This window comes from Mobula birostris, chromosome 1 (genome assembly GCF_030028105.1).
Source record: "Mobula birostris isolate sMobBir1 chromosome 1, sMobBir1.hap1, whole genome shotgun sequence".
NCBI lineage: Eukaryota > Metazoa > Chordata > Chondrichthyes > Myliobatiformes > Myliobatidae > Mobula > Mobula birostris.
In genome coordinates this window covers 168926985-168999073 of record NC_092370.1, presented here as the reverse complement: position 1 = coordinate 168999073, position 72089 = coordinate 168926985, and the positions used below count along the sequence as shown (strand labels likewise).

The following is a 72089-nucleotide window of genomic DNA, read 5'->3' as shown; positions in this document are numbered from 1 at the left end:
AAATAGCTGCCTTTACAACTTGCCTAATTTTTGCAACTGGGTTTTAAATATATTACTAGTATCTACCTATTTTTTTAGGAGAACTGCCCTTGCCAGTTCTTGTCAATGATCACCGCCTGATGTAATGGAACTGTCTTTCCTTGATATTCTTCAACGGCAAAGCAGGTTCAAACAAAATTCTCTTTCTCATATCCTGAAAGATAATAATTCAGACATTCTGGATTTCAGTTTTTCATGCTGATTCTGAAAGGAACAATCAGCCAAATGCAAATTCAACTGAGAGGTTGGTAAGTTCATCATTAGATTTCCTCTCAAGCCTGTTATCAAGGAAATCTCAAGGTAAAAAAAATCTAGCAATATTTATCGGAGCATTCTTCTAACCAGCTATTAGCTTACTCTGTTGTTAAATGCCTTCTGTGCAATGACTAAGTGACGAAGTTTTAACGGGGAAGTTACCAAAGTCACACCAGACATATCTATTGCAGGTCTGTCTTGCAGAAAATTTGTAGTTTATATGTGTTTGTGTGTGTTTTTTTTTTATTTCTAAGGACGAGCTCAAAAAATATGCCGAAGAAAGGTCCCAAAGTGGTTGTAATTGGAGCCGGGATAGCTGGTGTGGGAGCTGCTGGAAAACTACTAACGCAAGGATTAACTGATGTTCAGATTATTGAGGCCTCAAGTCAATCTGGAGGGCGGATCAGAGGCAGTCTGTTTGGTATGATTAATGATTCAGAAAACACACAGGAAGGCAGAAATTAACATACATCAAGTCAGATCCTTTTTTAAAATCATAACTGAGGTATGATTAAATGAAGACATCAGTAACTATGAATTATGAAAATTATGGGGCATCATGGTAGCGTAGCTATTAGCTAACTGCTACCCCTCTGTGATGCCTTTACAGTTCGGAGCATCAGAGTCCAGAGTTCAATTCCGGCATCCTCTGTAAGCAAGTTTGTACATTACTTCCTATCAATGCTCCCTCTAAGGTGTGTGCATGTGCGAGCACACATACTTTTCTACTAGCTCACAAAGTAATTTAAAATGCGCACAAAAGGTTGTCATCCTCCATCTTGTTGCCATGTTAAGTATATTTCATGATCTTACGCAATTTCATTTCCTTTTCGGGTTTCTGATGCTGTGTCGACAACATGGAGATTGCGATGATGTGTCTACAGATTTTAGAATTCGCTTATTTATACTGCTCTTATTGAAGAAATTATTCAGTGTGCACCTGTTGTTGTCACTAGGTAAAAAAAAAACTTCTGTGCACACTGGTCATTACAAGTTAGAGAGAACATTGCTTCCCATGTGTGTGTGGGTTTCCTCCGGTTTCCTCCATAGTCCAAAGATGTACCATTTAGTAGGTTAATTGGACATTGTAAATTGTCCCCTCCTTAGGCTTGGGTTAAATTGTTGGGTTGCTGGATGGCACGGCTCGAAGGGCCGAAGGGCCTATTCTCACAGTATTGCTAAACAAACAAAATAATTACCCATGACTTCCTGTTGCTCAAAAATGTAGATTTTTCTGATACACAGGCACACTGTTCACCAAATGATGAACATAAGATCTATCAAAAATCAAATGTTATAATATTTTCACTTTAACAACAGATCTATGCATTAACATGTGATTATTTTATGGCTTTGCTCTCCTAAGCAACATTACAGTAATTGATGCTGATACAGTAGCTGGTTAATTGGTCATCAGTTAATCAAGGTAGCAGCTTATTTAGGACAACTCTTAAGGGACAAAATCTAATTGAGAAAATAGCCGGGATTTTCTTTGTTTATTTGGGGCACTCTGCCATTTAATTCGGACAGGAGACTATCGCCGAACATTTTCTAACTAGCATCCACTGCATGCACTTGCATGGTCATTAGGTACTACACCATGCTTAGAGTGAACAGTTTTTAAATAGAGTCAGTTGCACGCGTTTGTATTCAAAAAGCAGTGATTTTTGTCACTAACAGTCGGCAAGAACTAAGCAGTAAGACAATTCAGAACTGTTTTGCTCACTACGGTTTCAAGTATTCTGGGCTTGAAGATGCTAGAAGCGGCCTTGAGTGAAAATGAAAATGAGTTCACTAACATCATAGTTAGAAACTATGAAAAATTTGAAGGTATCGACAATCATCTGGAATATTACAATGAAAATGAAGACTTGGAAGACGGAATTGTCACAAGCATTATATAAAGGCAGTCCATTATCTGAACTAGGTGTCTGTGATGATTTTGTTCATTTACAGTCAATCAAAAGAAAACAGCAGTATATACTGAATGAGTCCCTCTGTTGATAACTATTGGAAACCAATTTCACAGTACTGTCTTAGTATTGCTAGTTCCTTAAGGTTGTCATAGCAAGGGGAGTTAGTGGGGATTAGCTCCCACTACCTATTAAATGTTCCCAATGGCACGCACCTCAAGTAACCTCTGACAACCATGACCAGCTTCTGGCCTTTACATGTGGCTTAGCTACTAAGCCCAGCAGAACCATTTCTACTGACAGAAAGGTCAAAGGCAGGTTACTGGCACCTTAAAACTAGTCACTTTGGACAAAAGGGGTTCATCAGCCGTGGTTGGCAGCTCATCTAGGAGAAGGAAAACTCTGATCTCAAACCTCTGCTAGCTTGTGGCTATTCCCACTCATGGGGAAGGCTTTGGGAGTAAACCCCGAGGGAAAAATCTGGAGCTGGAGTCCCTAAGGCCATTCTATGTAAAGATCAAAGCTGAGTGGTAACTCCTGTGATGCCCCTGATACCAAACTGTATCAGTCTCTGCTATTCCTTTGGATTCATCATCTGTGTGGAGAGGGGGAGCCTGATGCATGGACAACAGCTTGCTCTCTGTAACGTACTGCCCAGGTTTACGTATCACATAGACAGCAAGGACACAACATTTATGGTCAACCCCAACCAAAAGAGAGCTTCTGTAGAATATCTAGTGTTCTAATTTTTTCTGTATTTCATTTAAATACTTAATTTGTTACTCAATTAAATGGTAGTTTGTCTTTTTTTATACTTTCTTAAACTATTTCCTTGAAACTTTGGCTAATCAGGGCAGTTGCTTAACTGGGCCAAAACGTACTGATCCTGATGTGGTTCCAATTAACCAGAATCCACCGTATTTCCTTTAGTCATTTTGTAAGTAAATTATTTAGCTTAGAAATTATATCTCAAATAAAGGTATTTTTAATCTTCTCAGGTAAATCAACCATTGATGAAGGAGCCCAGTATATTCATGGGGCAAGCACAAAGAATCCTGTTTATCAACTGGCCAAAGAACATGACCTTTTACAGGAAACACATGGCAGGTCTGGCCCTGAATTATTAGTGCTTACAGATATGCAGAAACAGCTGGATCCTGACATCGTGAAAGAAGTGAAGAATCTAGCTAGAAATATACTGCAAAATGCTCATCTTCTTGCCCACCAAAGGGGATATGCTTAAGCTAAGAGCCTTGCTGATGTCTACTTGGAGGAAGTGAAAATGCTACTCACACAATGGGTTGGTGACCACACTGACCTGCGAAGGCAGAAGCAAGGTTTTCTGAGCATGTTAATGAAATTGCAATGTGCTCACCTTGCAGCAGATAGTCTGGGTGAAGTGTCCGTGCATGAATATGAGGAGTATAAAAACATTGAAGGCAATGACAGAAGCTCTCCAGGGTTAGTGAAACACACTCAAAACTAACTGCAAATAAATTGTTATCATGTTTACTAGCAATGATAATTTTGCCTTTGGTTTGGGTATATTTGGTCTTCTACCCTAGAGGTTATAATATCGGGTGAGCAACTCAATGTGACAGTCATTGTTGGTCGTGAAGTGTGCTAAACACAATATTCAAAAATCTGCTTATTTGTAGCCCTATAACAGCAAATAATCAAGTTTATGTAAACCTAACTAATTCAAGTGGGAGGAAATAATCCATCACTCTGGCCTGATCCAGTCAACATGAGATTCCAAGTTCATGCCTCATGGCTGACCTTTAATTCTTTCAGACATTTGTGAGATGAGCAATAAATACAACAAGATCCCAAACACATCAAAAAATGCCTAAATATTGCATTGGTTCAATGTTTCAATGTTCAATGTTGAAATAAGACAGAGGAACAGAATTAGGCCATTCGGCCCATCAAGGCTGGTCCATCATTCTATCATGCCTGATTTATCATTCTGGCTAATTTCAGGCTTTCTCCCCTTTACACTATTACTGATCAAAAACCTATCAACCTCTGCTTTAAATAGGTTTCAATGAGATTCCCCTCCCCTCATTTTTCTAAAGTCAGCAAGTACAAGCCTAGTGCCATCAATTTCTCCTCATATGTTAACCCTTTCATTCCCAGAATCATTGTCCTGACCCTCTCCAATGCCAGCACATCCTTGGGTAAGGGCCCAAATCTACCCACCATATTCCAAGTGCAGTCTGTCCAATGCCTTATAAAGTCCCTACATTACACCTTTGTTTTTAATATTCTAGTCCTGTCAAAATGAATGATAACATTGCATCTACCTTTCTTTGAAATCATCAGTTATTGAATGTTTCAGTTACTTATGTGGATAGATTGCAAATTCAGTCACAAAGTCCTTACAAATAAATATTAAGATATGCACAATATATAAATATGCTATTATACACAATTAATTAATCTTTTATATTTGAAAGAGCAGGAGGAGAATGATTCAGTATGATATTAGCAAATATAGTATCCAATTTCAGTGCAGCAGAGCCCCATAAACAGTAACATATAATCAAACGCAGAGCAACACACACAAAATGCTGGAGGAACTCAGAAGGTCAGGCAGCATCTATGGAACTGAATAAACAGTCGAAATTTCACGCTGAGACCCTTCCTCAGTATTGAAAAGAGGTGTGAAGAAGCCAAAATAAGAAGGTGGGGGAGAGAAAGGAGTACAAGCTGGACGGTGATAGGTGAAGCCAGGTAGATGGGGGAGGGGAGGATGGAGTAAGAAACTGGGGTGATGATAGGTAGAAAAGGTAAAGAGGTAGAGAAGGAGGAATTTGATAGGAGAGGAGAGTCGACTATGGGAGGCAGGGAAGGAGGAGTGGCACCAGGGGGTGGTGATAGGCTGGTGTGGAGAAGAGAAGAGGTAAGAGGGGAGCCAAAGTGGGGAATTGGAGAAGAGAGAAGTGGAGGGGGAAGTTAGAGAAATTGCTGTTCATACAATCAGGTTGAGGGCCAGTCAAATGTTTGCCTTTAATGAAACAAACAGAGCATTTTCCTTTAAAAGTGTATTAGGTCTCTTTGTAGCTAGACAAGACCTGAAATATGACACTTCTGACAAATCAGCAGAAGTGTTGTGTTCTCTCAGTAGAGCATGCAACCATCAACCAGGGCCAATTCATTATCCTTCAAAGATAGAACTTACCATGAAACAGGCAGGCTATTTAATATTGCTAGTTTATCAGCTATTTGAGGAAAGCAATGCTACATTAATCTCATTAATATATGTTAATTCAGGCACTATTTTCAGCCGCAAATTGATAATGTGGGACATTATCATTAAATTAATGTGACTAAGCAAATTGCTTTTTTAACAGCTCAGTTATTATCAATTAACCCAATCTGCTTGTATGGTCAACGTATAAATACTGCTACTATGATTCTAATGTTGATAAATAACTGTTTCAGTAACATTATTACTGACCCCTCATAACTGTCAAATGGTTAGCTATTTCACTCGGTGTCTTAATGGGAGATTGGTAATGTAACTGGAGAAGTCATGGTCAACTGATTGATGGTAGCCATTTCAGCTACCCAGATCTGGTAATCATTTATACTTAAATGTAAATTATGGAAGGGCAAAGGCTTCATATAGCATCTTTGGTAAATATTCTCATCTATTTCTCATCAAAAAATTCCAAGGATCTAGATAAGATCCAATGGAGTTCTAACTCTGAACATATGATAGGCTACAAGTCTATTTTCTTTAGAACCTTTAGAGTGTTCGGAGCAGGCAGCAGAGTGAGAGTTAGCAGAGTGATAGAGCTTCTGCTCAATGGGCTTAGGTGGTAATGAGGCAAGGTAGGTTTACCTCTGTTAATTGCAGAAAGGAAGTAGTATGTGGGTGAGGCCGGTTTTCTGAGCTCGGTGTCAGATATGGGAGGTCCTGGAGTCTCCCAGCCTCCCGGATGGCCATATCTGCATCCGGTGTGTCGAGCTGCAGCTCCTAAGGGACAGCGTTAGGGAACTGTAGATGCAGCTCGATGATCTTTGTTTGGCCAGGGAGCGCGATTAAGGTGATGGAAAGGAGTTATAGGCAGGTGGTCACACCTGGGCCACGGGAGACAGACAAGTGGGTAACAGTCAGGAGAGGAAGGGGAAGAGTCAGGTACTAGAGAGTACCCCTGTGGCTGTACCCCTTGACAATAAGTACTCTTGTTTGGTACTGTTGGGGGGGACAGCCTACCTGGGGGAAGCAACAGTGGCCATGCCTCTGGCACAGAGTCCGGCCCTGTGGCTCAGAAGGGTAGGGAAAGGAAGATGAGGGCAGTAGTGATAGAGGACTCTATAATTAGGGGGTCAGACAGGCGATTCTGTGAATGCAGGAAAGAAACTCGGATGGTAGTTTGCCTCCCAGGTGCCAGGGTTGGGGATGTTTCAGATTGTGTCCAAGATATCCTGCAGTGGGAGGGAGAACAGCCAGAGGTTGTGGTGCATATTGGTACCAATGACATAGGTAGGAAAAGGGAAGAGGTCCTGAAAAAAGACTACAGGGAGTTAAGAAGGAAGTTGAGAAGCAGGACCGCAAGCAGGACAGTAACCTTGGGATTACTGCCTGTGCTACGCAACAGTGAGTATAGGAATAGAATGAGGCGGAAGATAAATGCCTGGCTGGGGGATCGGAGCAGGGGACAGGGATTTAGATTTCTGGATCATTGGGACCTCTTTTGGGGCAGGTGTGACCTGTACAAAAAGGATGGGTTGCACTTGAATCCCAAGGGGACCAATATCCTGGCGGGGAGGTTTGCTAAGGCTACTGGGGAGAGTTTAAACTAGAATTGTTGAGGGGTGGGAACCGAACTGAAGAGACTGGGGAAGGGGCGATTGGCTCACAAATAGAGAAAGCTTGTAGACAGTGTGTGAGGGAGGATAGGCAGGTGATAGAGAAGGGATGCGCTCAGACCGACGGTTTGAGATGTGTCCATTTTAACGCAAGGAGTATTGTGAACAAAGCTGATGAGCTTACAGCATGGATCAGTACTTGGAGCAATGATGTGGTGGCCATTACAGAGACTTGGATGGCTCAGGGACAGGAATGGTTACTTCAAATACCAGGTTTTAGATGTTTCAGAAAGGACAGGGAGGGAGGCAAAAGAGGTGGGGGCGTGGCACTGTTGATCAGAGATAGTGTCACAGCTGCAGAAAAGGTGGACGTCATGGAGGGATTGTCTACAGAGTGTCTGTGGGTGGAAGTTAGGAACAGGAAGGGGTCAATAACTTTACTAAGTGTTTTTTATAGGCTGCGCAGTAGTAACAGGGATATCGAAGAGCAGATAGGGAAACAGATTCTGGAAAGGAGTAATCATAACAAAGTTGTCGTGATGGGAGATTTTAATTTCCCAAATATCAATTGGCATCTCGCTAGATCAAAGGGGTTTAGATGGGGTGGAGTTTGTTAGGTGTGTTCAGGAAAGTTTCTTGACACAATATGTAGATAGACCTACAAGAGGAGAGACTGTACTTGATCAGGTATTGGGAAATGAACCTGGTCAGGTGTCAGATCTCTCAGTGGGAGAGCATTTTGGAGATAGTGATCACAATTCTATCTCCTTTACAATAGCACTGGAGAGAGATAGCAACGGACAAGTTAAAAAGCGTTTAATTGGAGTAAGGGGAATTATGAGGATATCAGGCAGGAAATTGGAGGCTTAAGTTGGGAACAGATGTTCTCAGGGAAAAGTACGGAAGAAATGTGGCAAATGTTCAGGGGATATTTGTGTGGAGTTCTGCATAGGTACGTTCCAAAGAGACAGGGAAATTATGGTAGGGTACAGGAACCATGGCATACAAAGGCTGTAATAAATCTAGTCAAGAAGAAAAGAAAAGCTTACAAAAGGTTCAGAGAGCTGGTAATGTTAGAGATCTAGAAGATTATAAGACTAACAGGAATGAGCTTAAAAAGGAAATTAGGAGAGCCAGAAGGGGTCATGAGAAGGCCTTGGCGGGCAGGATTAAGGAAAACCCCAAGGCATTCTACAAGTATGTGAAGAGCAAGAGGATAAGACATAAAAGAATAGGACCTATCAAGTGTGACAGTGGGAAAGTGTGTATGGAACCAGAGGAAATAGCAGAGGTACTTAATGAATACTTTACTTCAGTATTCACTATGGGAAAGGATCTTGGCGATTGTAGGGATGAGTTGCAGTGGACTGAAAAGCTTGAGCATGTAGATATTAAGAAAGAGGATGTGCTGGAGCTTTTGGAAAGCATCAAGTAGGATAAGTCGCTGGGACTGGATGAGATGTACCCCAGGCTACTGTGGGAGGCGAGGGAGGAGATTGCTGAGCCTCTGGCGATCATCTTTGAATCATCAATGAGGACGGGAGAGGTTGCAGAGGTTTGGAGGGTTGCAGATGTTGTTCCTTTATTCAAGAAAGGGAGTAGAGATAACCCAGGAAATTATAGATCAGTGAGTCTTACTTCAGTGGCTGGTAAGTTGATGGAGAAGATCCTGAGAGGCAGGATTTATGAACATTTGGAGAGGTATAATATGATTAGGAACAGTCAGTTTGGCTTTGTCAAGGGCAGGTCGTGCCTTACGAGCCTGATTGAATTTTTTGAGAACGTAACTAAACACATTGATGAAGGAAGAGTAGCAGATGTAGTGTATATGGATTTCAGCAAGACATTTGATAAGGTACCTTATGCAAGGTATGTATTGTATTGTATACATATTGTACCTTATACGATATGCAAGGCTTATTGAGAAAGTAAGGAGGCATGGGATCCAAAGGGACATTGCTTTGTGAATCCAGAACTGGCTTGCCCACAGGAGACAAAGCGTGGTTGCAGAAGGGTCATATTCTGCATGGAGGTTGGTCACCAGCCGAGTCCCTCTAGAATCTGTTCTGGGACCCTCTACTCTTTGTGATTTTTATAAATGACCTGGATGAGGAAGTGGAGGGATGGGTTAGTAAGTTTGCTGATGACACAAAGGTTGGGGGTGTTGTGGATAGTGTGGAGGGCTGTCAGACGTTACAGTGGGACATTGATAGGATGTAAAACTGGGCTAAGAAGTGGCAGATGAAGTTCAACCCAGGTAAGTATAAGATGGTTCATTTTGGTAGGTCAAATATGATGGCAGAATATAGTATTAATGGTAAGACTCTTGGCAATGTGGAGGATCAAAGGGATCTTGGGGTCCGAGTCCACAGGACATCCAAAGCAGCGGCGCAGGTTGATGCTGTGGTTAAGAAGGCATACGATGTATTGGCCTTCATTAGTTGTGGAATTGAATTTAAGAGCTGAGAGGTAATGTTGCAGCTATGTAGGGCCCTGGTCAGACCCCATTTGGAGTACTGTGCTCAGTTCTGGCCACCTCACTACAGGAAGGATGTGGAAGCCATTGAAAGGGTGCAGAGGAGACTTACAAGGATGTTGCCTGGATTGGTGAGCATGCCCTATGAAAACAGATTGAGTGAACTCGGCCTTTTCTCCTTGGAGCGACGGAGGATGAGAGGTGACTTGATAGAGTTGTAGAAGATGATGAGACGCAATGATCATGTGGATAGTCAGAGGCTTTTTCCCAGGACTGAAATGGTTGCCACAAGAGGACACAGGTTTAAGGTCCTGATGAAGGGTCTCGGCCTGAAACGTCGACTGTACCTCTTCCTAGAGATGCTGCCTGACCTGCTGCGTTCACCAGCAACATTGATGTGTGTTACAGGTTTAAGGTGCTGGGGAGTAAGTACAGAGATGTCAGGGGTAAGTTTTTTACTCAGAGAGTGCGTGAGTGCCGGCAATGGTGGTGGAGGCGGATACGATAGGGTCTTTTAAGAGATTTGGACAGGTACATGGAGCTTAGAAAAATAGAGGGCTATGGGTAACCCTCGTAATTTCGAAGGTAAGGACATGTTCGGCACAAATTTGTGACCCAAAGAGCCTGTGTTGTGCTGTAGGTTTTCTATGTTTCTATGGAATACTACATGATTCTGAAGTTTTTAAAACAATTATGTTTGATAGGATAGATTTCTTGAAGAGGGGTTTGGCACATATGCCACCTCTCCCGGAAGTTCCAGGGGTCTCCCACATATTGATAGTGGCTCCCTGATGCAATATACAATATACAATATCCTGGAAATTGATTTTTTTTTAGAGCGAGAGAGAGAGAGAGAGAGCAAGAGAGAGTGAGAGAAATAGCAGGAGAGAGTGAACGAGAGCGTGTGCGAGAGAGTGAGAGCAAGAGAGAGCAAGTGAGAGCGAGAGTGCCAGCACGCCATGGCAGAGCGTTCCAAAAAAAGAAAATATAAAACGTATGCCACCCCAGACTACACTAAAGTGTACCCCTGCCTAATGGGGGTCAAAAATAATGACAGTGTTGCTCGCTGCACTGTTTGCAACAGTGACTTTTCTATTGCCCATAGTGGGTTAAGACTGTAAAAGACATTTTGAGGTGAGTTTAACAGGTGTCATTCGTTCATTAGCATAGCTAACGTCATTTAATCTAGCTGGCTAGCTGCTAAGGAGCTACTCTATTGCAGACAACCCATCTCTCCCGGAAATTGATGGTGCTACCTCCCTTAAATGAGTTTTTGCTGGTTAGGATGTCTGGGTTTGGTTACAGTATGCTGACCAAAATTTGTGGATTAGGCAGGTTCACTGTAGTCATTTAAAGTGAACCTGGCAATTGCCTGAGTAGAAGGCATTTACAATTAGAGAAATGAGATGTTAACAGCTGAGTTAATGATCGATGGTGAATGATTGATGTCAACAAGAGCCTGCCTTGATTGCAAGAGGAAGTGTTAAGCATGTGGGGAGGGAAAGATAGAGAAGTGAGAAATATTTCCAGAACATTTTTTCATCTGAAAAGAAGGAATCTGTCACTCTTGCCTGATTTAGTAAATATGAGTCTCCAGTTCCACACTACAGAGATTTAGGAGATAACCAATTAATACTCCAGTTTCCTTTGCATCCTAGAATTTCTAAGTTTATACCAGATAAAATACTTCTTCACTCTCCATGACCACCTTCTCCCTGATGTATCCATATAGATTTACCATGTTTGAATGGAGTTTGCACATTCTTCCCTTTCTGTGTTCCCAGTGACAGAATGCCCTCTTGTTTCAGATTATTCCCGAACCTGCTTCAGAAATTGCTTGAGGCTATTCCGAGAGAGATGCTGCTGCTGAAGAAACCCATTAAACAAATCCTGTGGAATGGAAGTTTTGAGTCAGGAGTTAGTCAGTGTATCCTGTCAGAGTGGTGTGTGAAGATGGAGACCACATTCTTGCTGATCACATCATTGTTAGCATTTCACTGGGTAATTATAACAATACTAAACGTGGTGTAAGATTAATAATAAACAAAAAAATGCAGCTCATTTACTGTAATAAACTTTAACAGTGCTGCAGAGATTGATTGCTAACCAATTGCGAACCACAGTAATTTCTGCAGAATTATTGAACTGTAATCTCCAACACTGTGGGATACTATTGGCTGACCTCACATATATAATAATAACCATAATACTGACACTTTCATGATGATACAAAGTAACAGGCGGGGGATTACATGATATCTTGTGTGCCTTGATATCTTCAAGATCAGTTCCCAAGCTGACCCACATAGAAAGAGAAGGTATTTGAGATCATTTCCAGGAGGCTACCTCAAACTGTAACACGACAGGGAGTAGCTCTTTTAGATTGCGAACCTTTACTTAAAAGCCAATGAATCAATTTTATTGATCTCCTAGCAGGTAATGCAGATATTTCAGAGGCCCAGTACTAAGGTGACTTGGGTATTCCAGTTTCTTCTATGTCCCAAAGTTCACAAGTTAACAGGCCACTTTACAGCTCCTAGAAAATGGTTTGCACCATAATTTCCCATAGCAGAAAGCTGCATCACCTCTGCCTGCGTCAAGAAACACCGGGTTAAAATAAATCAGACTGCACATCTATTACCTTTTTTCACATAAATTTCATTAAAGTGGATTTTATTCCTTATCCCAAATTTTTGAATAGTCTTTTGTAAATTCTGTAAGGTAGAATTCCTGTTAACCAAATGGCTGATATCGGGGGATCGATAGTACTGTTATACTTTCCTATTGGAGGTACAGCTAATTCTGAAGTTTGGGTCCTCAGTACTAAAGCTGTGATATGGTCAGGAACTGGAACCAGAAAATTGTCTAAATATTCAATAGCACAAGCAGCATCTTTGGGCAAAGAACAGCTTTTATTTTTAGATTCAATATTATGATGACAGGACATGAAATTTTATTTCAGATTCTTTCTCCACACTTGTTCCTGTCCTACTGGGTATTTGCAGAGTTTTCTTTTTATCTTTTGGTATCAGCAGAACTTAGTTTATTTGTATTAAAATGAGTGAGAATAAGGAAGCAATGATGATATAATTAAAACTAAATGGAATGTGGGATTGATATAGAACAAGTGTGTTAATGGATTGAAGTTCATGTTATAACAGTAAAACTATTCCTGACTGGTAGCATTGCTGTTATTATATAAGCCACTGTGAGAGAAAAGTGAACAACAGTGATCAGTCTGGAAAAGTAACCACTCTGTGAGTCTGCTAGCACAGTAGGGTCATAGGGCCATGGAACAATAACGTGCCAATACAGGCCCTTTGGCCCATCAAGTCCATGCTGACCATAGTGCCCTCCCACCTAGTCCCAATTTCCTACATTCAGCCCAGATCCTTCTAAGTCCTGCCCCTGCATGCACCTAACCAAGAGCTTCTTAAATTACACCTGTTACTATACCTGCTTCATCCATTTCTTCTGGCAGCTTGTTCCATAAACCCACCATCCTCTGCATGAAAAAGTTGCCCCTCAGGTCCCTTTTAAATCTTTCCTTTCTCACCCTAAATCTATGTCCCCAGTTTTGGTCTCACCCCTACCCTAGGGAAAAGACTGCTACTATCCACCTTACCTATGCCTCATAAGTTGAAACATTTCTATAAGGCATTCCAAGGAATAAAGACTTAGCCTGGCCAACCTCTCTCTATATTTTGGCACTTAAATGCTTTAGTCATAGCAACATCCTCATAAATCTTTTCTGTACTCTTTCCAGTTTAAACACATCTTTCCTATAAAAGGGTGCTCAAAGCTGTACACAGTACTCCAGTGCAGCCTCACCAACAACTTGTACATCAGTAACATAATATCCCAACTCCTATACTCAGTGCTCTGAGTGATAAAGCCCTGTGTGTCAAACACATTTTTCACTATCCTGTCTACCTGTGACTTCAGTAGTCTCTCTGCACCATTACACTCCCTAATGCTCCACCAATCATAGTATTACCCTTCATTGATTTGATTTTTTAAAAATGCATCATTTCTCACTTACCTGTACTGAAATTCATTTAGCACTCTTTGGCTCACTTCCATAACTGTGATCTACAATAACCTGCTTCACTATCAGCACCCCCTAACTTCATGTTATCTGCAAGCTTACTAATCAAGACTTGTTCAATCCCATTTAAATCATTTATAAATAACAAGGGTCCTAACACAGACCCCTGTGGTACTCCCATAGTCTCCAGCCTCCGTTCTGAGAAACAGCCTTCAACCATCATCCTCTACTTCCTACCTTTGAGCCAATTTTGAATCCACCCAATAAGCTTTCACGGCACGTAAACTTCCAGGCCAGCCTTCCACATGGAGCTTTTTGAAGGGCTAGCTGAAGTTCAAAAACACAACATCCATTGCCCTACCCTCATCTACCTCCGAAAGGCTTATTTTAATGCAGAATATGTAAAATAAATGCAACAGAGAAGAAAAGTTTGATATGTTTTTATTTTAATCTGCAGGTTGTCTAAAGGCTAATGGACAGGCATTTTTCTAGCCAAGGCTCCCTGAGCAAAAACTGAGTGCTATTCAAAGCTTGGGCTTTGGGACAATGAATAAGATCTATCTGGAATATGAGACCCCATTTTGGGATGAAAATACAGATGTAATTGGATCGGTTTGGGAGGACGAGACCCCATTTTCAGTTCAGAAACCCAATCTGACTGAATGGTGGCAACATGTTCCTGTTTTTTACGTAGTCAGACCAACGGAAAGGTACAAGACTTGTATTATCTTGGTATCTATCTCTGAAACTCTTTATGCAGTGCTTGAAATTCAAATGGTGGTACCCTACATAGAAGGTACTCTGGTGTGTATTAGATCTAGAGCAATGAGTGGGCAGAAGTTTAAACAATGTATCGTATATGTCCATTTTTCAATAATTCTCCTTCCAGTCATTATTTTGCTGCCTTCCACTGAATTAATAATCCCCACAAAGGTCACAATGTTACAATCATATATACAATCAGAGATGAGTGATGCTTCATGAGTGTAAATATTTAAAACTAAAATAAACTTTACTTGCGATAACATATTATTCAATTTAGTTTTTTGATACGCCTCAGTACTTTAGTACAATGAACTGAAAGTGATTTGTTCTGAAGTAAAGGTTAAGGACTTTCTGCCAAAATACTACTCAACTGTTTTGCTATAAACAACTGGAAGATTTTATCCAGCATATATGATATGCCAGTGTTGACATGTGGTGTCCAATGTTCAAAGTGACATCGGCTACATTCACTGTCATTATGACTTCAGCAACACAACCAAAGCTTAGACTGAGGTTATATCACTCTTGTAATTCTATACAAGGTTCTGGTCTCCATATCATAAGGTGAACAAAGAGGCACTTGAGAACTTGTAGAGGCTTACAGGTGACATCAATAAAATGGCTTATTATAGTCACATCTACTAAGGTACAGTGAACAACTTTGTGCATACCATTTATACAGATGATTTCATTGCAACAATGCATTGAGGTATAGTAGTGCAAGGTAAAAGAATAAAAGAATATAGAATAAAGTTACAGTTACAGAGACTACACAGTACAGGCAGATAATGAGATGCAAGGCCACAACATGGTAGGTCAAGATTCCATCTTATTGTATTAGGGGACTGTTCAACAGGTTCAACAATAAAAGGGTATAGACATCTGGAAAGGATGAAAAGCCTAAATCTTTTTATCTGGATAGAAGAGGCCAGGTGTGACTGAATAGAAGTCATTAAATTCAGAAAGATTTTAATGGAATGAATACAGAGAAGGAGAAATCCACAACCAAGCACCCAATAAAGTTAGAAGAAACTTCTTTACTCAAAGAGTACCAGGTGTGTGGCACACACTGGCACAAAGGGCACTTGAAGTGAATGGTATAGTTGTATCTAAGAGGAGGCTGGAGAAGAATATGAGGGAAAATAGAATGGAAGCTTATGCTGATGAGGAAAGTCAAGAAGAGATTTGAGTGAAGCACAAATGGTATTGGCTAGGTTGAATGGGCTGTTTCTCTGCAGTATATACTACAGAAACGATGATGATGATGATGACGACGTCGACTCAGCTAAGAGGCCAACATCGGGCATTTTCATGCCTTACAAGGCACAGTTCGAAAGGCTGTGTGGGGCGCCACTCCTTGCACAGACATTTCACAGTATTATTTTATGAGGCCGAGTTGTGAGCTCGACATCAACCTGGCATGGATGGAGAGCATGCACAGGGGTGGTCTGTCACTGGATCGAACTCAGGAACCTCCGTTCTCGAGCCTGGCGCTGATCTCACTGTGCCACCAGCCGAAAGAATTGTGCATTAAGCACGTTTTCTGAGGTTTAATGATAGCACTCTGTATAAATGTATCATTGTGTTATGATGCTAAGCTGCCCACACCAGGAAAACCTTGAATTCTAATTCTGTCCCAAGTTACCGCTGGTCCCAACGCCATCAAGGTGGGAGCTTGGTAGGAAGGGAAGCAGCCATAGTTCCTATGTTGGATTCTTCAGAAGGCCCTGTTAGAAAATGCAAGTAGAAATACTGGATAAAAATAGGTGCCTGTCTGTAATGACATCAATAACAATGACACATCAATAATGTCCATTAATTGGCCTTAAGATTACTGAATTGCACAGGTTTCAATAGAGGGCCAATGGGGAGAAATGGTTTACAGAATGTAAGGTATTCATATTCTGCCTTACAATTTAGCAAAGATCCTCATGCATTTGCCAACATGTTCTAATCAACATTTATAAGTTTTTCTCCATTCTTCCAACTAAAGTGATTAGCTGCACACTTTCTAAAATTATTTTTCACCTTCCTTCTTCAGTGATTACCAGCTTGTATCCCTTTGCAAATGTTCTGTATCATTCTGCACTTTTCCACCTAACTTTATATGGAATGCAAACGTGAAAACACAGCACACTATCTTTCAATCTGTCATACTGCAGTTCTAGAACTTTACGCAAGAGCAAAACAGTCCCTTCATCACTGGAATCAAATCCAGTAGTTTACATATTCTAATGGCCAGATCATCCTCCTGGTTCAAATAGTCTTAATTTCTGTGGATTATTAAATTATTTCTATGTTAAATTAAGCAGCCTGTACCACTGTGAATGCTGGAACAATTTGCATAATAGTGTTTATTCTGGCATCAGATTGACCAGTTTGATTCAAAGACAGGTTTTGAATGATATGGAAAACCATTCATGAAGTAGCATAGAATGATCTTGTATCGTTGAAATTCTAAGTTTTTGTTCCGAATGCATGAGAAAAAGTCCTTAACCACATTGTGAAACATAAAAAAAAGCCCTTCCTCTCAGGGCATCACTTGGATAAATCCAGGGTTTATCAAACAGTCAAATCAGCTGCGAAGAGCACTCTTCAATGTCAGAGAGCCTGCTTATTGTACTGTTATGATTTAATGGGAAGTATTATTACTCTAGGTTATCTGTTATGCTTTGTGATTAAGCATGGATCTCCATGCATAGCAGTTAGGAGTTTAGGTTTATGTATACTATTAAGTACATCAATGAGAATGCATTGCCAGCGTTTTTTTTGCATTTACAATATTTTTTTAAAATACAACAATGCCCAGCACCTAAAGCTTGTCGCTTGCTTTCAAAGATATGGGCATGTTCTTGTGGGAACAATCTCTGGAAAAGAGGCAGAATTTGTAGAATCGTTGAATCCGCAAGAAGTAGCTTCAAGATGCACCTACCTTTTCAGACAATTTACAGGTATGAATTCGAATATAACCTATCATATAAAACATTAGTAGAAGAAATGCTCTGATTAGATCAACTTGATTGGTTTCTACAAATTACCTGCCTTTTTCTTTAAAAAAAAAGGTCTTGGTTAAAGGATTGTATATTTACAAGGGACTTGAGAGATTTTTTTAAAATAGAAAGTGGCAGAAATCTGAATGTATTTTCTGAGGAGACAGGAATCCCACAACATTTGATAAGTGTTTAGATGAGCTTGTGAAATGCCAGAGCATGAAAGCCTCATATTGTATCAAGCTTAGTAATAGACAACAGGTACATGGACAGTGTGTATTAAAAGAACTGGGCTCAATGATGCATGACTCTATAGCTCCACAAGTTTTTGAATAATAATCTCCTAGGCAGCAGTTCCATTAATATTCAATCTTAATGGTAAAACGCCTATGTTTTGAATTAGGCTACTGCACTTGGTACAAGGAGAAGTGATGATGTTGGTTTATTATAATTGATATTTGTTGTGAAATTTATTTTGTAGCAGCAGTATAGTACAAGAATAAAATTTACGAATTTTCAATAAATAAATAGTATGAAAGATGAATAAAAAGTTAGTGTTCATGATTTCATGGACCATTCAGAAAAGCGATGATAGAGGGAAAGAGGCTATTCCTAAAATAATGAGTGTAGGTCTTCAGACTACTGTAGCTCCTGCCTGATAATAGTAAGGCAAAGAGACCATGATACAGATGGTGAGAGGCTTTAATAAAATGAAACAGAATTGATTAGAGAGCTGAAGGTAAAAGAACTCTTCGGGGAAAGTGATCATAATAAGATTAAATTCACTCTGAAAATTGAGGAGAAGCTAAAGTCAGATGTATCAGTATTACAGTGGAGTAAAGGGAATTAGAGTCATGAAAGAGGAGTTGGCCAGAATTGAGTGGAAAAGAACACTGGCAAGGATGATGGCAGAGCAGCAAAGGCTGGAACTTCTGGAAGGAATTTCTGGAAGGAATTCTGGAAGGAATTCTGGAAGGAATTTGGAATTTGGAATCCCAAATTGGAAGAAGTATTCTAAAAGCAAGATGACAGAACTGTGGCTAACAAGAAAAGTCCAAGCCAACTTGAAAGCCAAAGAGAAGGCATATAATGGAGCAAAAATTAATGGGAAGTTTGAGGACTGGGAAGTTTTAAAATCCAACAGAAGACAACTAAAAAAGTCATTAAGACGATAAAGATGGAATACAAAAGTAAGCTAGTCAATAATATTAAAGAGGATACCATAAGTTTCTTCAGGTGCATAAAGTGTAAAAGGGAGGCTAGAGTGTGTATCAGACTGCTGGAAAATATGCTGGGGAGGTAGTAATGGGGGAAAAGGAAATGGCAGATGAACTGAGTAAATATTTTGAATCAGTCTTCACTGAGGAAGACTCTAGCAGTATGGTGGAAGTTCCAGATGTCAGGGGTCAGGGGTCAGAACTGTGTGAAGTTACCATTAATAGAGAGAAGGTTCTTGGGAAAGTGAAAGGTAGATAAGTCACCTGGACCAGATGGTGTACACTCCAGGGTTCTGAAAGAGGTGGCTGAAGAGATAGTGGGGACAAGGTGTCACACATGAGACTGCTTAAGAAGCTATGAGCCCAAGGTATTAGAGGAAAGACGCTAGCATGGATAAAGAATGGCTGATTGGCAGGAGGCAAAGAGTGGGAATAAAGGGAGCCCTTTCTAGTTAGCTGCGGTGACTTGTGGTGTTCTACAGGGGTTTCTGTTGGGACAGATTTTTTTACATTATACGTCAATGATTTGGATGATGGAATTCATGGCTTTATTGCATAGTTTGCAGATGATATGAAGATAGGCGGAGAGCAGGTAGTTTTGAGGAAATAGAAAGGCTACAGAGGACTTAAACGGATTAGGAGAATGTTGGGAGTGTATGGTCATGCACTTTGGTAGAAGAAATGAAAAGGTTGACTCTTTTCTAAATGGTGAGAAAATACAAAAACCTGAGGTGCCAAAGGACTTGGGAATGTTTGTGCCAGATTCCCTAGAAGTTAATTTACAGTGTCACGTGACTGGAAACAATGTATATAGAAATGAGTCAGGTTTTATAAACAAATAAACATTTATTAAACTCTGCTCAATATTAGTAAAAAGATAAACAAATGAAAACCTTAACCGGAAGTAAACTGCTATGCGGCCATTTAACAAACCGCCAAACACGGTACTAGTTCTTAAAGCGGTAAATGCAAACACAGTCTTAAAGTGGTAAATTAGAACAGTCTTAGAATGATAAATTTTAAAGTCCAAGAGATTTATACAATAAATTAGGAGAGACTTTCCTGAAGTAAAGAATTCCTCGAAGACTTGACGTTACTGCAATCCCAGCCGGAACCTGCCTTGGCCGCAGGATTCATGACGACGGAAATAAAACAGTTTAAAGGAACTGACTTTTTCCTCTGTAGAATACACATTGCACAACCTTTCCTGCTTTAGCAGAGGTTATCTCATGCAAATCACTCTTTCTTGAACGAAGATTCAATAATGGTCGATCCTCTCCAATACTGCCGAACGATATCAGCTTTACTCAACTCCTTCAGGTTCCATACCTTAGTAATGCCTTCACTCTCCAATACACTGAAAAGGTACACCAACAAGGCTGGCAGCTATTGTTGAAACTGCCGGCCCAACACTTCTGTACCTTACAATAGAAAGTAAAACTCCGTTCTAAAACTAAACTGCGTCATCGGACAAATACGCAACATTTGCAGAGTATCTGACTGATGATTTAAACTGAAACTAACTGCGTCACCGGGGGTCTACCTTTATATACCTGGTGAGAACAGGTCATCACGTGACCTCACATCGGCAGGAAAATTACATCATGTGACCTCCGCAAGACCATTACATCATCTTCATAAGACAGTCACAAGATATCCATGAGGTATGTAACAACAAGTTGAACCTGTAGTGAGGAAGGCAAATGTGATGTTAGCATTCATTTCAAGAGGACTAGAATACAAAAGCAAGGATGTAATGTTGAGATTTTATAAAGCGCTAGTGAGGCCTCACTTGGAGTATCGGGAGCAGTAATGGGCCTCTTATCCAAGAAAGGTTGTGCTGAAACTGGCAACACACATCAAAGTTGCTGGTGAATGCAGCAGGCCAGGCAGCATCTCTAGGAAGAGGTACAGTCGACGTTTCGGGCCGAGACCCTTCATCAGGACTAACTGAAGGAAGAGCTAGTAAGAGATTTGAAAGTGGGAGGGGGAGGGGGAGATCCAAAATGATAGGAGAAGACAGGAGAGGGAGGGATGGAGCCAAGAGCTGGACAGGTGATTGGCAAAAGGGATATGAGAGAATCATGGGACAGGAGGCCCAGGGAGAAGGAAAGGGGGGAGGAGGGGGGAAAACCCAGAGGATGGGCAAGGGGTATAGTCAGAGGGACAGAGGGAGAAAAAGGAGAGAGAGAGAAAGAATGTGTGTATATAAATAAATGATGGATGGGGTACGAGGGGGAGGTGGGGCATTAGCAGAAGTTAGAGAAGTCAATGTTCATGCCATTGAAATTGGAGAGGGTTCAAAGAATGTTCGTGAAAATGATTCCAGGATTGAATGGCTTGTCATATGATGGATGAGGGATGACTTAATTAAACCCTATTGAATGGTGAAAGACCTTGATAGAGTGGCTGGTGAGAGAGCCTAAGACAAGAGGACACCGCCTCAGATAGAGGGACTTCCTTTTAGAATGGACATGAGGAGGAATTTCTTTAGAGATTGGTGAATCAGTGGAATTCTTTGTCAGACGCAGCTGTGGAAGCCAAGTCTTTATGTATGTTTAAGGCAGAGGTTGACAGATTCTTGACTGGTCAGGGCATGAAGGAATATGGGGAGAAGGCAGGAAAGTGGGGCTGAGAGGTAAATTGGATCGGCCGTGATGATATGGCGGAGCAGACTCATTGGGTCAAATGACCTAATTTTGCTCCTACGTCTTATGGTCTTATATTGGATGCTGCCTTCTTGAGACACCTCCTGTTGAAGATGTTCTCGATGATGGAGAGGGTTGCGCCCAGGGTGGAACTGACCGAGTCTTTACATCCCATGTGATCTCTGCAGCCAAACAGCACGTCGTGTTTAAAGATGTATGCTATTCAGAGATACAACTTAGATGAGGAAAAGGATTAAGTAATACATTCAGTTAAACTACTGTATATGAATTTACGAGATGGAGTAAAATTTTTAAAAAGTAAATTTTTAAAAATTAACATTTTATGTCCATTTATGCAACTCAGTACTGTCCAGAGCCCCCAGTGGAGAGACTGGCAGCAAAGCTGAATGTCGGATAAATGTTAATTTGAAATGTTGCTGATTTTACTTGAGACTTTTTAAAAAATGCCGGCTGCATGAATCAAGTTTATCTTACATTCAGTGTTTTAGTAAAGGGTTGCGCAACAATGTTAATCATCACTGAGCAGTCCCAAACTCTCATCAAAGGCAGATGACTGCAACATTATGGATACGAAGTGGTGGAGAATAATTTTGTATAGTTAGAATAAAAGTGTTTTGTTTGTCATGGGTGAGAAATGCCTTTAACAACGTTGTAAATTTTACAATAACCCTACTCATCACAGCAATCAGTTGTCACTTATACATTTGTGGTTTATCTAACAATGAAGTCTCTTCATATGTTGAGTGCGTGGCCAGCATTCTTCCACACCTGTAATAGTGCCAGCTGGTTTAACCTGGAAGTATGTTTTCTAGTTTATTAATCTCTACTAGTTAACGCTGTAAGAACATTGTAGAGATATTTTAGACCATATTGACTTATACCTTTCACATCTGGCTTAACATGTAAATAAAAAGCAGCCACTTTCTTAATTAAAAGTGATGAGAAATACATTTTTCTATTTTGAAAAAATATGTACTACATCTATTTTCTGTTGGGATACTTTTTAGGGAGATCTTCGCTGCCTGAACTGAAGAGTGTTTATGTAACAAAATGGTTCAGTAACCCATATACTCGTGGCTCTTACTCCCATATATCCATCACTTCAACTGGTGCTATGATAGACCAGCTTGCTGAACCTCTACCACAGGCAACAGAAGGAAGTTCTTCTCCAGTAAGTGATGGCATAGAACATGCTAGTGACTGAAGCAACTTTCCTAGAGTCCTATTTAGATTTAGTACATAGAACAGTACAGCACATAAGAAGTCCTTCAGCCCACAAAGTTGTGCCAACCTTATGACCTATTCCAAGACCGATCTAATCTTTTCCTCTCCAATAGCCTTCCATTTTTCTTTCCTCCATGTGCCTATCTAAGAATCTCCTAAGTGTCCCTAAGGTACTGTAACTGCCTCTACCAGCACCCCTGGCCCTGTATCTCATGCACCTAGCACTTAGTGTAAAAAGTCTACCTCCAACATCCCCCTATACTTTCCTCCAATCACCTTAAAATTATGCTCCCTCATATTAGCCACTTCTGGCCAGGGAAAAGGTCTCTGGCTCTCCACTCTATCTATGTGCCTCCTTGTATACCTCTATCATATACATTTAATTTAAAGTACACTTTCTCTCTCAAGCCTGCTTACCTCCTCTACTGTTAGTGATAAGTGGAAGGCCTCCGTTTAACCTCCAATTTCACGACACAATACAAGAGCCTTGATGTTGCTCCTCTACGGACTATTCATGCGCTTGGATCAATTCCTATTCAATGCGAGTACATGTACACATTATAGCAGAAGTCACAGAACAGGGAACATAAATAAAAGCCTAGACTAATGTTTTATTCACTTCTTCCCAAGCAAAACTATTAAAAACTACAGTAGAAAAACTTGACTTTGGCAATACTTTGCATAGATTACTGATTCATAACTCACAGCTTTATGTGCACGATTCCATTTATTGGCAATCTCTTTCAGTGAATGTAGTTTAGCAGAATTAGACCATTCGGCCCATCGAGCCTGCTCTGCCATATCATCAAGGCTGATCCAATTTTCCTCTCAGCCCCAATCTCCTGCGTTCTCCCCATATTTCTTCATACCCTGACCCATCAAGAATCTGTCAACCTCTGCTTTACATACACATAAAGGCTTGGCCTCCACAGCTGCATGTGGTGAAGAATTCCACAGATTCACCACTCTCTGGCTAAAGAAATTGCTCATCTCCATTCTAAAAGGGTGCCCCTCTATCTGAGGCTGCGTCCTCTGGTCTTAGACTCTCTCACCATCTAGTCTATCAAGTCCCAAGGACTTCCAAATCCCTTGTGCCTCAGTTTTTTATATTTTCTTGCCATTTAGAAAATAGTCAACCCTTTCATTTCTTCTACCAAAGTACATGACCATACACTTCCTGACACTGTATTCCATCTGCCATTTCTTTGCACATTCTCCTGATCTGTCTAAGTCCTTCTGTAGCCTCTCTACTTCCTCAAAACTACCTGCCCCTCCAGTTATCTTCATATCATCTTCATACTTTGCAACAAAGCCTTCAATTCCATCATCCAAATCATTGACATGTAATGTAAATCAGTCCCAACACAAACCCCTGTGGTACACTACTAGTCACCAGCAGCCAGCCAGAAAAGGCTCCCTTTATTCCAGCTCTTTATTCAGCCATTGCTTTAAGCATGTTAGAATCTTCCCAGTAATGCCATGGGCTCATAGCTTGTTAAGCAGCCTCATGTATGGCAATTTGTCAAAGGCCTTCTGGAAATCCAAATACACAATATCAACCAATTCTCCTTTATCTATCCTGCTTGTTATTACTTCAAAGAATTCCACCAGATTTTTCAGGCAAGATTTTACCTTGATGAAACTATGCTAACTACAGTCCATTTTATCATGTGCCCCGAGACCTCATCTTTAATAAATTGACTCCAACATCTTTCCAACCACTGACATTAGACTAACTGGTCTATAGTTTCCTTTCTTCTACATTTCTCCCTTTTTAAAGAGTGAAGTGACATTTGCAATTTTCCAGTCTTCCAGAATCTGGTGATTCTTGAAAGATTATTACTAATGTCTCCACAATCTCTTCAGCCACCTCTTTCAGAACTTTGGGGTGTACATCATCTGGTCCAGGTGACTTATCTACCTTTAGACCTTTCAGTTTCCCAAGAAACTTCTCTCTCGACATGGTAACTTCACAGATTTCATGTCCCCTGACACTTGGAACTTCCAGCACACTGCTAGTGTCTTCCACGGTGAAGACTGATGCAAAATACTTATTCAGTTCTTCCACTGTTTCATTATCCCCTATTACTACCTCTCCAGCATTGTTTTCCAGCAGTCCAATATTCACTCTCCCCACTCTTTTGCACTTTATGTACCTGAAGAAATTTTTGGTATCCTCTTTAAAATTATTGGCTACCTTACTTTCGTATTCTATCTTTACCTTCTTAAAGGTTTTTTTCAGTTGCCTTCTGCTGGTTTTTAAAAGCTTCCCAATCCTCAAACTTCACACTAAATTTTGGTGTGTTATATGCCCTCTCTTTGGCTTTTATGTTGGCTTTGACTACTTTTCTTAACCATGATTGTGTCATCTTGCTTCTAGAATACTTTTTCCTTGTTGGGATATATATATATACATATACTGTGCCTTCCGACTTGCTTCCAGAAATTCCAGCCATTGCTGCTCTGCCATCATCCCTGCCAGTGTTCTTTTCCAATCAATCCTGACCAACTGCTCTCTTATACTTCCCTTTACTCCACTGTAACACTGATACATCTGACCTTAGGCAGTAAATCCCAATTGTTCTTCACATCTCCACAATAAAGAAATATGCACAAATCATTATGAAGTGTGATTTGGATGATATCTTGCAGCTGGCTACAGTATTTCTTGTGTTATGAACATATAAATTACAAATTTTTACAACCACTTTATTGACCCTGTGATATTTATGAAGCTATAATTTGCTAAATGTCCAATGCACCATTCTCTGCCCATGGTAATTCATTGTATCAAAAATCTCATAATCCTATAATGCATTTTGCCCACTCTTCTCAACTTATAAAAATTTGCTCAAAATATTTTTGGTTATTTTGCTTTTTGTTTAAATGAAGAACCAATTCTAAGCAATTAAATCTAACTTTAAGGTCAAAAGTTCAAAGCTTCTATACCCTAGATTTTGCGAATAACCAGTTAACAATGGACGAAAACACAATGCACTTGTGAGTCTGCCAAATTCTACAGTAACATCTGTATTACAGACATGATTTGCTCTGCTTTCCCCAGCTCCATTTTTGGGTGCCATTTTATGGACCAAGGCTTCCCAAGTTTTTTTATGCCATGGACCCCTAGCAATAACCATAGGGTCCGTGGACCCCAGTTTGGGAACCCTTTATAGTTTTTTGTTCTAGTTCCTGTTCTTCACGTGCTAGCATTGAATGAACATTTGGGCAGAAAGGCTAAAATCAAAAGGCTACATCGCTTACAGGAAACTGAAAATCTGCAAGTGCTGTAAACACTTCAGCAAGGCAGCAACTGTGGAAGAAGAGCCAGCTAGCGTTTCAGATCAGAGACCTTTCAATACGAGGGATTATCTGCAAACAGTTTCTCTTTCCTTAGATGCCTATTTTTTGTTTTTAGTTCAATCTGGTTTCATCTGACTCCTTATACTGTACATCTATCAGAGCTAAATCAGCAAAGTGAACCTAGGCCATTTTCTTTAACTCTGTAGTGACAAACCCATGTTTATTTCACTTCGGATGAGTTCTGTAGATTTACACTTTTCATCAGATCTAAGATTTTCTTGGCCTGTCTTGCTGTTATATTTTTGTGAAAATTTAATTGGCCATAGTGTTGGGAGAACGGACTTCAGATCATAAATTATACTTACCTCATCCATCAAGGCTGTGAATGAGGCATTCTGGGCAATCATTGCCTTGTAGTCTATTGAATGAGGCTAATACAACCAGCAGAACCTCTTGCTGTGGGTTAAATGGAAAAAGTTGCATTCATTCCAATGTTGCCGTCCCTGATACTGATGAACATTCATCATGTCACCATGTACTCTCATTCCAGATGTTGCAGGTTTTACTTGCTGGTGAAGCAACACATCGAAGCTACCACAGCACCACTTATGGAGCCCTGCTGTCTGGCTGGAGGGAGGCAACTCGATTAATAGATCACTACTCCACGAAATGAATTTCCAAAATCGAAGTTCTGAAACTTCAGGTCTTTCACTTCTTTGATTTGCTGCATTAAAAATTAATCATGTTTTGTCTAAAATCCTTACAGTGAGAAAACATTTCAAAGATGAATCAACTCTGCTTAAGAACGTTTTAGACATGTTCGTCAATTTTGATTTGACTTATATTCACTTGATAATGTGAGTAAAATCTTTGACAACTAATACATTTTGTGCATTCCTGCTCAATCATTATCATAGACTCAATTTCTAATTGACTCATAGAACTGTGCCTCCTACTAATTTGCCCAAGTTTTTGTTATAACTTCTAGATCTGGCACATTAAAGCAAAGATTACAATTGTGCTATACACATGGTGATGCTGTGTAGTTGATATTATTTAACCAATTGGAGACAGGCTGCAAGTGTTGGAATCTGATGGAGGAACACTGTGGGTCAAGGGTAAGGGGTGTCTATGTGTCTTTCAATATTATCAATCAAGTTCCTGAAATAGGGTCTTGACTCACATCATTAACAGTTCCTCCCCACACAGATTCTGCTCAACCTATTGAATTCCTCTAGTTCTCTAACTAAATGACTGCCCTGAATCAACACTTGTGTTACACAGTAGCCCACTCACCTAGTAATACCAAAGAATAAGGCATCCTATTTAGAAAATATCAAAATACTGATCTCCAAATTAAGTACAAATCAAATGTTTTAAATATGACAGCGCAATACAATTGAGATCATTAAAGTCTATTTGCATTGAAGTGATGCAAACATATTAACAGCCCAAGAAAGCAAATAGTAGAGCTTGAAGGCTCCTATCATTATGAGCACACTGTGCAGATCACACTCTTCTGGCCCTGCCATCCTCCTATGAAGCTAAATTTTAGACATAACCACAGTAATTGATCTTACAAAGTCATACGGTCCCTTTTGGACCCATTTTCTTTCTTTAATTCATTCCTATATCCCCTATAAACCTCGAAGGACTCATTCAATACCAATTTCCTATGACTGAGACGCACTTGCTTCTTCTCCCTGATCAAACCTTCAATATCCTTTGTTAACATCTCTGATTCTTACCCTTACAGACATGCTCATACTGAATTCTTACTGTTGCATTAGACACCTCCCACTTGTCAGATATTATTTTCCCCTCTAGGAGCTGCTCCCACTCCCACTAGGTCCTGTCTTATATCTGCCTTCAGACAAGAGATTCCGCAGATGCTGGAAATCTTGATCAACACGCTCAAAATTGCTCAGGATATCCAGTTTCCTCCCATTTAAAGGCCCTATTTTGAAGAACATCCTTATTGTTTCCGATAACCATCTTGAACCTAACTGAACTATGGTAACTGTTTCCAATGCATTCATGCACAACACTTCGATAATTTGGTCATCCTTCTTCCAGAAGATCTGGTGCAAACCCTTCTATAAAAGGATTGCTTACAGCTTCTTTAAAAGAAATGGTGCTTTATGCACTCCATTCACTCTGTTCTCTCAATCTCACTGTTTATGGTAACCAGTTGCACACAGCTTCTTGTCTTCAATTTCTGCCACAGTTTAAAATCAGATTATTGACCCTATTTAATCCCCATTGTCTAAGCCACCCCACCTAGTTCTTAGAACACTTATTCTCTTAACCATCTTTAATCTCTCCTCCACTATGCAGTCAGACTTTAACATTCTCCTACTCTCCCATATTTCTCACCCTTTTCATTTGTTCCACTCTCTAGCTCCTCATTGTTAGTCTTGTCACCTTTCTGTAACTACTCCCTGTAGTGATCTGAAACTAGAGACTTGAGTATATAGAACATTAAGGTTATTGTACTCTATCTAGCTAGACGTGTATTGTTTGTCTTTCTTCATAAGCTTGATTCACATTACTAAACAGGACACCTCTTTCTCCCTTATTGGGGAGAGAGACTGTGGTATGTCAAATATCAGGTGAACGAGTAGCCTTTGGGGTACTGCAAGTCTGTGTTTTTGCTTTTGCTTTGCTTTTGCTGGTGGGGAGAGGGGGGGATCATTGCTTGCTGCCACTTAACATGCAGGAGGGAGGGGAGCTGGGGGGAGCTTTGGGGTTCTAACATTTAACTGTCATTCATTTTCTGGGGGTACTCCTCTGTTTTCGTGGATGGTTGCGAAAAAAAAGCATTTCAGGATATATATTGCATACATTTCTCTGACATTAAATTTACCTTTGAAACCTTTGAAAGATGCAGAGCTTGATGAGGACTATGTTATCAGCAGTGCTCTAGATTCAAAAGAAACACACAAAAGAGAAACGCCTAAAGAAAAACAAGCTTTCATTAACTTAGTAATAATAATAAAAGCAATAAACAAATTATTCACAGAAATCAGAACTAGTACGTCTCCCTTGGCAAGAAAAGATCAGTTTAAATACAATAGCATGGTTCCAAGTCAAAACATGGGTCATTAAATTGTCATTGTGTATCAATGAACTTGCTGAACTCCATAAATTACCTAGTGACTGGCAAAGTTTCCCATGTACAATGCTTTCCCTGAGAGTTCAATTGATATGTATTCACCCTCCCCTCCAAAAAAATGCATTGATGGGAAATAAGACCATAAGACATACTGTAAAAGCAGAATGAGGCCATTCTGCCCATCGAATCAACTCCACTCCACTATTCTATCATGGTTGATTTATTATCCCCTCAACCTTGTTCCACCGTCTTCTCCTCGTAACCTTTGACACCCTTACTAATCAAGACTCCAACAACCTCTGCTTTAAATATACCCAATAACTTGACCTCTACAGCTGTTTGTAGTAGCAATGAATTCCAGATTCACCACCCTCTGGGTAAAGAAATCCTTCCCCATCTCTGTTCTAAAGGGACATCCTTGTAGTCTGAGGCTGTGTCCTCTGGTCCTACACTATAGGAAACATTCGCTCCACATTCACTCTATCTGGGTCTTTCAATATTCAATAGTTTCAAGAGATCCCCTCTCGTTCATCTAAACTCCAACAAATACAGAACCAGTTCTTATTGCATTTAAGAATGTATTTACAATCCAACTGATTTAGCCCTCTCATAATCCATGACACAATGTCATTCTACAGTAGGTCCATTAACTGTAGTGATAGACATGTAAATATTCAATATTCTCAAAACATTATTGTCATACTAGTTCAATAGTGCACTACTAGAGAGTTTCAATCTTCCAGACTGTAGTAAAATGGGTGCAGCAGGGGTGGTTGGGAGGGAGATAATCACATTGAAACCTATGGAATATTGATAGGCCGGATAGATTGGGCACGGAGAGAATGTTTCCAATTGTGATAGAGTCTAGGACTGGAGGGCGCAGCCTCAGAATAGAAGAAAAAAACCCTCAGAAAAGAGATGACAAAGGATTTCTTCAGCTAGGTGGTGACAAATCTGTGGAATTCATTGCCACAGACAGCTGTGGAGGCAAAGTCATTAGGTGCATTTAAAGCATTCTTGATTAATAAGGGTGTGAAACATTATGGGGAAAAGGCAGGAGAATGGGGTTGTGAGGGAAAATAGATCAGCTATAAGCAAATGGTGGAGCAGACACGATGGACTGAATGGCCCAATTGTGCTCTTACGTTTTATGGTCTTATTAATTTCCTTGCCAGTGTGTAGTTGACAACTAAGGAAAATGTTTTCATCATACTAAGCATTTAATTTTCAAAATGTTGCCTGCAGCTTCCCTTAATGGAAAGCACAAGATTGGCTGTGCATTCTCATCCGAGGATCACCTGCTGGGTACACATATTGACACTTACACCTTATCATTCCCTACATTTTAAAGAACGTGAAACATTTGGCTTCCCAATATGCTTTCCAGATGGGTCCTGTGTTAATAAATATAGCCGGTGGTGCTTATTTTAAAGAGAACAGAATCCCCATTGTGCTTTCCATTGTCCCTTTGGTGATTTTTTTTTGTGTATGTACTTTCCTGGAAGCTTCTTTTCTGCCTATGTACATTTGGCTTTTTCCACTCTTTTCTGATTTCTCACAACCCTGCTTAATCCTTCTATACATCCTTATCAGTTCTTATGGTCTAGTTATTTTCACTTGCATTCCGGCCTCAGGTATGGAAAGAATAATAGATTAGAATGTTATAAACAATGCCAATAAATTTTTTAAATCTTGCAGGAAAAAAATCAGAAATAAACATTTTAGTTAAATTAGCAACACCAACAAAAAAATAAAAAAAAACACAATGACAAAAATGAGCAATAGTACAGTACTGTGCAAACATCTCATGTAATGCTAGATTTTTTAACATATGGCTTCAGATCTCAACAACATCAAGGCTGTCTGGGATTACCTGAAGAGACAGAAACATGTGAGACAGCAAGAGTATGTGGAAGAAATGTAGTAAGTCACTAAAAGGTGCTTGGAACAACCTACCAGCTGATAGTCTTACACAAAAAAAATGACACAGTGCTTCTAAGAGTTGCAGTTTTAAAGGCAAAAGGTGATCACATCAAATATTGATTTGATTTAGATTTTTTGTTTACTATTTGTAATTTTTTTGATATCTAAACACTTCTCAATTCCTTATTTTTCTAAGTATCTTTGTTTTTTATGTTTTTACATGTGCCCAAGACTTTTGCACAGTACTATAAATCACCCTGACAAAAGTTAGATTATATATATACACACACACATACATATACACATACACAAACGTAGTATATGTGCCATAATCCAAAACCAAAAAATAGATATCATATCATTTCATTTTTAGATTTTACTAACTTCTTGCTGTATGCAACAAATGATCAAGTGTGATTGGGAACATGTCCAAAATAGAATATTTTTTATTTTTATACAGACTGCAAAAAGCAAAACTCATGAAACATTGCTTGGCAAATGCAAGACATGTGAATCCAATTTTTTAAAGAAGTTAGTATGAGCCATTCTGCTACAAAACTATCTGCATTCCAAAAGCAGTCAGGACAAATCTCTGAGACTCTAAAAGAGGTACAGTATATAGTCTATTCAAGGAGCTGGTAAAGTGTTATTTTTTAGACTGCTGTCTGGAAGCCTGTGCAGGCAAGAGATTTACAACATAGACTACTTATAAAGTGTAAGTGGCCACCAGGAACAGCAGAAACGAGCTTTACTTCTTCTGCAACACATCATGCTTGAACACTTTTCTAATAGCTTATCATTTTAAATGACACACATTTTTATTGACCTGTCATGTTCCCACAGTTCACAGCACAAAATCACTCACCAGCAGGGACAAATCATCCCAAGTGTCTCGCCCATAATTTCTAGTTACTGTGTTAAGGATGTCATTTCCAGAAACTTGGATACAATTATCTACCCAGGTTCTCCGCAGACAGCATCTAAAGAGAGGAAAGATGTTAAGTAAGAAGGATTATTTAAAATATAAAAATGGATGGCCGTGGTCAATTGTGCAGAAACTACCTCAAAAAGCTTGACCATTTTTCTCATCATTTCTTCTTATCCTTATAAGCACTTTTCTTATCCATCCAAAATCAGAGCAAATTAATTCAGTAGCCCAATGTTCTCTCTCTAGACTACAAAAATATTTTAGTTTTGTGCATATAACAATAGCTGAGTTTTTCATAGCAATAGTATAGAGGAAACCATCAATAAAAAAATAAATGGCATTATACCAAACGTACATTTAGCTAGTCACTTACTTTATGAGGCTAGGCTGTGTGACACCTGTACAGTGTCACTGTGACCATTTGCTTTTTCAAGAGAAAGATTCGTAATTATTCCAAAAGCAAAATATCACAGATTCTACAAATCTAAGATTTAAAAAATAAAAGAGCTCAAAATATTTAACAGGTTGTGCAGCATCTGTCGGGAGAGAAACATTTCAGGTAAATGAGATATTTCAGAGTTCCATCTGCCCCACTGTGTATTTCCAACTCTGAGTTCTTTACACACTTCAATGCTGAATAAGGGTACCAAGGGATCATGAGCAAAGACGGGAATGTGGAGTTAAGTTAGAGATCAGCCACAGGCCATGTAGATGAGTGCTCCTAAACATACACTATACTGGTTTAGACTTCGGCATTTTCCATAATAGGTTATTGCCTGAACAAGTGGTGACAAAAAAAAACTTCTAGACCTTTTCATTTTGCACTGATGAAGGATAAAGCCTGGTTGTTTGTCTGACAATAAAAGAATGTAAATTACTGTTGGAGGGTTTCATAATGTACACACAAGAGGAAGGAACATGACATGGAATAAGCTTAGATCAGACACTGAAATTTTCAGTGGTTCAATAACAGGCAATGGGGCATTATCAGATTGATGGACGGCAGTGGCATGGCCAGATTTGTACAACAAACACCGTAAAGCCAGGTTGCCATGTTCACTTACTGGATGGTATTCAAGCCGAAAATATGGTAAGAGAATCAGTGACTTTGCTTATAAAAACTATTCTGATCCAACTTCTGCAGCTATGTCTGTGACTTACTTAAACAGGATTATGTGTTGAGAGACATGTCTTAAAGTTACCAGCAGAGTTTGATATACAGAGGGGCAGCAATAATGAGTTGACAAATAAAACATGGGCATAGCCAGTACACAACCATGCTGACCACCTCTCATCCGGTCCACCCTAGTGTGCTTTCCCTGCCTAATTCAATTTCCCAATTTCAATTGGAATATGCAATGACATCAACTGATTTTAGGTTTTATGCCACCCAATTCTATGCCATGCGTTAAGCCTGCAGATAGTGCTGTGAAGAGGCATCAAAATATCTCCAAATATTTACAGGTGCTAATTGATTTTATTCTGCAGTTAATCAGCAGGAGCCTGACTTAGATATAGCTATTGCATAATATTTACAGCTTTTCCTAGTTTAACAAATAAAATGGAACATACACTCAGTGGCCACTTTATTAGGTACACCCGCTCATCGATGCAAACATCTAATTAGGCAATTATATGGCAGCAACTCAATGTATAAAAGCATTAGGCACAGTCAAGAGGTCCAGTTGTTCAGACCAAGCATTATAATGGTGAAGAAATGTGATCCAAGTGACTTTAGCTGTGAGATGATTTTTGGTGTCAGAGTGATTTAAGTATATCAGACACTGCTGATCTCCTGGGATTTTCATGCACAACAGTGCTGAAGTTTACAGAGAATGGTGAGAAAAGCAAAAAAGAAACCATCTTGTGGGCAGCAGTTTCATGGGTGAAAACACCTTGTTAATGAGAGAGGTCAGAGGAGAATGGCCGAACTGGTTGAAGCTGACAGTAATTCAAGTAACCTTATGTTACTCCAGAGGTGTACAGACAGCACCTGAGTACAACGCATCAAACTTTGAAGTGGATAGGCTACTGCAGCACAAGGCCACGCCACACCAGGTTCCTCTCCTGTGACCACTTATTAGTTACACTCCTAATAGACACTGACTATCTACTGTGCAAACTAAATCAGCAAAATTTTGTAATATAATGTTGCAACATGCTTGCTTGTTGCCAATCCACCGTCTCCCTTGTTCATTACACATCCGATATGTCACCACTAACTTACCACTACCTTTGTGAACTCCAAGAATCTATGAGACATTTGACACTGGCTACCATCGTTGTAAAACTGTGCTTGTGTTAGAGAATCAATGTCAGCTTCTTTCCTGAAGATAGAGGCCTTTACTCTCATTCAAAAGCAGAGATTTTACTGTTATGTTACTCGGAGCCAGGAATTAAATATAAAATCCATGATCTTTTAAAGACTGTCAGAAGATGACTACAAGTCATTGGATCATCACTAGTCCCAATCACAGATTTGGAAACTGGAGTTGGAAATGGGACTAACTTAAATAATGTTCTCTGGGTTCAGCATGGACACAAAAGAGGCCTCCTCCAACGCATATATTTCTAAGATGCCTTGAACTAACAGAGTCTTGGAACTGCAACAGTTTCAGAGCACTGCAACAGTTTCAGGGTTCTTTATTGAGAAACATAAAATTACATCATTAATCACATCATTAAATAAACACTTTAAAAGTCAAATTATTCACACAATTTCCTTTTCAGAAATATTCATTAGCTAGCTGTGAAATGATGTATGGCAGCATCTCAAACTGCAGGGTATTGTAGAACATACAGAAGAAACTTTAAGCAACAGATGGTTGCTTAAAGTTGAAGGGAGATAAAAACAGAAACTGCTAGAAGCACTTGGCAGTCAGGTAGCATCAGTGGAGAGAGAAACAGAGGTCATTGGACTTTTGTCAGAATGCTTCTGCAACTTTACACTTGCATCGTCCTTCACACCCCCCCCCCCCCCCCTCAGGTAGTGCTCAACCTGCTGAACACTTCCAGCATTTCCTATTTTCATCTCAGATTTCCGGCACTTCCAGTTTTTTGATTTTAATAAATCTTTGATCTGATATAAAGCACCATTTTTAAATGAATACTAAATGGGCAGGTATCAATCCAAGTTCCAATGGTATTAGTTGCTCTCAACTTTAATCCTCTTATCCTGCAACGCTTAAAAATATTAGCTTTATTTTGTACATCTTTCAATGATCCAGTTTTATTTCAACCCCAACAAGAAAGTAATGTACAAAGCAACAAGCAGGGGTGTTAATTTGGAAGTAGAAGAGAACTTAAAAACTGAAAGGATTAATATTCTCTCAGAGAACATACTTTGTGTTTGCAGTATGGAAACAAACAAGAAATAATTGCTCTGTGTGAAATGAAAACACAAGAGTTCAGCAACCCAAGAACAGAGCCCGGGGGCTGTTGACTCAGTGAGAGGAATTCAACCATCTCTTCACTGCAACCTCATCCTTTTCTCAGGAGGAGCTTTGGCTGATGAACTTTGCTGAGAGTTCTTTGTAGAGTCTTTTTCCTCCTGTTTGATTGTTTCAGTTGTTGGCTCTGATTCCTTTTTCACATGCTCCACTGAAAGGCAAAAACATTAATATTAAAAAGTCAATCAATATAGTCATCTAAAAGCCCAAACTACTAAGTTGATTTACCAAAAAAAAACTCACCTGGTACAGGCTTGTCTCCAGATTTTGGCTGAAAATGAAAACAATAACAATCAATAATTTAAAAAAATAAGTATTTGAATTATAATACAAGATCATGGAAATCCTCACATTGTTTAATAGCTGCATCCTGTTCACTGTAATGAGATCAGCACTTAAATGAGAGGGCAATACTCTATTGTACTCAGTTTTTTTTAAAAAAACAGGATGAGATAAAATCTGGAAGCTGAGTAATAAGTTAAAAGGAGAGAATGAGCTAACAAAGGAACAAGCTGTTATTTTCAGAACCGGCTGGGAAATATTACTTCCTGTTTGGCACTCCCTTGGATCTGAGGATGACTTTCTTCCACTCTTGTTCTGTGGGTTCTTAGGGAGTTGAGTGGGCTATAGGGGGATTCCCAGAGCTCAGAGCAGTGTCTGTTTCATGGGTCACATGCTGAGCATGCGAATGACATAGCCTATCCATCAGCACTGACTTAGTGTAACTAGAGCCTCAGTGCCAGGAATGTTGGTCTGGTAGAGGAAAGCAATGTTGATCACTGATCTCATCAGTGAATGGGAAGGGCTGAAGAAAGCATTGGTGGCTTACAGATCTTTGCAATATCTGCTACAGGTTTGCATACAAGAGGGCAGAAATCATCATTAAGTTTGCAGTCTTAATCTTCAAACACTACTTCAGATATCATAGGGTTGTACTAGAGTACTGAAGGTGATGGTGAATTTGATCAACGATATACCTGTTCTGAGAGGTATCACTGGAGTTATGAAAAGTGATTTATATTTTCCAAGTTCTCAATATACACCGCTATGGTCAGATAGCAATAACTACAAGGCAATAAGAGGTCAAATTCTCTTGCATTCTTCAGTGAGCAAGTTAACAATAACCTAGAGCTCAGCATGCATTGGTACAAAAGGGCACCATGGTAGTCTAGGGGTTAGCGCGACGCTATTACAGTTCAGAGTTCAAATCTGGCAGTGCCTGTACGGAGTTTATACATCCTCCCCGTGAATGCGTGGGTTTCCTCTGGGTGTTCCTGTTTCCTCCCACATTCCGAAGATGTACCAGTTAATAGATTAATTGGTCATTGTAATGCGGAAGGTGAGCACCAGCTGCCTGCCTTTTGATCGTTGGTGGGATTGCTCTGCAACCAGAGAGGGAGACTGCCTTTTGATCGCTGTGCTGCCGGAGAAGGGAGAGCCTGCCGCTATGTCTGGAGAATGTTATCCAAGTTTTCCGCTTTTAGGATATGGATCTGAACAATGGACTTTTTTTCTGCAGTCTTATAGCTTTCTTATATTGTGTTTTTTTGCGTGGAGGGGGATTCGAGGGTTGATGATCGTGCTGCCATTCTTTTCTTTCTTGGTTTCATGGCTATCGGGAGAAATGAACCTTTGAACCTAATGCTTCCAAGGCAACCAATAGTTGGTCTATATTATCTTTTCAACTGAAGTAAGATTTTGTGGATAAGGTGACAAGAATGGACAAACTTATTTCATGTTTGCAGCAAACCTTAGCAATTTTACCTTTAAAGATGGATTCAAACACTAATACATTGCATAAACAAAACCATTTAATTCTACTCTTTGGGTAGTTTGGTGGGCAATATTCAACCATTTTTCTTAATATCCCCTTTTTTTTGAACAACAAGCCCCTTTGAGCTCAGTTCCCATTAAACCTGAACTTGCCATAGCCTCCTCATGCCACTAGGTACAGCCAGATGGTTTTAGTATTAAAATGAGCCTCAGAAAATGGTGCAAACCCTGGGCTCCTCAAACAACATTGAAAGCCATCTGGTCTCCCTAGATACTGTAAAATTAAGAGAACATTTCATGGTTAGTCACACTGCTCTTCTATATTCATTCATTTACTAACAAAAGCGTGAACCTGAATGTTGCAGACAGACCTGAATATACTTGGGCTGGAATTTCTGTCGGATATCTAGAAGTAACATGTCTACTCTCTGGCGCTGAAATATTGAACTAGGCTCTTCTTTCTTCTTTGATTTTGGTTTTACTTTATCTGGATGGAAGAAGAAGAAACAAACAAAAAAAATCTGTTACCCTCAAGACAGACAATCACCATTTTAAATAGGTTTGTTAATCAATGTATTTAACATTGCTAAGCTATTGTTTGGCCAACCACACCAGTACATTTCAGAGGCCCGCTTTCTAAAGAGTTTTTGCAAAGTATGGCACTACATTTCAAAAGTAATGCTGGAGGGTGGGGTAGCCAGGACCCCCAGCATTAGTCAGTACTTTTTGACAAGTTTCTAATTTGAAAACTTATTGGCAAAGGTGAGGCATAAAAGGGCAACTCAGCCAAGTGGACTGCACATCCCGTGCTAGGAGGGTAGCTATGATTGTACAGTGACCTACAGAGGAAGTACTTCCAGCTGCAGTTTTGGTGTTGGAGAATGGCTGGAGTCACTGTGGTACATCCACAAGGCTGAGGACTTTGTGGAAAGCACAGTCAGAGGAGTCACACTGCAGCTTACCAGTGTGCGAGCAGAGGGAATGAGTGACGGCAAGGAAAACTAGGAAGAGCCGCAAGTCCAATTTGGTTTTGGATACTGAAGAGGATAATGGTTCCTTGAGGGAGTGCAGTGGCACCCAGGAGCATGAAAGGGAGGAAGAAATGTGAGAACAATGTTGGCAGTGGACTCATCAGTTTAATGAGCACATGGGTGTTTCTGGTCTGCAGATGCAATTCCAGCTTGGTTCTCAGGATGTCTCCTGGGTTATGGATATCTCCAGAGCATCCTGAAGTGGGAAGAGTGGAGAACCAGAAGCTGGTAACAAAACTATAGATACAAGGGTCCTGTAAGCAAATTTTAAAGGATCTTATAAATAAGTTAAAAAGCAGAACCGCACAGGTAGCAATCTCAGGATTATTCTCAGTGCCACCTACAGAAAGAGGAGAGTAACAAAGGTGAATGCATGGCTACCGAGTTGCACAAGAGGGAGGGATTTAGATTTCTCAGACTTTATCTCCATTTCTGGAGCAGGTGGAGTAAAAGTTAGGCGGGTTACATCTCAACAAATACCAATATGCTCAAAAGAGGGTTTGCTGGTATTTTCTGGAGGATTTAAATTAGCTTGGCAGGGGCACAAGATGCTGGAGAAGCTCAACAGGTCAGGCAGTGACAGTAGAAGGAAATGACTGGTTAACATTTTGGGTTAAGACCCTTCACCTGGATTGGAATAGTAACAAGAGTCAGGAAGGAGAGCAATAGTGCTAAAGCTAGAAACACTGTCAGCATGTAGTCAGAAGAAGCAACCATAAACAGGGCCAGAGTGTGGGGAAAATATTAAAAAGGCAAACTGAAAGACTCTACAGCTAAATGCCTGTCACATCCACAGCAAGATGAATGAATGACATCAGTAACTGTAAATGGATATGATCTAAGTGCCATCACAGAAATGTGGCTGCATGCTGACCAAAACTAGAAAACTAAATATTCCACAGTATTCAAAGCTTAGGAAAAACAGACTAAAAGAATGAGGAAGCACAACAGCAATGTTAATAAGGATGACATCAATTCAGTAGTTAGAAAGGATTGTGGCTTAGCCGTTTGTGGTGCAGGAAACCAGTACAGAACAGTCTAGGTGGAGTTATGCAACAACAGGCTATCAAAAATATTAGTGGCAGTTACCCTACCATCATCACCCACAACCCCAACCCCTCCTGAGAAGGAACTAGAATTCAGGGCATAGCATAAATGGGAAAATTGGTAGTATACTGGGTAATAATGTAACTGTGGGGGACCTTAATATACATGCAGATGAAGCAAATCAAATCTGTAATAACACAGGGGATTAAATACTGCAAATGTATACAAGATGAATTCCAAGCATGTTGAAAAATAAACAAGGAAACATTATTTAGATCTACTTCTGTGCAACAAGAGAGTTAAACAATAAGCTTGCTGTAAAGAGGCCCTTGGGAAATATAAAAGAATTTTACAAGATCAAAAATGTGGTTTAATCTGAATCCGGAGTTTCCCATCAAACCACAGAGGCAAAGGAATGCAAACAGAAAATGCCAGAAACACTTAGCAGGCCAGGCAACATCCCTGGAAGGCGGAATTAACGATTTCTGGAACATAGTTTGCCAAGCAGGGTAAGGAATACACTCAATGTTCATTGCATGGAAGACCGCAGTGCAACTTATTAAGTCCATATTGATTCCAAGTAAAAACAGTCCAGTTAATCTCATTCCACTGCACTCTTCCCAAACACTTCAATGTTTTTGGTTTTCCTTTCAGCTCCTTTTTTGAATGGCAATTGAATCACCCTTCTCTATTATCCCGTCATGAATTCCAACACTCCTCAGCATAAAAGAATTTTCCTTGATGCCACTTTAGATTTGTTTGCCAATTATCAATATTTCATATTTCCTGATCTTTGATTCTTCTGCCAATGGGAACAGTTTCTCCCAAAAAAACTGCCTGTAACCTTCAAGATTTTAAATACCTCTTTGCTTTTACACCAGCAGGTGGCATGCTAATAACAGTTTTAAAAAATGGTCAATGTTAGGAGTACATAAAAACTTACCCCTCTCTTCTTGATCCTTGAAATGCCACCAGTATCCTTTAGAGGGATGGTATCGGCAGTAAGACATTGCTTCATCAAATGCAGACTGAACAGCATGCACTGCTGTCAGCTTTTTTTTGAAGAAAATAAAACAGAAAAAAAATGATAGTTGTCATGCCTTCAGTAATGGTCTTTTCTTGATATAAAAATACTGCTGACTTGAAAGGGGATACACAGGATATTACACTGAAATTACTGTACTAGATCTATAATGGAGAATATTTAAATTATATTACAGTAGCTTGTATTTTAAAAAAATGCAAGCTATATCACTTATACATAACAGCTACACACAGGCGGTGTAGATCTCAATACTTTCATTAGTGGGTTTGTATGATTCATAAAAGCAGGCCTGGTTTGTTTTTGAAGTGTAAACTTATGACTGCTTTCAGCAAAATTGTTGCTTCTCCTATTACACAGTTAAATAGATTTTTTCTCTTTTCTGAAATATAAATGGGAAGGACAAGAACTGTGATATCCAGCCATACAGAGCACACTTCACAACTGTTGCTGTTATGAGACACCAAAGGAGGAAATGCGAGAGAAGAAGCAGCATTTTGGTTTTCTTCTCCGAAAGATAAATGGCAAATTGCCCTAGAGGGATCATGACCATTGAATATTGAATTGGAATACCAACCACAAAGAAAAATAACCTACCATTCTGGAGTTTATTACAGATCCCAAATCAGGAGCTTGATACACCACTCCAGCAATTATATAATAGTCAGCTAAAGGAGTAGCTAGAAGTGATAAAAAATAAAGATCAGAAGTTAATTTCTTATACTACAGTTAATTTCATAATTGGTACAAAAATAAATAACCTTAACAGCAATTCCTATCATGAAATAATGCTGCTTAAAATCCTAGCTTTCAGCATAAGCAGCCTGACATCATAAAAGTCACAGGTACAATTTCATGGACTGGTTTACTAGGGAGTAACAGAAGAAAAACAGATTCATGCACAGGACCCAAGTAATTTGTAGTCTATTTTCTTCCCAAGCTATTCACTACCAGAATAAAAAAGATAGACAAGTTTATTTAGCTTCATATAGTACAACAGCACAAACCTCACAATCAATTGAAGTGCTGTAACTACTTACACTAAAAAATGTGAGCTTTCTTCAACAAAACAAATCCCAGCAACAACAAGGTGTGCGCGCACTTTTGTTATTTCTACAGGGAAACAGAGTTCCACTATTAACATTGTGTCATCTTTACCATCCATCTAAACACTATCCAAACTAAAATCAAGGCTTCTGTTTAAATCCAAAGCTTCTGAACAGTTTCTGCCAATATACAGCTCTCATGATATATTAAGCTTGAAAAATCAATCTTCAATATAGACTCAAACACTATCAGAGGATCATATTCATAATGACTCAAAGCAAGGATACTCAAGATGCACACAAGATGGTTATTTTATATAATTCAACTTTCTATGATATCTTGAATGCCAGTGCATATTGATGAAGAGGCTCAGATTCCTCTTGGTCCACAAACAGCAATCTTTGCTGCGTATTAATGCACCACACTGATTCCAATATACCTATTAATAGAAGGAAAACAAATAGGAATTGCTTATCCAAAATGAACAAAACTTTTAAAATATTCTCTCATTGCAGAGCAAGAATGCAATCTGCACAGAGCGAAGAATGAAGACTGAATTTGAGAGAGAAACAGAGGGGTGATAGAAGAGCAAATGGAGGGGGGGAAACAACACCATCTTCTAATGACTATTTACATGCAGCGGCATCTGTCACTCAGCATGTCAGCATGTGTGGCACGGTAGCATAGTGGTTAGCATAACCACTAGCAATTAGGGTTCAATCCCCACTGCAACCAGCACCAGCAATTAGGGTTCAATCCCCACTGCTGTCCATATGGTTTCCCTGTGACTGTGTGGGTTTCCTCCCATATCCCAAAGATGTACGAGTTAGGGTGAGTAACTTGTGGGCATGCAACGTTGGTGCCGGAAGCATGGCGATACTTGCGGGCTGCCCCCAGCACATCTTGGTCTGTTTGTTGTTGACACAAGTGACGCATTTCACTGTATGTTCTGATGTCTTATCTTTACTACTGTACCTTTACCTTAGACCTACACTTTGTTTAGAATTACAGGTTGGGTATCGCTTATCCAAAATCCGAAAACCTCTGAAATCCGAATTTTTTTTGAGCACTGACATCATGTCACAAATGGAAAATTTCCCAAGCTGCTGGGAAGAAGACCACAAAAACATTGCAAAGCTATTTTGTTATGACTGCCTTAATGATATTGAAACTTCTTACCTTGTGTTGGAGAATGTCTATGTTGCTTTCGAATAATATACAATATAGGTTCCTGAGCATGAAGCAAAATGTATTCCAGACCGGTCATGTTACTGTAACACAACAAAAACAAGACTCAAATTATTATTTCACCAGGTTACTACACTACCAGCAATCAAGCTGTTTTACACAATCACAAAAGTTCTAACTAAAGGGATGGTTTGAATGTGAGCTCCTTGGGCAGGTTAAACTAATTTTAAGCCATTAAATAATTTCTGCACCACACTCCATTCTGCAGAATTTGAGACTTAACCATAATGTAATCCATGTACTCAAAGAGATTGCTATCCTAGTGACCATCAAATCCACACAAGGGTCAAAGATAGAGGATAAATAACAGAATTACACAACTTTTATCTGTAATCACATATACCACAGATAACTGGATTATCTCCCACTTTTGGATGATACAAACACTAACAATGCTGTTATAGTGTTAAAAAATGAAGCAATTTTCTCATTAAGTTTATCTAATGGGTCCATTAACAGGAGCCACAGTAAAACGATGGGATGAAATCAATCATTACCAGCTGCTTCCTGAGAGCCAGAGGCAATTTAGATCACAACTTAGCTAATGTTTCTAGCTCTGGGCAAGGAAGCCACATTTGTGGCTTTGAAAGTCTGCTTTATAGGTGTGAACTGTGAAACTTCAAATTTCTTCAATATTTTTTCATCTAAATTGAACTACCTGCAGGGACATATCCCTATTATTACATATGGATGAAAAATTATTTAATAAGTCAAAATATAAAGCAAAAGTCAAAATATTTCATTCAATTATAAACATCTTACCCAGCAGACATTTTAAGCTTCATTTAAAAAAATGACCCTCAACAGAATTATTATTGCAACATACAAAATACGGCACAGAACATCATTTATCTACCTTTAGTGTTTAAATTTGTTACCTTATAACCAAACTTCAATCTAAAACTAGAGAAAATCTGCAGATTCTGGAAATCCAAGCAACACACACAAAATGCTGGAGGAACTCAGCAGGCCAGGCAGCATCTATGGAAAAGAATCAGTTGACATTTTGGGCTGAAACCCTTCAGTCTAATGTAGGTTCTTCTACTAAATACGAAGGGGTTAAAATGGCAATGTGGTTGATTGGAGCAAGGCTGAAAATAGGGATTAGCATTTTGTTTGAACCACACCCATGGCGGCCAGCGAGAACAAACTGGAGGAGAGGCTGTACTCGGTGCTGTCGCAAGGTTGAAGAAGATGGAGGTGCATAGCCGCCAACCCTGGATTCGGGACGGCACTCACTGACTGACTGACTGACATGGCATTGCTCACCTAATTACATATGAATAAAGGTATACATTCCAAATCATAGTGGTTCATTATAGAAGAGGTTATTGACACTGATCCCAAATGAAATATTTAGCAGAAGAAAACAAAAAGGCCCCACCATGAAATGTTAGTATCTTGGAGAATGGAAGAATCTTCGAACCGAGAAATGACAGGTCATAGTGTCAAGTTAACCAGCACAAAATGGGCCATTTGGCCCATCATGTCCGCACTGACCATTTTGCTTATCTACACTAATCTGGCATGAAGGGTGTATACTTTATGTCTTTTTTTGCATACTTACATATATTTTAAGGTTTACGTATAAAGGAATAACATTAACACAGGGGAAATTATTAACATATTTGGACAGGAACTAGTTAGAATTAATTGGGAACAACTGCTTTCAGGGAAGTCCACATCTGACATGTGGAGAATGTTTAAAGACCATCTGCACAGAGTACAAAGTTCAAAGCAAATTGATTACCAAAGTAAGTATGTGTTACCATATGCTACCCTGAAATTCATTTCCTTGCAGACACTCACAGGAAAAAAAGAAATGCAACAGAATCTTACGAGAAACTATTCCTGAACTTGGTGGTGCGGGACACAAGGCTTTTGCAGTTCCTGCCCAATGGTAGTAATAAGAAGAGAACACGGACTGGATGATCGCGGTCTTTGATGATGGTTGCTGCTTTCTTGTGGACAAAGACAGGTGTCAGGTATGGGAACCTTGGATGTTGAGAATGATGAATTCAGTCAAAACAAAAAAGGAACCACATGCAAGGAGTACAAAGCTAAATCAAACAGAGCCCTTATTATAAAGACAAAGAACAGAGCTCAAGAAAGGAAGTGGAAAAACCAGGGAGGCCATGAAAAGGCCTTGGCAAGTAGGATTAAATAGAATCTCAAGACATTCTACACATGCATCAAGAACAAAAGGATAACGATAGAGTGGGTAGGACCACTCAATGACAAAGGAGGGAACAAGGACGCGGAGATAGAAAGATAATTTGCCAGGGCATTTCAAGATAAAGATGGAGGGTCTATTTAAGAACTTCAAGGTGGATCAGTCCCAGGGCCTGATAGGATATACCTTGATTATCGAGAGAGGTAAGAGATGAGATTGGTAAGGCCTTGAAGAAGATCCTTGTGCCCTCTCTAGCTACAGGCAAGGTTAGGGAAGACTGGCAAGTAGTTAATGTTGTTCCATTACTCAAGAATGGAAATAGGTATAATCCTGAAAATCTAGACCAGTGAGGTCTCATTTCAGTGGTAGGGAAGCTATTGAAGAGGATTCCTAGGAAATGGGCTTAAAAACATTTGGAAAACCATGGCCTTATTAGGGCACTTAGCAAGGCTATATGAAGTTCAAATTGTGTTTTATTCACTCGATAGTTGTTTTACAAAGGAGGTGAAGGTAGAGCAGTGGATGCTATCTTCTACATAGATTATAGTAAGACATTTAACAAGGCCCACGCAGAAGGCTCATCCCCGATGATTAAGCTACATGGGGTCCACTTTGAATTGGCCACTTGGATTAAGAATTGGCTTGCTCATAGAAGACGGAGATAATGGTTGATGGGTCTGATTCCGGCTGGAGCTCTGTGATTGTGTGTGTATCTATGGGTGCAGTGGCATTTGCACCAGACTTCAAGTCAAGTAGTTCCAGGTTTGCATCTGGGAGGCTCCTTGTACACTTTCCATCCGTGCTGGGTTGAGCATCAAGATAGCAACTTGGTCTCATAAAAAAAAAGAGAAATGCTACAGCAAGGTTTCCACCCAATGAGCCACAAGGCATGGAGAGGAAAAATGTTAATTGGGCCATTGGTTAATCAGAGCAGCTGTTTATTTGGAACCACTTTTAAAGAACAAAAACTAAATTGACAAAATAGCCGGGATTCTCTTCGTTTACTTAGGACACTATGCTGCTTAATTGGGGCAGGATACTGTTGCCGAACAGTTTCTAACTAGCATCCATTGTGTGCAATTGCATGGCTGCCAGACACTACACCGTGCTGAGAATGATCAGTTTTTAAAATACAGGTTTCCCCCGCCATCCGAAGGTACAGCGTTCCTATGAAATGGTTCGTAAGCCAGAATGTCATAAAGCGAAGAAGCAATTACCATTTATTTATACGGGAAAAATTTGTGAGCGTTCGCAGACCCAAAAATAACCTACCAAATCATGCCAAATAACACATAAAACCTAAAATAACAGTAACATATAGCAAAAGCAGGAATGATATGATAAATACACAGCCTATATAAAGCAGAAATACTTTTCTACAATCAATGCCGTACTGTTCTCCGTAGCGAAAATCTCACACAAGTGCTCTCGGCAAAAACACGGCGCAAGCGCTCTCCAGTAATCTTTAAACTATGAAGCTGCCAAGTCATACCAAATAACACGTAAAAATACACAGCTAATATTAAGTAGAAATAATGTATGTACAGTGTAGTATCACTTACGGGAATTGGGAAGACATCGAGCACACTGCTGATGGTGTGTTAGGCTGAGTCGGAGGTTGGGGTGGTGCAGTGGTCCCCAACCTCCAGGCCGCCGACCGATACATTGTTGCGAAGCATGCAGGAGTCCAGCGGTAGCCAGGACGCACCCAGCACATCTTTAAAAAAAAAAGCCATAATAAACAAGCTAATTGATTACGTGCCGGGTGGCACCTAATTAATTAGTTTGTTTATTTCAGCTTTTTTTTCTTAAAGATGTGCTGGGTGCGTCCTGGCTACCGCTGCATTCTCCGCGGCACGGAGGTTGGGGTGGTTTGTTTCCATCAGGGCAGGCAGGTCATCTTCTTCTATGTCTGCCTGCCTCGACGTCGAAGATCGAGGTTCGTCGTCTGCTGTGGCTGATGTGGAAGGCTTGCTTGACTGCTAGCCTCACACATTTTTCTATCATACAGTTCTTTGTAAGCACTCAAACCATCCTGCAAATATGCCCTAAACCAATGTACCCTTTCAAAATTAAAGTCGTACTTTATCATTGCAGCGAAAATCTCACGCAGTTGCTTCACGTTCAGTTCCTGGACGACTTCACTTTCAGTCCAATCGCTACTGCATTCGGTTTCGATTGTTATCCTTTACTCTTCCAATTGCATCAGCTCTTCATCTATCAGTTCTTGGTCACGGGATGCCAAAACCTCTTCAACGTCATCTTCCACAAGCCAAGCTCACTTTGTCTTTACTTCGTTCACCATGATCGAAACGCTTAATTATGTCTAGTTTTATGCTAAGTGTAACACCCTTACGAGGTCTTTTAGGCTTTTCTGATACCTTAGAACTCATCTTGCAAACGGCTGCTCACACGCACATGTTTAAGCAATGCTGGCGAGAATGCAGTTCCAAATCCGGGGAAGAGCAGCTGCTCGGGGCGCGCGTTGCCTTTTTTCCTAACAGTGAAAACATCTTTTTTTTCTTCTCTTTTTTGCTCCATATTTATATACCCTTCTTGTTTTTTTTACTGTTTTTAATGGAGGTCGGGTTTGAGGACGTGATTTTAAGTTCTTTAACTCTACTTGGTTCCAAGTTAGCCCATTGCTTTGCTTTGCTTTTAGTTTAGTTGCACGGTGGGTTTTTTTGGGGTTTTTTTTTTCCCTCTTCTCTATTGATATATATATATATATATATATATATAAAAATTAGTATACTATTATGTTACCTTAGTATGTTATGTTTAAATTACATTGTTTGTATCATTTTTTTCTGTATTAATATCTCCTGTAATTTTATTATATTCTAACAGTGTATTAGCACCTATATGGCTTACCTTTTTGTATACTTATTCAATAAAAAGATTTAAAAAGAAAGAAAACACCTTCTGTTAGTGAAAACAGGGAACTAATGTAGGTCTTTTGTAACAGTGAGGTTTTGTAAAGCGAACGTCCGAAAAGCGGGGGACACCTGTAGCGTCTGTTGTGTATGTTTGTATTCAAAAAGCAGTGAATTTTGTCACTGATTGCTGGCAAGAAACAAGGTTGGATGGATTTTTGCATTGTAGAGGAATTAAGGGTTATGGGGAAAAGGCAGGTAGGTGGAGATGAGTCCATGGTCAGATCAGCCATGATCTTATTGAATGGAGGAGTAGGTTCGACAGGCCAGATGGCCTACTCCTGCTCCTATCTCTTATGTTCTAATGTAACCTACACTGAGATAAACAACACGAGAGCCAAAACTTAATAGCAGGAAAAAAATCAATACGCAAAACAAAAGCAATGAAAATAGAAAAAACTGAATGCAAGTGCTTTCAGTTTAAACCAACAAAACAAATTACATGTCATAGTAATATGCCACATTTAAGTTATCTTTTGAAATGGTAATTTTTTCTTTATTGAGTAAAAAAAATACTTAGTTTTATTTAAGAAACAATTTTTGTTCCACTGCCTAGATCTGTTAGTCATCTTCAGCCTTCTTGCTGTTGAACGATAAGATGACTATGTACCTACAACACCAGGTAGGTATACATTATTAAGACCATAAGACATAAGAGCAGAATTAGGTTATTCAGCCCATCGAGTCGTGGCTGATTTATTATCCCTCTCAACTACGTTCTCCTGCCTTCTCCCAATAACCTCTGGCACCCTTACTAATCAAGAACTTATTAACCTCCACTTTAAATACACCCAGTGACTTGGTCTCCACAGCCATCTGTGGCAATGAATTTCACAGATTCATCCTTAATAACAGACTCCAACATCGTCCCAACCACTGAAATCAAGCTAACAGGCTTATTATTCATTTTCTTTTGCCTCCCTCCCTTCTTGAAGAGTGGAGTGACAGCTCTATTTTTCCAGTTCTCCAGAACCATACCTGAATCCAGTGATTCTTGAAAGATTACTTCTAAAGCCTCCACAATCTTTTCAGCGACCTCCTTTAGAACCCTGGAATGCAATCCATCCAATCCAGGTGACCTATCTACCTTCAGGTATTTCAGCTTCCCAAGCACCTTCTCCTTAGTACGAGCAACTATACTCACTTCTGCCCTGACACTCTCGAATCTCTGGCATACTGCAAAATAATTACATTCATCTGCTATTTCTTTGTCTCCCATTACTACCTCTCCAGCATCAGTTTCCAGCGGGCTGATATCCACTCTCGCCTCTCTTTTACTCTTACATAGCTGGAAAAACTTCTGGTATCCTCTTATATTATTGGCTAGCTTACCGACATATTTTATCTTTTTGCTCCTTATTGCTTTCTTTCTTAAAAGTTACCTTCTGTTGGTTTTTAAAAGCTTCCCAATCCTCTAAGTTCCCATTAATTTTTGCTGTATTATATGCCATCTCTTGTGCTTTTATGCTGTCTTTGACTTTCCTTGTCAGCCACGGTTACCTCATCCTCCCCTTAGAATATTTCTTGGTTGGGATGTATCCATCCTGAATCTTCTGAATTGCTCACAGAAACACCAGCCGATGCTGTTCTGCCATCATCCTTGCCAGTGTCTCCTTCTGATCAACTTTGGCCAGCTCCCCTCTCATGCCTCTGTAATTCCCTTTACTTCACTATAATACTGATACATCTGATTTTATCTTCTTTCTCTCAAACTGCAGGGTGAATTCTATCATAATATGATCACTATCTCCTAAGGTTTCCTGTACCTTGTTCCCGAATTAAATCTGGTTTTATTACACAACACCCATTTCAGAGTTGCCCTTTCCCTAGTGGGCTCAACGACAACCGCTCTAAAAAGCAATCTCATAGGCATTCTACAAATTCTAACTCTTGGGATCCAGCAACATCCTGATTTTTCTAATCTACTACATATTGAAATACTCCACAACTATTGTACTACTACTGTTTTTTTTTCATTTTTTTAAATCTCTCATTGCAATTTGTACACCACATCCTGGCTACTGCCCAGGGGCCTGTGTATAACTTCCATCAGGGTCTTTCTACCCTTGCATTTTCTTAACTCCACCAAAAAGGAATCTACAGCTTTCAATCCTATGTCATCTTTTCCAACAGAGCCACCCACCCCCTCCCCCCGCCCCCGCCAACCTGCCTGTCGTTTCGATATAATGTGCATCCTTAGATGTTAAGCTTCCAACTATGATCTTCTTTCAGCCACAACTCAGTGACTCAGGGCCCACGTCATACCTTCCAATCTCTAACTGCTGTACAAGTTAATTTACTTTATTCTGTATATTGTGCGCATTCAAATACCTTCAGTTGTGTATTCACTTTTTTTCCATTTTGCCCCAATGTTGCACTTTAATTCACCCCACTGCCTGCAATTTTGCCCTATCATCTGCCTGTCTTTTCTTATAGTATTACTTCACACTGCATCAACTTGTATACCCACTGCCCTCTCACTCCAGGTTCCACCTATTACAGCGATTTTGGGTAAATGATTCATTTACATTTAAATGACTTGGCCACCAGTCTTCCGTTCTTTGAGAAAGTACTGTGGATTGAGTTCATAAAAATGCATTTCCTAAAAGCTGTGAACCCAGTGCATTTGTAACAATGCTGTTGCTAAAAGCTGTGAATACTGGAATACGAGCCCAGACGCTGCTGACACCATAGTTTGACCAGATGCTGTAGTTTTGAAGACAGTATTATCTATACTTTACAAACATGAATTGTCCTCTATGTTAGCACGTAAAATACCAAATAAATGTATTGTGGATTTAACTTGCATTTAACCAACCTGGACTTGAGGGGGATCAGTATCCTTGTGGGCAGGTTTGCTACAGCAGTTGGGGAGGATTTAACCAACCCAGACATGCGGGCATCAAGAGAAAAAGATGAAAAGAAAAGGAGGATGTTTTGTATGTAGATTCAAAAGAAAACATTGTCTATGCATTGTCTATACCTTGTAAATAGGGATTGCCCTTTGCGTTTAGCAAATAAATATTGAGCCCACATTGGGCTAACAGACCTTTTCCACCAAAGAGTTTCCGTATGATGTTTGCTGTACCTTGTTGTGTCGAATAAAGAAGCTGCTTCGTACCTACCGGTGATTTCATTCACACTACACCACCAACCCCCTGCCAAGTTTGCTTAAATCCTCCCCAACTGCTGTAGCAAACCTGCCCACAAGGATATTGATCCCCCTCGAGTTCAGGTATAACCCACCCCTTTTGTACAGATCATACCTTCTCCAGAAGAGATCCCAATGACCCTGAAATCTGAAACACTGCCCCTTGAACCAATTCTGCAGCCACGCATTCATCTGCATAATCATCCTATTTTTTCCTAATTATCCGTCACCGGCACATGGCACAGGCAGCAATCCAGAGATCACTACTCTTGAGGTCCTGCTTTTCAGCTTTCTACCCAACTCCTTATATCCTCTCAGGACTTCTCCCTTTTCCTACTTATGATATTGATACCAATATGTACCATAACTTCTGACTGTTCACCCTGCCCCTTTAGAATGCTTTGGAATGAATCTGAGACATCTCTGACCCTGGCACCTGCGAGGCAATATACCACATGGGTGTCTCTTTAATGTCTGCTCCTCTAACTCTGGGATGCCCTATCATTACTGTACTCCTCTTCTACCCCCTGCCCCCCCTGAGCCACAGAACCAGATTCAATGCCAGAGACCAGGTCACTGGCAGCTTCCCCTGGTAGGTGGTCCCTCCCAACAGTATCCAAAGCAATATACTTACTATTGAGGGGAATGGCCATAGGGATACTCTACACTTCCCTTTCACCCTCTTGATAGTCACCCAGCAATGTAGGGGTGACTACCTCCTTAAAGCTCCTATTTCTCACCTCCTGATTCTCCTGTATGAGCCAAAGGTCACTGACCTGCAGCTGCATTTGCTTAACACGCTCTCTGAGGAGCAGCAGCTCGGTGCACCTGGTGTAGACATGGTTATTTCCACATCTCACAGACACAATAAAACACAGTCCCTGGAGCCATTCCCTAACACGGTTAGGAGCTGCAGATGGATGCACCTCATGCAGACCCTAGACCCATTCTCACCATACTAGCTATATACTAATAGACAAAAAAAGAAAACACTTGCTTAGATCCTAAGCTCCCTTCTCACCTCAGCCTGACCTATCTAACACGGGCTCACTCACACAATGGCTGTTTCGCCTACACCTCACTTCTTTTTATTGCCCTTTGCCAAATGCCTAATAGATCACTATGATTGAATTCTGCCGAAAAATCCCGAAAAACCCTGAGTTCTTTTTAAACCTCACATCACCTCTCCCACAAGCTGTGTTCGCAATAATTGAAGCCTGCCGAAAAGTCCCGAAATAGCTCAAACATTTTTTAAACCTTGCGCCAGCACTCCCACAAATGAGTGCTCGCAATGATTGAAGCCCACCAGTTAAAAACTTTATAAGCAACAATACTTATTAGGAAATTGTTGAAAGGAACTTGACTTCAGAGCATATTGATCAAGCAAAACCTACTGCAGATGGTCCAGACTAAGCCGCTGCATTTTGACCACTTCATTGTTGCAGGTTCGATCATAAAATGGGTTGCTTCTTTCAGAAAAGTAGTCAAGCACATTCCCTGGATTTAGAATTGGAATCCAAGCGCTGTCTACCCATGAGATTCCCAGAAGATTATCTAAAAGAAACACAGCACATACAAGAGTCATTATTTTAAACAGGCATTAATTTGATTAACTCTTACAAAGAGAAAATAAAAAAGTGATTGCATAATGTCAACTAAATCACTAGATATTGAAACCAGACCACCATCATTTGATGTCATACATTTTACGTGGCTTCTCAGAATGCAGCGCATAGCTTAATATTTATCTCTCTTATTTTTTTGCTGCTACCAAATAATGTAACATTAGGTCGCTGGAGTTTGTGGTACTCTATTGTGTATACCACAGATTTCCCTGGATTACAATAATGAATACAATTCAGAAGCATCCCCTTCTTATAAAAACACAACATAAGAATTAGTAGTACGTCCTTTGAGCTTGCTGTACCATTCATTAAAACGGTTCTCTCTCTTCCTCACTTTACTACATTATCCCTGGATTAATTTAATATTCAGAAATCTATCTGTTTTGAATGAATTCAATGACTGAACTTCCAAAACTCTCATATATGGGGAATTACAAATATTTACAACCCTCTGCATAAAGAAAACTTTCTAAATGGCATAGATCTCATTTTTATATGGTACCCCAGTTCTGAAATCCTCAGCCAGGGAAACATCCTTCCTACGTCCACTCTATTAAGCCCTGTAAGAATTTTCTAAGTTTCTAGAAGCTTTCTTCTCATTCCTCTAAACTCCAACAAATACAGGTGTAGTCTTTGCAATCTTTCCACTAATGGCAAATCCACCATCTCAGGAATCAGTGCATTCAATGGAAAATGCACCTTTTTAAAGCTATTCAAAACTGTAAAATACTTCAAGTGTAGTCTCATAAGGCCCTGGACTATTGTATTGTATGCCCTTACTCTAGTACTCCAAGCCTCTCATAATAAAAGCCAATATACCCTTTGCCTTCAACATCACTGCCCCTGCACATTAGATTTTGGCGCCTTGTGTACAAGAACAGCCAATTCCCTTGAATATTTCCCAATCTGTTGCCATTTAAAAACAGACCAAACTACTGGAGGAAGTCAGTGGTCAGACAGCATCCATAGAAACAGATGTTTCGGGTCAGGACCTATTTTTCATTTTTCACATTATATTATATTCCATCTAACCAGTCAGCCTGTCTATAAAGAAGCTTCAGGAGCGGAGATCTTCCTTACTAACCCAACCTACTTTTTGGTATCAGCAAGCTTGGCATCCTGGCAACACTGATGTAGGCAGTGAATTGCTGAGGCCGAGCACTGATCCCAACATAAATGCACTAATCACAGCCACTCAATCTTAGAAAGGTCTCTGTAATCCCACTTCTTTTTGTTAATTCATGTACTCATGAAAGGCAAATTCTTTTTGAGAAACCTTCTGGAGTTCTTTGAGGAGTTCAGTGGATAGATGGGAACAGATGAATATTGCATACTTGGGATTTCCAGAAGGCATTCGATAAAGTGCTGCATAAAAGACTTATCCACAAGATAAAGATGCATGGAGATTGGGATAATGTAAGAGCATGGATAGAGGATTGGTTAAGCAACATTTGCCCACTATTCAAGTTCAAATTTATGCTGAATGGAAGGCAACGGCCAAGCTATGCCTACAGGACAGCAGACGTAACTTCCCTCGTAATGCACACCTGATTCTTAGTTTGGTGTCAATCACTTAAGTCCGCCCAATGCTAAAACCTGTGTTCTGACTCCCTTCACCAGACAGAGTATCACAGCTAGTTTCAACACTGACTGCAGTCATCAATAGGGCTCATCAAAACACTCCCAGTATAACTAGTAACTGGCAGCAAACACCAGACTTGCCAGTGATGTGCCTATTCTACAAATAAAGGCAGTGTGTTTCAACTTACACGCATTACCAAAAATTAGCTTTACCTCAATCTTTACTTTACCACCAGTACCCTGAGCAGCAACAACAATGTCCTGAGTTAAAAAAAAAATCCCCAAGGCACACAACAGAAAAACAAGGAAATTCGAAACAAAACTAGAGGGGACAGGTTTCAAAGAGATCCAAAAGCAGCAAGGTAGATTAAAACAAAATCATGGACATGTTCCAGACTGAATGTCCTGCTGACGATGACAAAGGACAGACAATAAGATAGATAAATAACTGGAAGAGGGTACATCAAGAGCCGATGTGCGTCTACAATGACTGGGACTTTGGACAACAGGTTCATAACATGCGGAACATTGTGGAATACATCGCAAGCATAAGGACTGAGGAACAACCTCAAGCTTTTTGCTTTTAAATATAAAGCTGTCGAGCGCAGTGCAGCGGTAGTGGTTGTGGGGTTGACGAGGGAGCCGAAATTGGCAGACTGCAGATACCAGCGCCTGCAGCAAAAATGCAGGGTCTCGATCCGAAACGCCGACCATCCTTTCACTCCCACAGATGCTCCGCCACCCTCAGAAGGTGAGTATGACCGGAGAAGATTCGCTCACAAAAGAAAACAAGAGGGAGCTTTTAAAGTATAAAACACACTGGCATCTGGGTACGCCTGTGACCATACTAAACGGGCCGCGGGAACGCTCAATAAATGGTAAAATGGGCTGCCAATAGATTAAAAAGTTTCAGAACAGTTCAGCTAAGCGGGAATCGCAGTCCCCAGAGAAGGACCGCCGGAGTTTTCCGACTCTAAAACCGGGGAAGTATCTCCGGAGTTTTTCGATTCGCTCTGGAAAATACCCCCTGTCCCACACCGACTACTACTCACCTCTGTTGTCCACTGCCGCCATGACGCCTTATTCGGCGCACAATTTACACGTCACCACTAATCGGCGCGTCCGAATGATGTCATCATTTTGAGGCCGGGGGGGGGCGTCGGGAGTTGCTGTTGGCAGATGCGACCGAGAAGGAGGAGGTAGCAAACTGTGTGTATTTAATATTTGAGTAATATTGTAAATATATTGTTTGATTAAATATTCTTTGTTGCTTACATAATTCATTTCGGGTTGTATGTAAATGCACGTGACTGGCATACGTCTTCACATCATACGTACGCGTCTCGCTGAAAGGTGGATTTGAAGTTGGACTCGTAGCGCAGACTGCTTTGTTTTACAATACTGTACACGCAAAATGCTGGAGGAGCTCAGTATCTATGGAAAAGATTGAGCAGTTGACGTTTCTTGCCGAGCCCTTCATCAGGACATCCCATGTTTTTCTTCCAATCAGTTTTATGTTTTGCAGTTACAAAACATAACAGTGGTGACAAGGATGGGAGATTGATCCTTTTGTCAGGAAAGACATTGTTCCACAAGAGTAAGAACGTTTCCATGCGATCTAATTCACTGGCTGCGTTATCACAGATGGTATAAGGAACCGCATGGGCTTTGTAAAACTTGGGTGTGGTATTTTCATTTAATACTATTTTACCATTGATATGTTTCAGTTTTCCATTGCCATCTCACTGTTGTGGCCTCAAAGATTATTTTATTATCTAATGATATTATCAAAGTATATGTGCAGTATACAGCCCTGAGGTTTGTCTTTCCCACAGAGATCCGTGAAGCAAAGAAAAGCATCAAACCTGTTCTAAGAAAAACAGCAAGCTCCTCCCCAGTGCGCAAAAAGAAAAACAATATAAAACACAAAATCGAATAGAGTCCAGGCACATTCAGTTCTGTTCAGTGTTTGTTATCTAAGGCTGCCCCGATTCAAAATTGCCCAAAATAGCAACAAAAAAAAAAACGGGGCAACCAGAATCACATCATAACATGAAGCACAGAGTCCAATCCACAAGACAGCATTGACAGAGAGAGAGCATTCGAACACAAGGACCTTCCTTCAGGGGCGGAGAGTGAGGGGGAAAGAAAGGCTGTCACATGCAGACACCCTCCTCTGGCAGCATGAGGGAGAGGCTGATAGCGCTGAACATCCTCTCCCCTTCTGCACTTGCCTCGATGATTTCAATCTTCCTTGGTGCTTTAATAGGTGAGGTGGGTGAGAATTGGAGCTGATCATGGGTATGGTGTGTTCTGGATATCCCACCATAGAAAACATCCTCTCCACATCCACCCTATCTAGTCCTTTCAATATTCGGTAGTTTTCAATAAGAATCACCCCCCCACCCACCGCATTCTTCAAAATTCCAGTGAGTACAGGCCCAGAGCTGCCAAACGCACCTCATATGTTAACCCCTTTGTTCCTAGAATCATCCTTGTGAATCTCCTCTGGACCTTCTCCTATGGCAATACATCCTTTCTGAGATACGGAGCCCAAAGCTGTTGAAAATACTCTTAAGTGCAGTCTTATAAAGGCTCAGCATTATCTCCTTGCTTTTATATTCTATTCCATGCCCCTTGAAATATTTTAGAGGTTAATCAATAAGAAATTGAATAGAACCTGTTTTTATTTAGGGACAAGGTACTGTATTCAGGATAAGTCGTAGTTTATGCTGGGGGTAGTTGGTGAACTGGTCAGCAAGGATGCATTCAGGAAACAAAGTGATGAAGGCATTTCAGGATTTCATCACAACATGTAAAGAAGTAGGTATATGTGTGAAATCCTCTAGAGCCAAACTCACTGAGACTATGAAATGCATTGCTAATTTGTAATGATATCGTTTGTCACCCAAGTGTGGTTATAAGATCTTCTGTTATGAAGTCACAGAACAACATTGGGTTTCCCTGTGTAACACTTTACTCTGGTCATCTCTTTAGATGTACTGCAAGTTCGTACAGTTGCTGGCATTTAGCACAGCACAAGTGATCTTTGAAACCACTTTTTAAAGGGACAGAACACAAAGAAGCAACACTCTTCCAGCCATTGAAATGTCTTTTATGAATGAACAGATGCTGCCTTTAGGGGGAGGGGATGGGAGAGTGCTCCCAGGGAGTCAAAATGACACAAAGCACTGCCTGCGGGACACATGATCTTCGTGCACAGAGATCGTCCAGGGAAATAGCCAGACATTCCAGCTAAGGTGGCCGTACAAATCAGGGTGCAGAGTGCGAATGCTTCCAGTTCTGAAAGCTTGAAATTGAGGCAAGTTCCTATTCCTGCTGTGTGGTTTCTATAGGCTGAAGGAGGCAAAAAATGAAGCCACCTCTGCTTGAGTATGGACCGGGTGATCTCTTTAATGGGCAGCAAATTGTGGCATGTGGCAGATATCAGTAGGAGCAGCATAAAATTGTCCTGAAGTTGTGAAGCTGTTTGGCCGTGACCTTGATCAGACCACACACTGGTCTGGAGATGGAATTGCAGAAGATTGCATAAAGCACAACCTAAGGATATGCGCGGGACAGCCCGCAAGTGTCACCACACACTCCAACATCGTCATCGTGCTATGTTGGTGCCAGAATGTGTGGCTACCCCCGGCACATCCTTAGATCAGGTAGGGACTCGCACCATTCAGGCCATGCTCTTTTCTCACTACTGCCATCAAGAAAGAAGTACAGAAGCCTCAGGTCCCACACCACTACATTCAGGAGCAGTTATTACCCTTCAACCGTCAGGCTTCTGAACCAGCGTGGATATCTTCTCTCACATCAACTCTGAACTGATTCCACATCCTATAATAACATGCAGAACATGAATCAGAGTCTCTGAAAGTGAGTCCACAGCCACAGAGCCAGTCCAGTGCTGAGGCAAGTGCCAATAGTGCAGGGCACAGCTGCCGAGTCAGTTTCAACATTGAAGCAAGTAAACCTCGTGAAGTAGTGAGCCAAACACTGGTGCATCCTGCAGCCACGGCCTTGACACCTCGATCTGTTTAGTCTGGCTCAATGCTTAAATTGGCCAAACACTGGTTAATTTTTCACTCTCGAGCTCAAGTCTGCTCCAGCAATGGCCAAGCATTGATTCATTTTTCACTCTCAGGCCCAAGTATCTGTACTTTGATTAAAAAAAAATCTTTAAACACTTTATGTTGTTCAGGTTGTTAATACAAATAATGCATTCACTCTATGTTTCAATGTACTTATGATAAATGAATCTGAATCTGAAATCTAAGTGAGGATAGAGAAAGCAGTTCACAGGTTGGCTTTTTTAAAACAGTAATACAGTTTTAGCAGAAATAGAGTCAGTAAAAGACCAGTGAGATTGAAAATCTCATTGCAGGAATATTTTGCACGTGGTGCACTGGGACTTTACAATGGAATAAATGTGCCAGTGAAAATGGAAATCCCACCAAAATATAAGACAATGAATGCCCCAGTGGATGCCAACATATCCAGAATTATGTGCAAATTTCTCTGGCTGAAGCCCATCTTCAACTGCATAATCACCATTTCTTATGAAGCTGCATGATGGGATTTCTAGATCAGTTCTTTTATTTGTCATAGAGAACTAAATCATTCATGACACCTCTTCTTTTAAACATTTATGAATGCATTGGAATTGTTTTTAAAATATCAATAACTAAGATTATTTTCCATTCCAGTTTCTGGGCAAAATAGAAATCGACGAGGTATAATTTTTTTTTAAGTGAAAAAGTACTTTTCACGTTGTAAATTGATTTGATATTGCCAGATGTACCAAGATACAGTTAAAAAAGATTTGTTCTGGATGCCATCAATAAAATCGTTTTATTGCATCAGTACTTTGAGGGAAAAGCAATAATAGAATGCAGAATAAAGTGTTACAGTTACAGAAAAAGTACACTGACCAATCGCTACGTTATTCATGTGTGCCAGCGTGGCAACGGCCACGACCCGCACAATGGAGGGGGTTAGTGTTGTGTACCTTTTCATTCACAACATTAGTGGGGGGGTATTTTGTTTTTTCTTTTTTTGTATCTTATCTATTTTTTTTGCCTGGATGATTGGGAGGGAAACACATAGCAACATGGTGAAGTTCAAGAAATTCCCCAGGGAACTATGAGAGTTGAGAAGCTAAGTAATGTTTTAGATTTCAAGAGATAAATATGAAACATTTTTGAATATTTGGAGCCCTTATTTACAGCTCCGATGATAAAAATCTTGGTTCCTTGGGGAAAATAACAAATATATATAAAATTTATTTTTATCCCATGGAGCATGCGCAAACCTTCCAATATTCAGGCGGTTCCTTTTTTTTCTTCTTTTTTTCTTTTCTCTTAGGTAGGAGTATATATCAGGGGGGAGGGTTAAGGGGAGGGGGGAGGGTAGATATTATTTTCTCATGTATTCACTTTGAAAACTCAATAAAAATTATATAAAAAAAGAGTCCATCTTATCGTACGAGAGATCCACTTACTTGTCTTATAAGAGTGGAACAGAAGCTGTCCTTGAGCCTGTTGGTATGTGCTTTCAAGCTTTTGTATCTTCTGCCTGATGAGGGTGAGGGGAGAAGGGAGAATGAGTGGGTGGGATCTTTGATTATGTTAGCTGTTTTACCGAGGCAGCAAGAAGTGTAGACGGATTCCATGGAGGGGAGGCTAGTCTTCATGATGTGTCTACAAGTCTCTGCATTTCCTTGTGCTCTCGGGCAGAGTCGTCTTTGCTGTGTGATGTGTAGAAATAAAAGTCCAGATAATGGATCTATTTGTGCACAGATCTTGCAGGAGTATGGTTTAATTGGAGGAGGTTGCACCATACTTCATTAGGAGTTTGAAGAGATTTGGTATGTCAACAAATACACTCATAAACCTCCATAGATGTACGGTGGAAAGCATTCTGATAGGCTGCATCCCTGTCTGGTATGGTTGGTGGGGGTGGTGGGGCGACTGGACAGGATTGAAAGAAGCTGCAGAGGGTTGTAAGTTTAGTCGGCTCCATCTTCAAGGAGCATTGTTTCAGAAAGGCAGCATCCATTATTAAAGACCCCCAGCACCCAGGGCATGCCCTTTTTCTCACTGTTACCATCAGGTAGGAGGTACAGAAGCCTGAAGGCACACACTCAGTGATTCAGGAACAGCTTCTTCCCCTCTGCCATCCGATTCCTAAATGGACATTGAACCCACGAATACTACCTCACTTTTTTAATATATATTTCTGGTGTTTGCATGATTTCTAATCTATTCATTGTATATATACTGTAATTTATTTATTATTATCATTTTTTTCTACTTCTATATTACGTATTGCATTGGACTATTGCTGCTAAGTGAACAAATTTCACAACACATGCCGGTGATAATAAACCTGATTCTGATTGTGATCACTTCCATTTAAAATTACCCATTAGCCGATTCACCTTAACACATAATGTTTTCCAAGCATCAATTATGCACCTAATAACGTCGCAGGTGTTCTCCAATGCAGGCAAACACTGGTACATTTTGGGACAACCTATACTCTTGTGAGGAATGAATTGACTGATATGTTGGGAGATTAGAGCAAGAATAACTAATTGAAAACTAATTTCAGTTCTAATTATATTGTCAAATCCAGTATTTATGATCCAAACAAAAACACTTTGTCTTTTAAATGTGATTCAAAATAAAATTCTGTGCATTTATAATCCCTGATTATGTAACCTTAAATTTGCATCCTTGAACGGACAATAATTGGGGCAAAGTTTCTGAGTCAACACAGTTTGTGAAGTTCTGTAACCAGGAAAGGCTTATTTGAAATTCAGGGATGTATTCTTCACAGTTGTTCTGATTATTCTATTTAATGTTTAGAAAATAATAGGCACTGAATGTCTGGTGTGTTCTCCCAGGAGATGGGAGATCTATATTCAGAACGTTACCACCAATGCATTAAATTAGTTATTTTGAAACTTACATTAAAAGGAAGAACTTACATTTAAGCACTTCCTTTATTTCAGACAAGAATCAAGATGGAAAGCAGTGTGATGTTTTGCAAAAGCCACCTTATTGTGAACAATCCAAGGTTTAATAAAGACAAATGTAAGAGTTGAACCATCCATTCCTTTGAATCACATATGGCAAGTAATGTGAAATCTCACAATACAAATTGAATGCTAGGTTGGAGACAGAGGGAATAACTCCAGGGCTGGGACAGAGTACTTACCTTAGGTAGCTATCACTGGACTTTGTTTCTCCCATGCTGGAAATGGAATTACGTAGCCCAAACATCCAGAAGACACAGAGCAGCATTTAATCTGATATTTCAAGCTCAGGTCGAGTGACTGCATTCTCATGGCATCGTTCCTATCTCACTCCTTACTGTTTCTGTCCATGTCCACTTTGCAAGCAGTCCTGGGTCACTCGAATGTGTAGAGGCAGTTATCATTTTCAAACACAGTTTGACCCACTAAATAAATCAAGTTTGTTGCAGGAAAGGAAATGGCAGATTGGTTATGTGGTAGGAGCCCTATCAAAGTCCACCAAAAGCACTTGTCATCAACATATGTCTTGAAAAAATATGGTGAAACCCCACAGTTGGTCAAAGTACACCAGAAGATCATTAATTTTTTTTTAGTTTTAATGTATGTGATTAATAGTATGAATTCCTCCTTAATAATACGCAAACTGAAGTCTTTTCAGAAAGAGGAGTCAACTTTCACTTAAAATTCACTTAAATAATGCACTGAACTCCTAAGCAAGTTTCTTGTAGACTACAGTGTTTTGGTGCTTCTTCAGAAATTTCACTGAAAATTTTCAAGCCTAATGAAAAATCAAAGCAACTCATGTGACAGTGTTGACCGTTTCACCAGTACTTATTTCAAAGTAAATTTATTATCAAAGTACATATATGTCATCATATACAACTTGGAGGTTCATTATCTTGTGGGCATACTCAATAAATACATAATAGAATCAATGAAAGACTGCAGCAACTTGGGCATTTAAAAGACAGCAAACTGCAAGTATAAAGTGAGAAACAATAATAATAAATAAATATTGAGAACATGAGATGAAGAGTCCTTGAAAATAACTCCACACGTTGTGGGGGCAATTCAATGATGGGCAAATGAAGTTGAGTGAAGTTATCCCCTTTGGTTAAAAAGTCTGATGGCTGAGGGGTAATAGCTGTTCCTGAACCTCATTGTGTGGGTCCTGAGGCTCCTATACCTTGTTCCTGATGGCAGCAGCAAGAAGGGAGCATGACCTGGGTGGTGGAGGTCTTTGATGATGGATGCTGATTTCCTGCAACAGTGCTCCATTTGGGTGTGCTTAATGGTGAGGAGGGCTTTACCCTTGACAGACTGAGCCGTATCCACTACTTTTTGTAGGCTTTTCTGTACAAGGGCATTGGTGTTTCCATAGCAGGCTGTGATGCAGCCGGTCGACATGCTCTCCACCATGCATCTATCAGAGTTTGTGAAAGTTTTATATCTCATGCCAAATCTATGCAAACTCCTAAAGAAGTGAGGCGCTTCCGTGCTTTTTTTGTAATTGCCTAGGACAGGTCCAGGGAAATGATAGTGAGTGAGACAGTATTACATTGTATCATATTAACACATGTAGTAGCCATTCTAACTACCAATGCTGCTGTGACTGATTACCATAATACACATAACAAATGTGCAACACAGAATACAATGCAGATAGAAAACAGATGCGTGGCTCCTACAGCACATTTTGACAGGAATAATTGGCAACCTAATTATAGAGAAGACAGTGGTAAACTTTAACGAAGTATTTCATAATTTACATATTACTGTTTAACTATTTATGGTTTTGTTACTATTTAATTATTTATGGTGCAACTGTAACGAAAACCAATTTCCCCCAGGATCAATAAAGTATGACTATGACGATGACTATGAATTCTCAACAATTGTGTACTCCATCAAGAAATAAAATTCCATGAGAAAATTGCCTATACATGACTAACCACAAGATTTAAAAAATGTTAGGTTCAAAAGTTGAGTTAGAATATTTATATAAAGAGGAGTAAGCTGGAGTACTGGTAGAATTTTATGGAGCAGCAATGGCTGAGTAAAAGAGGAGATGATAAAATATGAGATTTAGTGATGAAGTAATATGGAAACAAATCTGAAATGCTTGGCAGATATGTTAAATGACTGATGAGTAATCATAAAGTGTCCATCCAGCAAAAAGACTGAATATTTTATGGAGGAAAATAAAGTCACAACTGAGGGTCATAATAAAGCTGGCCAAAAAAAAATCTAATGACAGCAAAGAAATTAAAGTCATCCTTGTCATGCAAGACTAAGTATAAGAGAAATAAAGAAGACAAAAAGAGGCCAATAAATATCTTGGAACTAATAGTTCACATTCCCAGGATTCTAAAATAGGTGGATGCCAAAATAATGGATGTATAAGTGATTTATTTTTATTAAAAAATACATTGCAGTCTTGATTGATTAAAAGGTAGTAAATATAGCATTGTTATTCAGGGAATGAAAGAAAATGGAAAATAAGAAACTACAGACCAACTAGCCTGCCTCTCGTCACAAAACACTGGGATCTAGAATTAAGGACATTCTGACAAAATACTTAGAAGATCGTATTTGAATAGGCAGGGTCACCATGGATTTATAAAAGGAGAATATTGTTTTACAAATAAAACAAAGCATTTTGATAGCACTACTAGTAAGGATGAAAAGGAAGAAACTAAATAAAGCAATATAACACCCTTTTCAAATATTTGATAAAGCATGAAAGTCAAAATTTACCACATAACATTGAGGATTAATTGGTTGGGGTAATATGTCAGCATGAATAGAGAAATGCTTAAAGGGCTGAAAACAGAGAATATGGATAAAGAGGTCCATTTCAGTTTGGCATGCTACTTCCAATCAAATACAACAGCAATCTGTAGTGGGCCCTCAGTACCTTAAATTTATATTAAAGACTTAAATGAAAGTTTAGTGGTGAAACAAATTTAGGTGAGAAAAAGGCAGGCGTAGAGCCTGTCACGAGTTATTGATAAACTGAGAGAGTGGGCAAGAAGATGGAAGGTGGCAATTAAGAAGGTAAATGTTTTAAAAAATGCGAATCTAGTAAATGGTGTACAGAGGTGCATGAAATGCATGTAGCTATAGCAATTTATGTTTATGTTAATGTTTAGTAACTTAAATTTATGCTAAGTTATGTTTGTCATCGTCTTGCAATGTACTGTGCTGCTGCTGCTGAAGGCTAATGTTCTTGGCATCTGCGTATGTTTGCCTGTGACAGTGAACTTGGACAAACTTGAACTTGACCTTCAAATGTTGTTTCTGATTCACAGGGCATCATATTGTATGCAAAGCATGTAGAACGTAAAGAAAAGCTTCACCATCTTTTAGAGTTACATCATGAAGTGCTTAATTCCAGAGTCAATGCATTTTAACAGCAACCTGCTCTCATTATGTGGCATTTCATTTTGTTTGTACAGGAACGCTTTCAATCAACATTTCCTGGAATTCAATGGCAGCAAATGAAAGCTTTTGCAGTGAAGAAGGAACCAGTAGGTGGTGCAATGAGGATGTGATGTCCAAAGCAGTACCTTCCTTCCTGTGGATAGGAGCAGGGGTTTCATCTGGAAGCTTTTTAATCAGCTTATAGACTTCCTATCTTATGTGATGGAGGATATATTGTGTCCAGCAAGCCAGACATGTATCCAGTTTGTCTTCTCAGTCTCAGGTAATGCAATATTTGCTCCATATGACACCAGGATGTCAGCTGCAGCAAAACTGACAGACTTAGTATATTGAAGGCATTTTGCTATGAGTTGTTTCCAGTAAGTGGAGTCAGGATCTGGAAGCTCAGAGAGCTGATTCCTTTCTAACACACAATACTAATTAAAGTTCACTTTACAAAGATGTGCTATTTATAAGAATGGTTGTATTTTGTAAGTTTTTATAACTCATATCTTGAGTTTTTGACTGATGTTGCTGTTCATTTTGTTCCTTTATTATACTGATGTGGAATGATAATAACTATGAGGCAGCCAAAGGTACAGCGTGATTGATCACTAGTAGAAATCACTCGCTAAGTCATGGGGTCTTCCATAGATCTGAAAGCAACACTGGCTCTACACAAATGTTCACAGAAATGCATATATAAATTATTTCATGGTTTTTATAGAAGATGTTTCACTTACACCAAATCCTCATCCATTTTGGTAGCTGAAAAATCTAGGTGAAAGGGAGAATGAAAGCATACAGGTCCCAAATTTCAATTTTATTTATCCTGGAGACTCCTTGAACCTCCTGGAATTCCTGGGAATGGCACGATGAAAGCACCTTGTACGTTTGGCAATCCTTTTTCTTCTGTCCCCCAGAGGCGCAGTTTATTTTCTATGAACATCACTTCCTGTACGTAAGCTGTTTTTTTTTAATATCATTTCCTGTGCGTTTGGATCTGATCTGAAGCACATAGTGGAAAGACACCTATCTCCATTCTCTCTTTATTTGTCCTTGAAACAGCAATATCTGAGAGTCTTTTGTTAATATTAGTAAACAGCAGATATACTTTGAAGGAAGTATTATGTTTATCATTATTAAGTTATTGTTGCAATGTGTGTTTATTCTTATCTGCACGGCATAGTTACGGATGTTGTGTGTATTACCTTGGTTAATTCCGATTGTGAGAATAATTAACAGTATTCGTATATTCAGACGCTCAACAATTCTGTGTTGAATTTATTACATATTTTACCTAATTTTCTGCAATTCCTCAAGTAAGATCTCATTAAAAGCCCTGAAGGAAGTTTCTATCTCAGGTGATTTTTGAGAAGTTATTCAACTCACTGCATAGCTTTGTATATACATACTGCGAGGGCAGTAGACTCACACAACCAGTTCCATCTTCATTTGCATTCTTTCTCTGATTCACACATTGATTATTTGATCTGAGAATGCTTATTTCTCCTTCGTCCTATGATCTAAGCAGACCAAGTCCGATATTCTCTGATGTTCTTGTAATACTCTTCTGTTTAACTCAAGAGATAAGATACTCTCTTCCCAGTGTCTCTGGAATTTCTTGTCTTCCTTGGTCATAATGCCAATAAGAGCAACTTGTATTTGTGCAGCACCCTAATAAAATGCCACAAAACATTTCACAAGAGCATACTCAAATATTATTCTAAGGCAAAAAAAGACAAAGAGGTGACATCAAGGGCTGGGCTTTAAGGAGAGTCTTAAAATTGGAGAAGCAGTTTGTATAATTTTTGTAATTTTTGTTACCCGAGGCTACCATTGCCTTATTTACTCTGTCCTTTTAACTTTCCATACTTGGTTGAAAATTTCAAACCATATATGCTCTGTGTAACTGATGATATCCCTAGTCCATTCCAGACCTGAATGCAAATATTTGCTGGCTCTCCAGCATTGAGAGAGTGCTGCATTGTTGGCAGTGCTAACTTCTTGAAATAATTGAAATAATGCTGAACCAACATTTATTCTACAAGGTGATGCAAGAGCTCCCATGACACTCTTTCAGCAGAACACGCATAACCAATATTTATCCTTCTTAAACAGATTATTTGGTTATTATAATACTGCTGACTAGAGGCTCAGTTCAAGTAAATTGGCTGCTCTATTTCCCATACTACAACTCACCCTGCCATTCATAACCATGTTTACTACCCCATTTCCCCAAATCTCCACACACTCATAACCAGAGTGGCTTGTTGGCTGTCTTTTAGCTTTCTCTATTTTACCATCTTTCAACATTAAGAGGGAGCTGATTTTGAAACTGCTCGTAATGCCCCCTCAATGGCATTGGGACACAGCATGTTGATGTTGAAGAGGTAATGACTTATTTCACAAAGGCATTACACTTAAGCTATATAAGAGCTGGCAGACGGACAGACTGAATGGTCTAGCCTTCCTGGCACAATGGTACCTTTCTGCAAGATGACCATATCTCATGAATCTCTTGTCCAATAGGATCACAGTATGAACACCTCTTTGGATCCAAAGGGAACCTCATATCAATTCCTAACAATGTACTGGCGTCTCCCTTTTTGCAAGCAAACGTAAGATGCAATCAATTTATCAATTTACACATTGATTAAGAATGATGATAAATGTAGTCAAGTAGATGGTTTCAGGGCCTTCTGAGAGGCTGTGACTAGGGTGCCTACCATAGGGATCATTGATGGGGCCTCACCTGGTTAGAACCTGTATCAAACTTGGGATCGGAAGGAATAGCAGGAAACCAAGTTCAAGAAGTCCATGATGACAATACTTAGACAAGTGGCAATGTGAGCTGAGAGGAGGTTGCAGAAAGGCTTCAGATTGGCTCTGAATGGATAAGGACATAGTTGATGGAATGTAATATGGAGTAAAATGTGAGTTAAACCGGTTTGGTCAAAAAAACAAACACAAAATGCTGAAGGAACTCAACAGGTCAGGCAGCATCTATAGAAAGGAATAAAGAGTCGATGTTTCGGGCCAAGACCCTTCATCAGGACTGGAAAGGAAGGGAGAAGACACCAGAATAAGAAGGTTGGGGGGGGGGTGGGGGGTGGGGGAGAGAGGAAGGATTACAAACTAGAAAGTAATAGGTGAAGTCAGGAGGTGGGACGAAGTGAAAAGGTGGGAGATGATAGATGGAAAAGATGATCAAGGGTTGAAGAAGAAGGCAGCAGTAGCCAGGATCATGGCACCGTGGGTGGCTCAGCTGCTCATGAGGGCAAGAAAAAGAGTGGTGGGGCTGTTGTGGTAGGGGATTCCATGGTAAGGGGAATAGAGAGGAGCTTCTGTGGCTGCAAACGGGACTCCCGTATGGTGTGTTGCCTCCCGGTTGCAAGGGTCAGGGATGTCCTGGAGAGGCTGCAGGGCATTCTGAAAGGGGAGGGTGAGCAGCCAGCTGTCGTGGTGCATGTAGGTACTATAGGAAGGAAGCAGGATGAGGTCCTACAAGCTGACTTTAGGGAGCTAGGAGATAAATTAAAGAGTAGGACCTGAAAGGTAGTAATCTTGGGATTATTACTGGTGCCACGTGCTAGCCAGAGTTGGAATAGCAGGATAGATCGAATGAATATGTGGCTTGAGCGGTGGTGCAGGAGAGAGGGTTTCAGATTCTTGGGGCATTGGAACCGCTTCTGGGGGAGTTGGGACCAGTAGCATCCGGATGGTCTACGTCTGGATGGGGCCGGGATCAATGTCCTGGGGAGATTGTTTGCTAGTGTTGTTGGGAAGGTTTTAAACTAATATGGTACGGGGATGGGAACCCACACAGAAAAGAAGAGGGAAGTGATGCAGAGACCAAAGCTAGAGTTAGTGAAGAAAAAAGTAAGAGTAGAGTACGTAAAAGTAAAAAGCAAAAATTGCATAGGTCACTAGATTCTAAAAAGACAATGAGTATAAGGGCATTTTATCTAAATGCCCGTAGTATTAGAAACGAGGTTAGTGAACTTGTGGCACAGAGCAGTACTAAGACATATGATTTAGTGGCCGTTAAAGAAACCTGGTTGCAAGGTGGAGATGACTGGGAATTAAATATCCAAGGGTATCAGGTAATACGGAAAGATAGACAGGAAGGCAGAGGAGGTGATGTGGCGCTCTTAATTAAGGATAAGATCAGGGGAATTATGAGAGACGATATAAGATCTTCGGAGCAGAATGTTGAGTCCGTCTGGGTAGAGATTAAGAATAGTAAAGGGAAAAAAAATCACTGGTGGGAGTTGTCTATAGGCCACCTAATAAAAATATTGCAGTGGCAGAGGCGATTAACCAAGAAATAACTCAGGCTTGTAAGAACAGAACGGCAGTTGTAATGGGTGATTTTAGCTTCCACATAGATTGGATGATTCAGGTTGGCCAAGGAAGTCTTGAGGAGGACTTCATAGAATGCATCCGTGATGGCTTTCTTGAGCAGCATGTTAGTGAACCTACAAGGAAAAATGCTATTTTAGATCTAGTCCTGTGCAATGAGACAGGTAAGATTAACGATCTTGTAGTCAGGGATACTCCTGGAAAGAGTGATCATAGTATGATTGAATTTCGTGTACAGATGGAGGATGAAATAGTTAGATCTAAAACTAGTGTATTCTGCTTGAACAAGGGAGACTACAACAGGATGAGGGAGGAGTTGGCTAACGTGGATTGGGAGCACAGGCTATTTGGTAAGACAGTTGAGGAACAGTGGAATGCTTTCAAAGAGATTTTTCACGATGCTCAACAAAACTGTATTCCAGTCAAAAGTAAGGACAGTAAGTGTGGGGAGAGCCAGCCTTGGATAACTAAGGAAATAAAAGATCATGTATACAAAGTCGCAAAGACTAGTGGGAGACTGGAGGATTGGGAAAACTTTAAAAAGCAACAAAGAACAACTAAACAAGAGATAAGGAAAGGGAAGATAGAGTATGAAAGTAAATTAGCACAAAATATAAAAACAGATAGCAGAAGTTTTCATAAATATATAAAGTGGAAGTGGGTGGCTAAAGTCAACGCAGGTTCCCTGGGAGACGAGAAGGGGAAATTGATATTGGGTGATAAGGAAATGGCTGAGGCATTGAACAACTATTTTTTGCCGGTCTTCATGGTGGAGGACATGTCTAATATGCCAAAGAATGATGTTATGGACGAAATGGGAGGTGAGGACCTCGATAAAATCACTATCACTAAAGAGATAGTGATGAGCAAACTAGGGGGCCTGAAGGTAGATAAGTCCCCTGGTGCTGATGGGATGCATCCCAGGGTGCTGAGGGAATTGGCAGAGGTTATAGTAGACGTGTTGGTAATCATTTACCAAAATTCTCTAGACTCTGGGCAGGTCCCGGCGGATTGAAAGACAGCAAATGTCACACCACTTTTTAAAAAAGGATGCAGGCAAAAGACGGGTAACTATAGGCCAGTTAGCTTAACATCTGTAGTTGGGAAAGTGCTTGAAGCTGTCATTAACGAAGAAATAGTGAAACATTTAGAAGGGAGTGGTTCCATTAGACAGACACAGCATGGAATCAGAAAGAGCAGATCCTGTTTGACAAACTTACTGGAGTTCTTTGAGAACATAACGAGTGCAGTGGATAGAGGGGAACAGGTGGATGTCGTATACTTGGATTTCCAGAAGGCGTTCGATAAGGTGCCACACAAGAGATTTATAAATAAGATACGGATGCATGGAGTTGGAGGAAGTGTATTGGCACGGATAGTGGATTGGTTAGCTAATAGAAGGCAGAGAGTAGGTACATGTATAAACGGGTGTTTCTCCGGTTGGCAGTCAGTGGTGAGAATTGGGCCCACAGCTGTTTACCAGTTACATTGATGATTTGGAAGAGGTGACTGGGTGCAGAGTAGCAAAATTTGCTGATGATACTAAACTAAGTGGAAAAGCAAATTGTACAGAGGATGTGGAGAGTCTGTAGAGGGATATAGATAGGTTAAGTGAGTGGGCCAAGGTCTGGCAGATGGAATATAATGTTGGTAAATGCGAAATCATCCACTTTGGAAGGAATAATAGAACAACAGATTATTATTTAAATGGTAAAAGATTGTAGCATGCCGTTGTGCAGAGGGACTTGGGAATGCTTGAACATGAATTGCAAAACGTTGGCTTGCAGGTACAACAGGTTATTAAGAAGGCAAATGGAATGTTGGCCTTCATTGCTAGAGGGATTGAATTCAAGAGCAGAGAGGTTATGCTGCAACTATACAGGGTACTGGTGAGGCCGCACCTGGAGTACTGTGTGCAGTTCTGGTCTCCACACTTGAGGAAGGATATACTGGCTTTGGAGGCAATGCAGAGGAGGTTCACCAGATTTATTCCAGAGATGAAGGGGTTAACCTATGAGGTGAGATTGGCTCACCTGGGACTATACTCTCTGGAATTCAGAAGAATGAGCGGGGATCTTATCGAAACATACCAAATTTTGAAAGGGATAAATAATATAGAAGTAGGAAAGTTGTTTCCATTGGTAGGTGAGACTAGAATTAGGGGACATTGCCTCAAAATTCAGGGTAGAAGATTTTGGACGGAGATGAGGAGAAACTGTTTTTCCCAGAGAGTGGTGAATCTGTGGAATTCTCTGCCCAGGGAAGCAACTGAGGCTTTTTCACTAAATATATTTAAGATACAGTTAGATAGATTTTTACATAGTAGGGGAATTAAGGGTTATGGGGAAAGGACAGGTAGATGGATCTGAGTTTACAGATCAGCCATGATCTTATTGAATGGCGGGGCAGGCTTGATTGGCCGGATGGTCTAATCCTGCTCCTATTTCTCATGTCCTTATGTTCTTATAAGAAGAAGGAATCTGATAGGAGAAGAGAGTGGACCATGGAAGAAAGGGAAGGAGGTAGGTCCCCACGGGGAGGTGATAGGAAGTTGAGATGAGACGAGATAAGAAGGGAGGAGAGAAATTACTGGAAGTTAAAGAAATCAAAGTTCATGCCATCAGATTGGAGAGTACTCAGACAGAATATAAGGTGTTGCTCCTCTAACCTGAGAGTGGTCTCTCCATGACAGTAAAGGAGGCCTTGAATCAACATGTCAGGATGGGAATGGTGATTGAAATTAAAATGATTAGTTACTGGAAAACCCTGCTTGTTGCAAACTGAATAAGGTGCTTGACGAAGCGGTCCATCAATTTATGTCAGGTCTCACTGATATAGAGGAGGCAACATCAGGAGCACCAGATACAGTAGATGACCCCAAAAGATTTGCAGGTGAAGTGCTGCCACACCTGGAAAGACTGTTTTGGGTCTTGAGTGAAGGTGAAGGAGGAGTGGAATGGACAAGTGTGGCACTTCTGCTTATAGGAGTAGATGTCAGGAGGGAGATTAGTGGGGAGGGACGAATGGACAATGGAATTATGGAGAGAGCAGTCTCAGCAGAAAGTGGAGAGTGGGGGGGGAGTAAAGGTATGTTTGGTGGTAGGATCTTGTTGAGCAGAACGGAAGTTGCGGAGAATTATATGTTGGATGTGGAGGTTCATGGGGTGGTAGGTAGGAAAGCCTCTGTTAAGGCGGGGAGAAGATTGGTTAAGGGCAGATGCCTGGGAAATGGAGGAGGTGCAGATGAAGGCAGCATTAACGATGGAGGAAGAGAAACCCTTCTTCTTTGAAAGAGGAAGACCTCATTGGTGTTCTGGAAAGATAATCCTCATGCAATGGAGACAAAGGAACTGAGAAAAGGGAATGGCAGTTTTACAGGTGACAGGGTGGAAAAGTGTATAGTAAAGATAGTCAATAGGTTTATAAAAGATATTGGTAGACAGTTTGTCTTAGAGATGGAG

The 72089-nt window shown here is 40.1% G+C and overlaps 1 protein-coding gene across 1 annotated transcript; it reads right to left on the bottom strand.

Moving 5' to 3' along the window:
- Window positions 1-34267: 34267 nt before the first annotated feature.
- On the bottom strand, window positions 34268-54905 carry med6 (mediator complex subunit 6). The gene is made up of 8 exons (XM_072265763.1): window positions 54842-54905; window positions 51978-52137; window positions 42255-42346; window positions 40626-40708; window positions 39930-40038; window positions 37280-37395; window positions 35379-35406; window positions 34268-35286 (listed from the first exon to the last, which is right to left on the bottom strand). Exons 1-8 carry the CDS (start codon window positions 54861-54863, stop codon window positions 35156-35158), a joined length of 741 nt encoding a protein of 246 aa, XP_072121864.1. The 5' UTR covers window positions 54864-54905; the 3' UTR covers window positions 34268-35155.
- Between the last annotated feature and the right edge of the window lie 17184 nt (window positions 54906-72089).

Excerpts from the sequence above, each read along its gene's own strand:
- med6 (XM_072265763.1), bottom strand. The coding sequence starts at position 54,863 with ATGGCGGCAGTGGACAACAGAG. Across the intron at positions 40,039-40,625 it reads CTGTAATAAACTCCAGAATG|CTGACAGCAGTGCATGCTGT; the intron begins GTAGGTTATTTT and ends TTCAAAAAAAAG. Across the intron at positions 37,396-39,929 it reads CAAGGATCAAGAAGAGAGGG|ATAAAGTAAAACCAAAATCA; the intron begins GTAAGTTTTTAT and ends TCTTCCATCCAG.